Consider the following 72089-nt stretch of genomic DNA (forward strand, 5'->3'; position numbering starts at 1 on the left):
TTTCACTAACTCCAAACACCAGTGTCAGTTGCTAAAAGATCCCTCTTTGGTAACTCCCAATTGAAGTGTACTCTACTGGGAGGATACCATTTGCCAAGTGTGGGAAGTATAGGGAGTGACGTGACTGCTAAGGCCAGGAAGGCCCTATGTCTGTAAGTACAACTACACAACCAGTGTACACTTGTCCAAATACCATTATTTGATAAACCACATATGAAGTGTACTCACTTGGGGAGATCACATTTGTATAGTGTGTGTAGTACAGTGATTGATATGACTGCTGAGGCCAGGAGGCTCTGTTACTCAAACCACCAACTCAGTGTTCACCTGTCCAAATACTATTGTTTGGTAAACCACACATGTAGTGTACTCACCTTGGAGGATACTATTTGTCAAGTGTCTGCAGTAGAGGGAATAACCTGACTGCAATTCCCAGGAGGCACTGTTTCTCTGACTCCAAACACCAGACCAGTGTTCACTTGTCTAAAAACCCCTGTTTGGCAACTCTCAATGTAAGTGTACTCATCGGGAAGGTTACCATTTGTTAAGTGTTAGGAAGTAGAGGAAGTGACATGACTGCAAAGCCCAATAGGCCCTGTAGCTCTAACTTCTAACACCAATACAGTGGCCACTTGTCCAATTAACCTTGGTTGTCAACCATCAATTGAAGTATACTCTCCTAGGACTGATCAAGCACAGATCATGCCCAAATCACAGATGTATCAGTCAACATAGCTCCATCTTGACTTGCTAACCCAAGATGAATTATTGGACAACAGGAGTGACACCTTAACCACTGTGTATAACAAGTATTCATAAGGCATCAAGCTGCATCTCCAGATTGGTATTGCGGTACTGTGTGGTATATGTATAATGCTTGTTGGAATTAACTTTGTTCACCTAATATAGTCAGAACGTAGAATGTAAGGGGATTCTGGAGCTTAAGTTTTCCAGTTCTCTCAAGGCAATTGGAGCTGGACTGGCGTAAGGAAGATTGTGGATGGGATGCTCTTAATAAAGAACCCTACTTAATAACCATATGAGGATTTCTCATCATTACACTGGCGACGAGTGGAAAGAGCATCTCAACAACTCTGAAGGAAGGATCACCTTGTCATTGGTCAGGATGCTATATTTATCTTTGGATGGACTTGAGCTACTTTAAAGTTCTAAATTGTTTGTGCTTAACTGCACTGTAGCGCCTTTCCAACAGGATTTACAAAGTAGTGCTGTAACATTTCTTGATTTATTTTTTAACTGTCGAGACAGTTTTCTCATATTGTACTTTATCTATGAACGTCTTGCACACAGCACATAGAGCGCGTAAAAGTGACAAAACAGCACCATTTTTACTTTCATCTTCTTCTTGTCTCTCATGAGGAATTTTTATTCTTGTAAACATCAAAATGCAACTTTTTTGAAAAAATGCTCAAATGTAAACTTCTCCTTTACCTCTCTTCATGAGGAATTGGATTCTTCATTTCAACTTTCCATTTTGTATCATCAGAGGAGTGAAACCGAAGAAAGACTTTCAACTTGTCCTTATGCTACTGATGCAAGGGATAATTATTTTGGAAAGTTACGTCCTGATACCTCGCAGCCATTTTGGAGATCTCAACGCTGCTGTGTATCAACTGTGTAGTCCTGACACTACTACTGCAAGGGGTATTTGCTCTTGAAAATTATGTGCTGATGCTTTGCGCCCATTTTAGAATTCCTCTACTACCATGTATCGAGTGTGTTTCTACAGCGATACACATGCTTTAGATTTAAGTCTAAGGATTTTATTGGTTTATGTATGCGTGTGTTTTCAGTGACACACACGCTACATTAAGAAAAACGCTGTGCATTTTTCAGTCGTTCTCTGCGTTACATATATTTTGTCAGTGTCAACAAGCATTTCTATCATTGGTGACAATTTCTTCAAGTACCTTTACAGTCTGTACCATACTAACAGTGTTTGCCACACCAAACTTACACATTTTCTTCCACATCTTAACTATCAATATTGTTTGTAAATCCTGGAAACTATTTATTCGCCTAGACAATGCAAAATGTTCCACCGCCACCCTTTTTTTCTTACAACTCCTGGGGATCCCCCAATGTTACGACCCAAATGGAAGAAAACATCTCTTTATTATGCCAGAGTGTGTGGAACTAGCCTTTCCAGTGAAAGGAAGGCATCACTATTGATGCAGTGTTTGGGAACTGAAGGTCAACAAGTGTTTGAGACCCTTCCATGGTTAGGAGATGAAGATGATGAGTTAAATGAGCTTGAAATGTGCATAAAAAAGTTGGATTTACATTACCTTCCTAACATTATTAGAATCTAGAGTAATATAATTTTGGCATGAGAGAACAGAAACCTAATGAGTGTGTGGAAGAGTGTCTGACATCTTAGAGAAAATTAGCTTCCTAATGAAAGTTTGGTTCCACCTTAGAAGAACATATTAGAGATCAATTTATGTTAAAATATCACAGTGCTAAAATCAGGCATGAATTGTGGTTGATAGATGATCCTCCCCTACATGAGGTACATGACATAGTTACTATAGCTAAATGTGTAGAGCATACATTAGGTTGTGTAGAGGAATTGGAGAATCGGAGAAAAGCAAGAATCCTGCTGTTAAGCAAGTTAATATAAAGATTGATCATAGCAAGTCCAATGAAGTATTAAGGAGTGATGACAAAAGCGCACTAGGTCAAGTAGTGAGGTTTAAAAATACTAAATTTTATTAATGTGGGAATTTTGAACATTTTGCTTCATACAAAAAGTGGCCTCCACTCAATGACACATGTAAACTTTGTAATAAGAATTGTCACTTTGCCAAGTGCTGTAAATCTTCCAAAAACCCTAATCAATGAGCAGTAAAATTAGTAGAAGATTGCATTTTGTCAGTGTTCACAAAAACAGAGCAAAAGAAACATCCTAGAAATAAAGTTTCTATTAATGGGTTGGAAATTGAAATGTTGTTTGATTCAGGAGCATGGTTGACGCTAATATCCAATGAATTATTCAACAAAAAACTGTGTTACAAGGTCAACCTTAAGGAACCTGATATAGTTCTGGGTGTTTATGGAGGTCAAGTAATAGAGTTGAGAGGGTATTTTGAATCAACTATCAAATGTAAATCCAACTCTGTTTATGGTAAAATCTATGTTCCAGTAAAAGGAGACAGTGTTCCGAGTTGGCCACATAAAAGGGAGTTGGGTGTTATATTGAATCCAGACTCACCTAGTCCGGTGATGATTAAAGATGATTTCATTAAAGGTTTACAGTTGAACCATGTACATGAACTTAGAGTTCAAGGGGAAGAAGATTCTCCTAGCTTCTGTGATAAATTTCCTGAAGACTTTAGTGATAAAATGTGATGCTTGAAGAGTTATGTACATCAGATAAAACTCAAAGAAGGAGTAGTACCTGTGGTCGTGAAAGTGTGAACTATTTTGATTTCTATGAAGGATGCTGTAGAGAATGAGATGAAGAGGTTATGTACAGAGGGAGTGATTGAACCATTTGAGTGCTCTGAATGGCTTGCAACAATTGTAGTCGTGCAAAAGCACTCGGGAGAGATCAGGTTGTGTGTAGATTTAAGAGCTCTAAAGAAGTGCATAGGTAAGCGATCATTTCCCTCTCCTCAACATAACGGAAATGGTTTCACTTCTTCATAGAGCCAAGTTTTTTACTACCCTAGAATTGACTGCAACATATCATCAAGTCAAGCTACACCCTGATTCGAAAAAGTACACTATGTTTAGCACTCCATTTGGCACTTATTGTTTTGTGAGGATGCCTTTTGGCTTAGTATCAGCAGTCGCTGTTTTTCAATGCATAACGTGTAGGTTATCTGGAAGTATGTCAGGATTCAAATACTTTCAGGATGATTTTTCAACTAATGGTAATACAAAAGAGGAAAATGATGAGAGAGTAAAAAAAGTGTTGAACATATTGAAGAAAAATGGTTTGGCTCTTAAATCAGGTAAATGTTTCTTTGAAAGAACTGAAATTGAATATTACATATAAAGAGCTAGTCATGAATATAATGAATTTATATTATCCAGAATAGAAGGAGGAATTATTATCTTTTCTGTGGATGGTTGAGTTTTATACTAAAAGTTTTCCCAATTTTGCTTCTAAACCTCTTCACATGAAGAAATATCTCAAGAAAGAAGTTGGGTATGTGTGAGACGAGGAATGTGAGAAAGAATTTGAAAACCTAATTTTTTTTTTCAGGAGTTGATAATTTAAGCTCATTTGATCCTGCAAAAAAATGTGTAATCATGACTGATGGCAGTTTGAAAGGTGTTGGAGCTGTGTTGCTGCAGTATTCAGGAATGGGTTGGGATCTCAGGTCTATAGCGTATGTTTCAAGATCATTACGTGGAGTAGAAGAGAAGTATTCCACCATTGAAAGAGAAGCCTTGAGTGTTTTCTGGTCAATTAACAAAGTCAAGAATTTTATATGGGGAAGTGAATTTTCCATTTATAAAGATCACAAACCACTAGTTGAAGTATTTACAAAGAAAGGTTTAGGCATGATTTCCAAGAGAATTTGCAAATGGATTGTGGCTCTTCAGGATTTTTGTTTTAGTGTATGTCATGAGCCAGGACCAAGGAATAAAATTGCTGATTGCCTTTCAAGGCTCAATGCTGTGAAAGAGAATGGGGAAGTGGAAGACGAGGATGAAATGGAAGTGTGCAGCATTACACGCGGAATTGGTACACAAGAGGAATGGGTCAAAGCTGTTGCTGAAGATCTATTTTGCAACAAGTGTGTGAAGCACTGCAGAATGGATGGAAATCTACTATGCAGAATGATAGGTCTTTGGGAAGTTATTGGAAAATCAAAGATGAGTTATCAGTAGAGAATGGTCTAGTTTTAAGAGGTTTGAGGTTTCGTCATGCCCACTAGGTTAGTAGATAAAATCTTGGCATTGGGTCATTTCGGCCATCAAGGGATGAGTAAGACAAAAGCCAGAATTCGTCTTAACTATTGGTGGCCGGAAATGGATTTGATGATTGAGAGGTTGTTTCGAGATTTTTCAGATTATTGTGGTAGTGACAAAGTGTACAAAGCAAGAGTTCCTCCTATGTGTTAAAGAAACTTTCCAATTAAGCCATGGGACGTTTTGGATGTGGTAAGACAAATTTATTCTAAAAGAGGTTTTAACTACCTTTTAGTATTAATTGATCAGTTGGCTCGATGGTCAGAAATACAAATTGTGAGTAGCATTGAAACCAAGAGAGTAACTGAGTTTCTAAGTGAAATATTTGGCTTTAAGGGTTTACCAAATACTATGTTGACAGACAGTGGTCCTCAATTAGTATAATTGGAAATGGAAAAATTCTTAAGCTGTAAAGGAATTAAGCATAGGGTGTGCTCTTTGTATCATCCTGAAGGAAATAGAACCGTTGAAAGGTTCAATAAAGGAATTAAGGAATGTATAGAATTAGAAATATCTCCTGGAAGAAATTGGAAAAAGGGTTGACAAAATTTCTACATTCATATAGATTTACTCATCACACAACTACAGGAGAAGTTCCATTTGATATATTTAGAGGACGCAAAGGTAACACTGAGTTGTCTCCTGGTTGGGTATGTTGGGGTAAAGATGATTGTGCGTTGTGGGCAAAAATGAAAGGGGATGATGAAAGAGAGAAGAAATGTGTGGAAATGTAAAGAGTATTACGTTTTCAGAAAAGGTGTGAAAGATCTTAATGTGACGATAGGGGATTTTCTGCTAATTAAAAAACCTATTCAGGAATGCTCTCAAAACAGAAGATGGCAGAATGTGGAACTTGAAAAGAGTTGTGAAATTTAGAGTAAAGTAATAATCTTTGCTATTACAGGAAACGTTTTTGTTTTATTTAGTTTATCAATATGTGTAGGAATTTATTTGGTTATTTCTCATGATTTTGTGTGCTAGTATAACATATTTCTTATTGGGCAAATTTTAAATTGCATTAAATTGTTGTAAAGGGGAAGGCATGTGGTATATGTCCAATGCTTGTTGGAATTGACTTTGTTCGCCTAAGACATCCAGAACGTAGAATGTAAGGGGATTCTGGAGCTTTAGTTTGCCAGGTCCCTGAAGAAAGATTGTGGATGGGATGGTCTTAATAAAGAACCCTACTTAATAACCTTAGGAAGATTTCTCACACTGCACCGTGCACATGATGACTTCAGTCACATATACAACAAAGTGCTGGCTCTGCCTGCATCAGACTCAAGTAGGTCTCCAAATGGTCAAAGTCATATCTTGCTTAGCCACTGTTTTGCCTGCACTAGTGGCAAGATGGCATTTCCAGGCCATCCTCTCTAGCTCTAATGATCTGCACATTTCAGCAGTAGCTTGAGCCAAAATGAATTGCCCTGCTTCACACGTGGCACGTCAATACACCCAATACCATAATTACTTGTCACAATAGGATTAACTACAACTTAACTTTGTACAAGCTCTCTGCTTAGTATAACTCCAAACCATTGGAGGTAGATGTCACAATATAACCAGTAACATTGTATGTTTTACATCAATAGGTCAGGCTGTTGCTTAGAATACAGAGGCCACAGAACAGACACTGCGGCCACTATCTCTCTTACCAGTCCAGTTGCCCAACATCACAGGCAGCCATTCGCCCCCCCAACCTGTGTACCAAGCACAGTGTCTGCCATCTTGGGATTCCCAGTCCTGGATCCTGATTTGCAGTGCAAAACTTTGGACAATGAGGGTCCAGGACCAAGTTAGAGAGGGCACCCTGTGACAAGGGCGTGGGCCCGTGGGGGTAGGATGTGTGGGAGGGATGCTATGGGCCAGTGGGATGAGGCCAATGAGGCTGATTTTGGCCAGGACACCATCAGCCATGCCTATGGGGCCTATTAGGAATTCCAAGGCATAATGGGCCAGGTCTTGACTGAACTCTGGGAAATTGAGCAGCTACAGAGGGAATGCGGGAACAGATGGAGGCCCACAATACCAACATGGCCTCCCTAACAGGGATGCTGAGGAACATTCACACCACCTTGAGCAGGGCTTTCCAACAACAGTCTACCCCTTCCTTTGACTCACTGACACCAGGCACATCAACATCAGTGCCAGCCACTGGAAGAGAGGCCTGTCAGAGAAAGAACCTGCCCCGACATCATGCCTGAGTAGCAGCAGATGACCCCCCATACAAGCAGGTATGTTCAGCAAAGAATCCAAGAGGTACAGATGGCAAGACACTCACCACTGCCAGTAAGTGACCTCTTCCTAAAGGACCTCCTTTGTGTACTACTCATTTTCTCTGTTGACTGATCCTGAAACACCTACCAGTTCCAAAGGAAGGAGTACTGTGGACTTTGGACTCCCAATGGTGTTGCATCAACTCCAATTATTTTATTCACTATGACTGACCCCTTCAATTTACAATTTTGCTACTTTATTGTAATACATTTTCCCATCACAAACTCATTGTCTGCTTGCTTGAAGAAGACACAAGTGTAGGAAAGTACCATCTTGCCTGGCATGTTACCCCCATATTTCACTATATATATGTTGTTTTAGTTGTATGTGTCACTGGGACCCTGCCAGCCAGGGCCCCAGTGCTCATAAGTGTGCCCTGTATGTGTTAACTGTGTTATGACTAACTGTCTCACTGAGGCTCTGCTAATCAGAACCTCAGTGGTTATGCTCTCTCATTTCTTTCCAAATTGTCACTAACAGGCTAGTGACCAATTTTACCAATTTACATTGGCATACTGGAACACCCTTATAATTCCCTAGTATATGGTACTGAAGTACCCAGGGTATTGGGGTTCCAGGAGATCCCTATGGGCTGCAGCATTTCTTTTGCCACCCATAGGGAGCTCTGACAATTCTTACACAGGCCTGTCTCTGCAGCCTGAGTGAAATAACGTCCACATTATTTCACAGCCACTTACCACTGCACTTAAATAACTTATAAGTCACCTATATGTCTAACCTTTACCTGGTAAAGGTTGGGTGCTAAGTTACTTAGTGTGTGGGCACCCTGGCACTAGCCAAGGTGCCCCCACATTGTTCAGGGCAAATTCCCCAGACTTTGTGAGTGCGGGGACACCATTACACGCGTGCACTACACATAGGTCACTACCTATGTGTAGCTTCACAATGGTAACTCTGAACATGGCCATGTAACATGTCTAAGATCATGGAATTGCCCCCTCAATGCCATCCTGGTATTGGGGAGACAATCCCATGATTCCCTGGGTCTCTAGCTCAGACCGGGGTACTGCCAAACTGCCTTTTCAGGGGTTTCACTGCAGCTGCTGCCAACCCCTCAGACAGGTTACTGCCCTCCTGGGGTCCATCCAGGCTTGGCCCAGGAAGGCAGAACAAAGGACTTCCTCAGAGAGAGGGTGTTACACCCTCTCCCATTGGAAAAAGTTGTTAAGGCAGGGGAGGAGTAGCCTCTCCCAGACCCTGGAAATGCTTTCATGGGCACAGATGGTGCCCATTTCTGCATAAGCCAGTCTACACCGGTTCAGGGATCCCCCAGACCTGCTCTGGCGCAAAACTGGACAAAGGAAAGGGGAGTGACCACTCCCCTGACCTGCACCTCCCCTGGAGGTGCCCAGAGCTCCTCCAGTGTGCTCCAGACCTCTGCCATCTTGGAAACAGAGGTGCTGCTGGCACACTGGACTGCTCTGAGTGGCCAGGGCCAGCAGGTGACGTCAGAGACTCCTTCTGAGAGGCTCCTCCAGGTGTTGCTAGCCTATCCTCTCTCCTAGGTAGCCAAACCTCCTTTTCTGGCTATTTAGGGTCTCTGCTTTGGGGAATTCCTTAGATAACGAATGCAAGAGCTCATCAGAGTTCCTCTGCATCTCTCTCTTCACCTTCTGCCAAGGAATCGACTGCTGACCGCGCTGGAAGCCTGCAAAACTGCAACAAGGTAGCAAAGACGACTACTGCGACCTTGTAACGTTGATCCTGCCGCCTTCTCAACTGTTTTCCTGGTGGTGCATGCTGTGGGGGTAGTCTGCCTCCTCTCTGCACTAGAATCTCTGAGGAAATCTCCCGTGGGTCGACGGAATCTTCCCCCTGCAACCGCAGGCACCAAAGAACTGCATCACTGGTCCCATGGGTCTCCTCTCAGCACGACGAGTGAGGTCCCTTGAATCCAGCAACTCTGTCCAAGTGACTCCCACAGTCCAGTGACTCTTCAGTCCAAGTTTGGTGGAGGTAAGTCCTTGCCTCCCCACCCTAGACTGCATTGCTGGGAACCACGTGTTTTGCAGCTGCTCCGGCTCCTGTGCACTCTTCCAGGATTTCCTTTGTGCACAGCCAAGCCTGGGTCCCCGGCACTCTAACCTGCAGTGCACGACCTCCTGAGTTGTCCTCCGGCGTCGTGGGACCTTCCTTTGTGACTTCGGGTGAGCTCCGGTTCACTCCACTTCGTAGTGCCTGTTCCGGCACTTCTGCGGGTGCTGATTGCTTCTGAGTGGGCTCCTTGTCTTGCTGGGTGCCCCCTCTGTCTCCTCACGCAATTGGCGACATCCTGGTCCCTCCTGGGTCACAGCAGCATCCAAAAATCCTAACCGCGACCTTTGCAGCTAGCAAGGCTTGTTTGCGGTCTTTCTGCACAGAAACACCTCGACACAACTCTTCACGATGTGGGACATCCAGCCTCCAAAGGGGAAGTTTCTAGCCCTTGTCGTTCTTGCAGCATCCACAGCTTCTACCATCCGGTGGCAGCTTCTTTGCACCCACAGCTGGCATTTCCTGGGCATCTGCCCACTCCCGACTTGATCGTGACTCTTGGACTTAGTCCCCTTGTTCCACAGGTACTCTTGTCAGGAAATCCATCATTGTTGCATTGCTGGTGTTGGTCTTCCTTGCAGAATTCCCCTATCACGACTTCTGTGCTCTTTGGGGAACTTAGGTGCACTTTGCACCCACTTTTCAGGGTCTTGGGGTGGGCTATTTTTCTAACGCTCACTGTTTTCTTACAGTCCCAGCGACCCTCTACAAGGTCACATAGGTTTGGGGTCCATTCGTGGTTCGCATTCCACTTCTAGAGTATATGGTTTGTGTTGCCCCTATCCCTATGTGCCCCTATTGCATTCTATTGTGACTATACATTGTTTGCACTGTTTTTTTTTGCTATTACTGCATATTTTGGTATTGTGTACATATATCTTGTGTATATTTGCTATCCTCATACTGAGGGTACTCACTGAGATACTTTTGGCATATTGTCATAAAAATAAAGTACCTTTATTTTTAGTATATCTGTGTATTGTGTTTTCTTATGATATTGTGCATATGACACTAGTGGTACTGTAGGAGCTTCACTCGTCTCCTAGTTCAGCCTAAGCTGCTCTGCTAAGCTACCTTTTCTATCAGACTAAGCTGCTAGACACCCCTCTACACTAATAAGGGATAACTGGACCTGGTGCAAAGGTGTAAGTATCCCTTGGTACCCACTACAAGCCAGGCCAGCCTCCTACAACAAGCTACTTGTGCAAGCAGGGATATGTTACAGCTTCAGAGTGTCCAGCTCGGGATTACATACATTACACACCAACACATGAGTGCAAGGGTCTGGTCAAAACAACAATTTTATTCCTGTGTACAACATATAGGCTGTCAATATATCTGAACTCTTAGGAACAAGAATGTGTGACTCATACTGAGTCAAAGTACAATTTTCCAAACACAGATCCACAGACCACGTAATGAAGGAATTTGTCAGTCATTGTCCTGTAGAATAGGTGAACACTGAGGTGGTTGGTGTCATCAGCTTGAGCCTTATCACATACCACACAAAAGTAATCCAACATCACATAATCCGAGACACAGAGAGATGGCTGAACAACAGTCACTGATCACAGGCTCATCATTAACCAATTATCATATATCTGCTGGTATGCCACAAACATATGTCAGTGTTGTGGCACAGACACTGTGGCCCCCAATGATGAAACACATCTACAGCTCTAGACAGTTTATGCAAAAAGACTGTTTAGCCAATGGGAAGGGAAAATTACTTGATTAAAAGCTAGGACTATGTATTTTTAGACCACATGATGACACAAATGATGCATCATGCCCACCACAAGACACAAAACAAGTACAATGTGCACTTCTGTACATCCACCCAAACACTGTGCCAAATGTCTTGGTAAAGGTCTCATACATCCAGACTCTGCGACCAACATTACCTGGAACAGTCCATGGCCACTTTTTATGTCAGAATAGCATCAGATACCTGCCAGTGTCACAACTCTGAAATGCCCACATGAAGATGCAATGGTGAAGGTACCTGTACAAAGACCGAAGCAAGGAGTAAGGCTTGAAACCATACCTATGACACAAGTTACATAGCAATACAATGGAAAATAAAGTACATTGCAAGGAGACTGACAAAAACAAAGCAACATCATCAAGGTGGAGATGTGTCAAAAGCTATGTTATCTAGCAGTCTTTGGCTGAATATTCCATAATATCAGCTTTGTGGCTGTTTCAAAAACACTCAGCTCCACAAATTCCCACAACTGCAGTTCATCGTACAGTTACAGTCATGACATCACATGACATACTTGGCATTTCAGGATTCTCACTTGGTGGCACTGCAGGCTCCCCCTCCTCTGGGATGTACAGGATATTCCTCCACAGGGCGATGTTGTGGAGTGTGCAGCATGCCACAGTGATCTGGCAAACTTTCCCAGGTGAGTTGAGGAGGGATCCACCAGTCCGGTCCAAATAGTGAAATCTGGCCTTCAGGAGCCCAAAAGCCCACTTGTGTTCTTCCATGGGCCTCATTGAAGCAGACTTACCCTGGCCTAGTTGGATTCCTCAGTGGTGTCAACAGCCAAGTAGTGTTCAGATTAGCTGACTCTCCTGTCAAGGAATAGATCATAAGTGCAAAAATTAGTGCCTCACTTCATGACTATAGCACCTGACATTGCACACACACAATCAGGACAGACATGACTTACCAACCAGCCAGGCCCTCTATGGGTGCAGTTGTGACATCAGCTGGGGTATGGTGCTGTTCCGCATTATGAAGGCATCATGGGCTGAACCCGGATAACAGGCACAGACATGTGAGATGTGGAGATCCGCCAACTTGCACGCTGATGGAATGGAAGTTCTTTCTGTTACAATAGACTTGTTTATTGGCCTGTGGTGGAGCCAAGCCAACATGTGTGCCATCAATGGCACCCGCCACATGTGGGAGTCAGACAAAACTATAAAAATTCAGCCTTCACATTGGCTAAATCCTCAGGTTGGGGTAACCTGATATAGCTGTCAGTGTGTAACACCATTGCTGAGAGGAAATCATCAGGTTGAACATAGGTTGGGACATACCAGCAGATAGGGCCACCATGTGTTGGAAGGACCCTGTGGCTAGGTAGTGCAATAGTGACATGACTTGTACAATGGGTGGTATGTTGGTTGGTTAACTTATAACTGGCATTAGATCTGACTGTATGGTTTGCCTATTCAGATGGTAGAGCAGGATGACATGGCATTCTTCCATAGTCTAAAGGTTCGGCAGTCAACAGTAGACAGGAGGTTGTCGCATCCTCCCTCTTCCATGGTACCTATGTGTGACAGGACATAATTTGTAACATTAGTCGGTGTTTCCCCAGCAACATACATAATGCATGCCAACAATATCCTGTGACAAAGCATTTCTGACTGGATAGATGTGACACCCAGTACACATCACAGCTGGTAAATACACAAGGGTCACATGTGACCCACATGGTTTTCAAGATGTGTCCACAACATAGATTTTGACTGAACTCAAAGATGTGCTACACAATTTCCCCTCAAAATGTGACTGTATATTCATACCACCAAACAGACCATCAGTGGTAATGGCCCGTACACCACTGTTAAATGCCATCTGCACCCTGCAACAAACTGCAAAGGTGGCTGAGTAGAAGGACCTGCATGACAAGACAGAATAAGGATGTTTGTGATGCAGCTAAACAAATAATGTAGGTGTGATCCAGTTTTTAAAATCAAATACAGCATTTCAGGCCACCAAAATGGCGGATGCCTGACCTACTCCACTGGACATTGGGAACCGCCTGCGACCGCTGGCGGAAGTCATCAGGGGGGTAGGCAGTTGCGACCGCGGCAGACACAGCCATAGGTTAATGTTGTTGCCTGTGGCAGTCGCTGCCCAATGTCCAGCGGTGACAACTGCGAATGTGGCAGACGTGACCGCTATGTTGTGCAGATACACTCACTTGACTCCTGACACTTCTGCCAGCAACACCTCCATGACCTGAGCTGCAGTATGCCACGTCTGGGAGCCATCATGCCACATCCAGCAGGTGATAGGTACCTGCCTTCTCTCCAAAGCAGCTGGAGAGGCTAGTTGATGAGGTCCTACCTCTATATGGACAGCTTTATGGCTCACCAGAGGAGCAGGAAAGAATCTCATAGGCACAATTTCACCTCTCACAACAGGCTACAGTGTGCCCTTGTGTGGCAGTTAGACTTGTTGTGTGCCTGTTGTTGCAGTCTGTGTGACATCAATGGTCCACAGCCGGCAGAGCGCCCACTGTCACAAGAGGTTTGAGGACCTGAGACGCTGGGCCTGGAAGATCTTGGAGGTCCAGCTGGGGCTGTCCTCCCAACATGGGCGGGGTGCACATCGAACCATGACCCCCCTAATGTCACGCATCCTGGCGATTGAGTACCCAGACCTTGATGAACATTTGAGGGGAGAACAGCAGCCACAAGAAGGGTGAGTACAGGGCATATTCCTACCTGTCACATTGCCATGTTAATGTTTTAGGTTCTGGCATCTCCCCCTTATGATTAGGGATGTGCCAAGTGTGATACAGTAGATGAGTCACTGTTTGTGTAGTTATGTGATGTGTTGCACACTCATGTGCCTTGCCTATTGGCCCAGGGACCTGGGACACAGCTGTGTACAATGCACAAACAATTTGCTCTCCAGGGATAACATATGGCTGTGTACATTGAACAATCAAGTACTGTTTGTTGCTGTAGTGGTTGTAAATTGCATGCAACAGACCACTACTATTCAGTGTTACAGGCCAAAGTAAATGAAGTGATGGATCACTGTCCTCAGTCATGTGGCTGGTTAAATTTGTATATTGGTATCTGTCACCCAGAGGCTACTTGTCCTCAGCATGTGACAGGTGATGGTGCCTCACTACTGTCTGTAATGTGAAGATGGCCGTCATACATGTGACCGAGCATACATTTGTCTTTGGGTGCAGTTACAGATCAAGACTTTCTCTTTGTAATTGAGGAATGTCCATGGACATGATTTGTGTGCCATCACTGTTGCCAACATTCCTTGTGCCTACAGGTTAGCATATGTCTCTTTCTCTTTTGACAAAATGTGTACATTGTTGTTTCATGCATGGTCTGCCCGTAATAATGGGATGATTCCTGTATTCCTATTTGAATGCCAAACTGTGTTTAGAATAGGACATTTGCAATGGGAGTACATTTTGTGTGCGTGCCCCCGGCATATGTGTGTCACCATTGATTGTTGGCTGACACATACCCTCAACTGTCATTGCATGTCATTTGGATTCCACAACTACTGTAGCAATGAAGGACAAGACGTGCTTGATTAGATCTTTTAGTCACAATGTGCATTCCCATGCCAGTGATGTGGCATCATGTAGCTAATTGCACTGCACATGTGTAACGGGTAAGGTTTTTTACCTGACTGTTAGCATGCACATAGAATGTCTTGCAGTTATGTTGAAATCACATGTGTTTGGGTACAATCATTCATTTACAGACATCTGGGTTTGCAAGACCAAAACAGAGACAGTGATGTAGCTTCCCATTGGGCAATATGTTGAAGGCCTTCTACAGGTACTTGCACATCTTTCTGTCTCTTCAGCATATAAAGCACTAATGCCTTCTCCTGATGCAATCAGGGTATGTAATTGTAAGTGGTGCTAAACTTTAGTGGTGATTTCCCTGAGGCTTGCGGGTTCATTGTTTTGTAGATTTTAGAGACACATCTCCCTGTCAATTTGCAAATGATGTCTACAGTGTACATTGCCAAATGTGTGGCCTACCTGAGCTACCTTAGTACTACCCTCATGAATCCACTGGGCCAAATTTCACTTGGAGAAGTGTGCATTGTGGATATGTTTCCAGTGTGGCATGAGTATTTCCATGTCACATTCTCCAAGCTATTGTACTGTTGTCAGCAACATGGCATGTTCTGGGAGCACCATTTCTTATACTTGTGTTATTGTGTATGTGACAAATGTATGTCTGCATTACCTTGAGTGGGATTTGTGCGAATGTAGTTGGCATTAGCCTACTATTGTATGACAACAGGTAAGTGATATATGCTTCATGATGCAAAGCAATGAAGGTGATGTGGACTCCTACTTATTAAATGGTTACTGTGATTGCACAACTTCAGCCATGCAATTGCGGTTGTCTGAAATTCTAATTTTCCTGTGGGCATCTGCTGACAGTTCATATGACATGCATGCATATGGTATGGTTCATGTATGAGCCACTTAGGTGGAGTTAATTGCTGGGGCCTACTTGACATCATGGTAATGTTTGCTAATCACAGCTGTTGTTCAAGTGTGATCATGGACATGTGATGACCCTATTTCTCTTTGTATTTGCAGCATCAGCCCAGACAAGCGAAGGAGACAGCCACAGCCGAGTGGTAAAGCATCTGACTACGGAACCACAGGTCAAGACATCACCGACAAAGTGGGACCCAGTAGCCCGGGGGCTAATGGGAATGCCGTGGAGGACATCATCTAATTTTCCTCCAATGGCCACTCCCTAGTGGTGGTGGACCCATCGAGACATACTCCAATGCCATCCTTGTCTGCTACTCCCAGTTCTATCACTACCCTCCCTGTTGCTCCCCACCCAGTTAGCCATGCCCACTCACCCAAGAGGGTGGGTGTCTCCTTTGCCGCAGGCATCTCCACCACAGCCCATGTTACCCCTGCTGCCCTCAGTGAGGAGTCTATTGACCTCCTGAGGAGTCTCTCTTTTATTGTGAATGCCATCCAGGAGTTGGCCTGTCAACTTCAGCAAACCACTGCTTTCCTGGAAGGCATTCATAGTGCCATATCTGGCCTATAGAATTTATTTCAGGCTCTGACCTCCTCACTGACAGCAGTCACCCTTCATCTTCCGTCTCCCTTCCACCTCCCTCCTCCCAATCCAAATCCCCCTTTCTCCTACCTATCCCAAGCATACAGACATATCTGCACACCCACCTCAACACACAAAAGCACAATACCACAAAGCACACCAGCAAGCAAGCATTGAGCATACACCCACTCACACAACATCAGCCACCACTTCTCCAGACACCCCACCACCGGCCCACACCCCACATCCAGCATACCTACAGGCATCAACACAATAAGCAGTGACAAACACACCACACCCACAGACACCATCCCAACAGACACACAGACATCCACCACACCCACCATACCCGCAGACACCACCCCAACAGACATCCACCACATCCACCATACCTGCAGACACCACCCCAACAGACACACACACAAGCACCACTACAAGCATACCTGCAGGCCTCACCCCAACAGCAACACACACATCCATCACTCCCACATCACCCAGCACCTCCCAGCCCCCCAAGACATGCAAACGCCTACACTCATATATGCAACACACTACTCAAACATAAGCATACCTCACACACGCACATGCCCAATACATCAACACTGATGCACCTGACATCTACTCTCTCAACCTTTAAATTCCCATCCCCTTCTGATGACCATCTCTGTGTTCCCAGGGAATTTTTTTTGCTTGAACTTGCTCTTTCTCCTTTTCCCTGTATCCCCGTCCCATACTCAAGAGGCCCTGACCCACACCCCAACCAATCCCTTCCACATCCAAGTCCTCCCCGTCACACTTGCCCCCCCGCAAGCACCCATACCTCTCCTCCACAAGAGGAAGCCCACCTCTCCAAAGAAACAGTCCATTCCTCCCAAACCCACCCATCCCAAATCCGCCCCCCTCCGAATGATCCCTGAGGTGCCTGCTTGCCCATTTGATGCCCCTTCCTGTGGAGGTTACCTGGCAGTAATAGGAGTCAAGTTTGGGTACAATACTGTGCACTGAAAGAGTGATGAACTGGCCAATGGCCCTGGACACTTCACATTTCCTTAAAAATAAACCCAAACAGTTGTTTTTGGGGTATACATATGTCCTGCAATTCCTTTTCTACCTTTATGTTGTTTCTGAGTAACATGTGCTGTCTGATTACAGTTGTGTGTGCTTCAGCCTTCTTGCTGATCCATTTGATGTTGTTTGCAATATATAACTTTGCGGGCAGTGCTGGGTCACCCAAGACAAAGGAGGATGTTGACTCTATGGATAAGTGGGTGTTAATCCAAATGGGGTGTCATTGCATTGCATTCTGTATGGTATGGTAAGTATATCATCTTGTGTTGTCCAATTTCAGAATGTATGGTTTTAGACTTGTCCCCCTCATATGGACTGTATATTTGTCTCAGGTGAGGCAGCTTGAGTTTTCATTGTGCAGACATGGAGGCTGCTCATGTCTGCTACCTTTGTTTGCATTTGACTGGGCATGTGTCCATTTAGCTGTGTGTTCCTTGCAGGTACTTTGTCTAGATGTATGTTCCATGCAGGTGTATGTGCTTTCTTGACTTGCCCTTCTGCATTGTCCATATAGGCGTGTCACTTAGCTCTACTATTGGTTGTCCCTGATATACAGGTAGGGTCAGTCCCTGTGCAAATGGTGTTTTGGGCTCATGCAAAGCGATATGTGTCCCAGTGCAGCATCCTTCCCTGAGTGACTACGATGCCCCCATTTCTATTGTGCAGGTATTGTTTGCATAGTGAGCTTTGTATATTTGTGTCTCTGTCAATTGTGAATCCCATTTTTCTCCCATTTTATTGTAATGTGGCTAATGTGTGGATCCATTGCAGGGCTGGTTCATGGGTGGGGTGTTTGTGTTTCATGACACATCCATACATATGTGTGTTGAATCTGATGACAGTCCATGGCATGTGTGCAATGCCAGCCTGTCAGTTGTATTGGTAGATGTGACGTTGCTGTGTTGTTGGTGTTGTATGACACAATGTTGTGTACACTTCACTGTCCCTGTGCCTAAAATGTGCTGACGTGTGTTTGTGCATAGTTTTTCGGTGCAGTGTGAGTGACCTGCCCAAAAGGGGCATTTTGTGGCTGTGAATGTGTCCTTCTTTGTGAATGACTCCGTCTGTGTACACAATGACAATTGTATTTGACCCACATAGCGTGACCCCCATATCATGTGGATGACGCACAATGATTAATGACATAGATAGGTGTGTACTTATGGTCACTTGTGTCCACAGTGACGTTGATTTTCGGCTCAATTGATAATCATCAACAGCAGCAGGACGTGTGTGATGGCCGCCAATGGTGACTCAGGACGTGTAAGGCTGCCTGCAGGTGAGTTGCTCCCATTATAGTCTCAGTTTCTGCCTGCTGAGATGTGATGGTTGGACCGCCACAGTCACATTGGCGGTGTGCAACCTCATAATGTGGCTTTCCTGGCCTGTTTATGCTGCCTTGTGATTGTGGCAGCCTGGCGGTGCCGGTTGGACTGCTGCAATCTTTGCTCCATAGGCCTGCATGACTTATGCACAGTACAGTAGTCCGATCGGCAAGCCGATGGCGGTCGGACCGCTGCCATGGCAGTGCATGGACCGCCAAACTCGTAATGAGGCCCCAAGTCAAAGACCTCATGCAGCCTGTGGCTGGCTCATTGTAAGTGTGGCAATACGGTGCAAGAAATTGTGAGCAGGCATTTCTGGATCTGTTTGATGCCTGATACCATTGTACAGTGGCAACAGATTTGCCCTTCCTTAATGAGGTGGGATGCCATGGGTGGTGATTTATACTGGGTGAAAATAGAACAAAGAGTAAGTGTAGCATAAATGTGCTATTTATGAAAGGTGCTTGCTTAATTGTGTTCATACTCTACCTACAAAATGTGCTTGCTTGATAGTGCTCATGCCTAATCTGACTTTGGGTATGCTGGTCGTCGCAGCCACATTAATGCTGAGGAGATGTTACACGCACCGATACAGTGCAATATTCTCCTTCCACATCTGCAGCAATTAGATAAACGAACAAGAAAACTAAGGCCCAGATTTATGCCTGCTTTGCACTAAATTAGCGCTCTTTTTTTTTACACTAATTCAGCGCAAATTTAACTCCATATTTATATTTTGCTGCTAGATAAGACTAGCACCAAAATATTAGAGTTAAAGTCATGTTTTGGATGCGTGAATCTACCTTGCTTCAATGAGATGCAAGGTAGGCATTCCGGTCCAAAAAGTTACTCTAAGGCCTTAGCGCCTTATTTATCCTTCTGTGCAAAAATGGTGCACGGGAGAGAGGCGGGCCTAAATAATGGCCCCAAGCCTGCTTAGCGCCATTATTTAGTGCCTGGGTCAAGGCAGCCGTTAGGGCACCTGTGGGCCCATTTCCACAGTGAAACACCCTGAAAAGAGCCCGCAAGTGCCCTCACCAAGTCCCAGGAACACCCCACCCACACCAGAGGGACACCACTGGATGGGGGACCCGATCCTAGGTAAGTATAGGTAAGTAGAGGTAAGTTTGTTACTTTTTTTTTAGGTGCCATTGCGAGCCCTGAAATGGGCCCCCCACATGGCACTGGGTGCAATGGCCATGCCCAGGGGACCCTTGGCCCTTGAGCAGGCCATTGGGGTGGTGGGCATGACTCTTGTCTTTTATAAGCCAGGAGTCTCGTTGTATGGATTGTTTTGCGTCACAAAATGATGCTAGGCCGGTTAGAGTCATCTTTTTTTACTCTAACCAGCCTAACATCATTTTTTGGTGCAAAACACCATTCTCCCATACCCCCACCCCCACCCGTCTAATGTCATTTTCCATGACGTTAGCCCACCTTTTGTGCCGGTTTGCACCATTCCATAAATTTTGCACCCTGGCGTCCTGGAATGGCGCAAGCCGGCACTATAGTTTTTGACGCAAAACTGTGTTTGTGCAATTTTGCGTCAAAAAGTATAAATCTGGGCCTAACATTCATTTCAAATAATTTACCTATTCAAGGGCTCCCATAATTGAAAATTACGTCCCACAACACTTAGTCGTACTGGCTTATTTTTTTGGGAAAGTGCTTGTACATATTGCCCTATCATTAGAGAACCACAAGGATGTGCATAAACTAAAATACGTTTTTAAAATGTAGATATACCCCTTGCAAAAGGCAAGGTGGCCTTCTTCTCTTTTAAACAGGTTCTAATTAAAAAAAACACGTATTTGCGTTGAAGGAAGCATTTATCAGAGCAGCCCTCATAAGTGTCATCAGCCGCCATGACTACTGGTGTAGGGCTTTTATGGCAAGGATAGCCTGAATCATTACTCTGACATCTGGAATATCTCAGTCACACATGTAAAATGTAGATGTGCTGGTTAAGTAACACATAAAAGTAAAAAGTCTCTGGGTAAGGAATTCATGCACTTCTTTAGAAGGAAGTTCTTTATTTTAAGATTTTTCAGGAAAGCTTTATGTTAGGTTTTGTTGATCCACTTTAAAAGCACAATAGGGCGTCATTATTACATCTCTTTTTTAATGGGATCTTTTATTCATTTTCTAGTGCTTTTCGAGCCACTGTATGAGATGATGGGCACATTTGTATTATGCAGATTATCTACATTAACAACGTAATTTCCGTTTGAATTCTGCGTGAATTAAACTCCACAGTGTTGAAACCTCATTACATTAAAGATCTGAACCCTCGAGGGTTTTGTGACAATAGCCTGGATTAATTCTCATGGAATTGTCTTGATTTCATGCAGAGTACGAGAATGCTACTTCGGTTTGTCAAAATCCCTCCTCAGGAAAGGGAGTGCCCTTTACTATCTTAATTTTAATTACACAGTCAATTTTCCGACAAGGTAGGTGACTTCCCTACGAAACTGAAAAATATTTTTTTTGGTGATTCTGGAGTAGCATGAAAATGTGTGGCGTGAGATAGTGCTATTTTTGAGCCTGGATGAAGTTTAAATTACAGCAGCATAGTTTGCATAATTTCTGGAATTACACCATTGATCCAGCTCAACTAATTATGTGCCATTTGAGGTAAAATGTTCAGCAAATGAACAAAAACTAAAAATGGCTGTTATTCACAGTGCTTTGCACCTGTCCAAAATCGACTCGTTCACACATTTCATGTTAAAATGTACTGCAAAATGACAGACTTACAAAATAATATATTGCCTCAGTGAATCATAGACACACCAGCGAAATGCAAGGCTGGTGGGCTGATGAAAGAGTTGCCTACTGCTTTGATCTATGCAGTCTACTATCAAAACGGGTAAATTGCATACATTGGCATTACTTATTCTAACATACATGTACATAAAAATAAAAATATTTAGAAATAATTACTGAGATTCAGAATGATTTCATTTCATATGGTTTTTGTGTCTTAATTAAATAATTAAAGATACATGCACTCTAATAATAGTTGCTAGTAAAGGTAAACTTTATTGTTAGAATATTATTTTCTAAACAATTTCTGAACGGAGGTAATACATTTTCATAGTAAATAATATAAAAAAATTGTGTATTTACGACTGATTTCTGAATATGTTATATTTTAAGGAATATATCTTAAAGGTTAAAACAATGTGTTTAGTGTTACAATATTAATTTTGACCTTCCCAATTATATGTACTTTCTACAACACAACGTTTGCAGTACTGAAACTAGAATAGTAATTCTGATCTTAACAGGAATATATGCACTTTCCCCAAGTGTCCAGAACAATAAATGTGCCCTCCCCCGTCAATTATATGCATGTTCCCTAATATTTCTGGGATCGTAGTTAGAATAGTAAATCTTACCAGTTCCCACATGCAAATGCATTGTTTCCAATGTTTGTTAGACGGGGGCTTACAATAGCAAATCTGACTCTACCCTTATAAGTAGGATGGACAAGAATTAGAATAATAAATCTGACACCCACAATGTATGCACCTCCCCCAATGCCATTGGAACTTGAATCAGAATATGAAATCTGACCTTCACTACCCTGATTAATAGCATTTTCCCGATTGTTAATTTCACTGGATTTAGAATAATAATTCTGGCCTCCACCCTCCCTAAACATACGCTTTCCCCTGTATTAGCAGGGCTGGAGTTAAAATAGCATTTCTGACCGAGCGCCCCAAATGTATGCACTTCCCCCAACGTTAGTAGGACTGAAGTTAGAATAATAAATCTGTTATCCCCTATCATATGCACTTTCTCCAAAGTTAGTAAGAGTGCAACATTATCAAGGCTGATTGCTTGTGATTCGTCTATGTCAGCAGTGGAACACTGGGCAAAATTAATTCACAGGGATGTGTCTCAAGCGATTGCCTGTGGAAAAAATGTTTTCTAACATGTCACCCCTCATCTTTCTATCTTCCATTGTAGATCACTGCAGCTAGATTTATTTCTAACCATCTTTGCTCCAAAGCTAGTTTGGACTCTCCATGAACGTCAAAATGAAAAACAGAAGTAAAACTGCCAGAAAGCAAGAGAAAGGTAATGTGATATAGTATGTTATCTGCGTCAGTGTTGTTATGTCCCAGGTTCTCTTGTGACATAGTATTGTTCTAGGGTCTTATGAAGGCTCGGAGTGCCCTGATGGCTGAGGAAACTGTTGGCAGCAGTGGGTGTTGCCTGGGCTCTTCTGCTCGCAGAGTATACTTTAATAAATCTTTTTTGTGGTTTACCACCGAGGCGTCTCCCTTCATTAGGAAACCATTCACGACTGTCAGTATGTTTGCCCAATCATATTTTGACAGATCGGTTTTGAGTCTCAAGTTGCACACATCAGATTACCACAGTATTAATTTACATTTTACAACCCTTTTATGCATCTTAGTTTTATCCAGATGGTCACTTCTTCCTCATTCTGATGCCCACGTATTTCCCCAACAGGGTGGCATCAATGTCCATATTAGACCAAGTCGACTACGTTTTTGCAAGCAAACCAGTTGTTTGTCCCACCATTTTAATTCATATTTGATCCCATATACCTTTTCTGTCAAATGTGTATACTTGGAAATATTTTTGTCCAATTTGCTGCACAAGCTCCTTTGGAGCACGCCGCCATTTCCTCTTTGTCACAGTAAACATTTGTTTGTGGTTTGTTCATTGCAATCATTCAAGTTTCCTAATTTGGATGTGAATGGCACATATCCTGGGTTTCTTTGTTAATGAATCTTGTACAGAACAATTGGAACAGTATGTACTGAGATAACAGACAGTCCATTAGATAACCCTGTTTTTTTATACCTTACATGTTTGTGGCAGCCTCGCACTTGAAATACACCTGTGTTTGTGTGTTCAATTCAAGCAGCAATTGAGGCACAGCAGAGGTTCACGCAGCATAGGTAGCTGCCTGACCAATGCACATGAATTGAAATTATAAATACTACGAGCTTACCACATTACCACATGACATGTTATATACTTGTCTGCAAGACACACCATTTGTACATTGAGTGAATATGTACTCTTCCGGTTTCTGTAGACCTGTTCATTGGCCCTTGGAGGTACCAAGGCGATTTGAGTCCCATCAATGGCCCCTATTGCATGTGGGACATGTGATATATTGTAGAACAGTGGGCAATTCAGCATGTTGTGGCAACCTAATGTACCTGTTCACAAGCTTGAGTAGGGCATCCAGCACATTCTGTAACACCTTACTGAACTTGGGCTGTGACATCACTGCAGCCAGTCCTACAGTCTCCTTAAAAGAGCCACTCACCAGACAATGCAGGATTGCCAACATCTGGACTGTTGGAGGGATGGCATGGGGATTTCTCAGAGCCGGCAGGAGGTCTGGCTCCAAATGGGTGACCAGTTCCCTGATAGACACATGGTTCAGTCAATTGGTCAGGATGATGTGGAACACTTCCATGGTTTCAAGATCTACTAGTGGCCGGTGAACTGGTGCATTTCTCATGACTCCATTTTGACAGTACCTAGGCAGGGAGACAAACAACAATCTGGTCACCTCTCACAATGTTGTACAACAAGTATGACATACGACAATCATAAAGTATTGGTCATGTTAGTTGGCTGTCATATTGTGGAAAGACACATTACTCCACACTCCATTCCTAGCCAGACAATGCCACATAATCCTTGTGACAAGGGACGTGTACAGGACATGTCAACATACACCTTCTATGTGTTCCACCATATGAATTGTCAATACAGACATATTTATTGACAAGTGTGGTGATGTCACCTGACACTCACTACATTAGTGATTATCCACAAAATGTAACCTAAATGAATCAATTAGTGATGATATGCAGGTAATGATGCAGTGTGAACCCAGGGCAGTCATGTAACATACTAAAATGGCTTCCGCCTGTCCTGCATACAATGGACAGATGGAAGTCACCTCATTCCGCCGACAGCAGTTGTCATGGCGGAAGGAAGTTGAAACCGCCATGCAACTCCTCTTGGATAACATCGATGTCTATGGGAAACTGCGACCAATGACTATTGCAGCCGGGGTTGACGGTCATGACCGCTGCGGTCATGACCGCTATTTTGAGTGCATTAGAAGTAATATATGGTAATTACAAGGGGGAAGTAAACCTAGACTTCCACGTTAAAATTACTCTATCAAGGAAGGGACTATATTCATTTTATCCAATATCCTTGGATTAGTTTAAATGTTATTTCTTTTATCAACTCAATTATTACAATCTACAAATCTAATCATAGACTTCCTATTATTATCATAAAATCCTAGGTGCTCCTAAACTTACAGACACAGTGAAAGTGAACATTGTGAAAAAAAGTGACGGTGTAATATACAATATATACAAAATATGCGGTTAAAAACAATGTATCATGAACTTCCAGAGGCTCCTTCAATCCAGGAGTCCTGAAGTCACTCAAAAGCATTTCATATCAATCCACAATCAATTTTTTTTGACGTTTTGACCCTGTATATAGATATAAATCAACAGCGACTGAGAATCTCTCTATTTGGTAGCACCTAGAAACAAATAATATTCTATTATAATATTTAGGGACTATATTCATAAAAGAAACTCAAATTTATGAAATTTTTATATAAAAAGGGGGGTATCACTCACCTATTGGTTCAGATTTAATGTATTCGTGTCTTGATAATAACTGCCAACGTTTATTGGTTGTCTTCCTAATAGGAACTCAAATTATTCAAGAAATTTTTGTTGTGTCCCTTAATATTTATTAAATTTACTGTACTGCAAAAATCATTCCCTGTGTAAAATTACTTACAATGTTAGCGATTCTGTAGAGTTGTAGTCATTTTAAGCGATGCCTATTTTTTTGTTATATACAATATATACAAAATGTGTGGTTAAAAACAATGTATCGTGAACTTCCAGAGGCTCCTTCAATCCAAGTGTCCTGAAGTCACTCAAAAGCATTTCATATCAAGCCACAATCAATTTTTGTCGACGTTTCGACCCTGTATATAGATGTGAATCAACAGCGGGTCATCATCAGGACTGAGAATCTCTCTATTTGGTAGCACCTAGAAACAAATAATATTCTATTATAATATTTAAGGACCATATCCATAAAAGAATCTCAAATTTATGAAATTTTTATATAAAAAGGGGGGTATCACTCATGTATTGGTTCAGATTTAATGTATTCGTGTCTTGATAATAACTGCCAAAGTTTATTGGTCGTCTTCCTAATAGGAACACAAATTATTCAAGAAATTTTTGTTGTGTCCCTTAATATTTATTAAATTTACTGTACTGCAAAAATCATTCTGTGTGTAAATTACTTACAATGTTAGCGATTCTGTACAGTTGTAGTCGTTTTGAGCGATGCCTATTTTTAGAAGTCTTCACCATATTTATAATCTCTCACTTAAATCATCACTTTGTATAGTTCTGGGAATAATGGTGGCTGATTTTAAATTCACAGCTCTACAAAAACATAGAGTATGAGCTTTAGAATGCCAAATTACAAATAATATAACTTAAATCTTTAATAATGGTATCGACGTACTTTCAAAGTATCATCCAGCGCAACGGAAGACTCAGAAATTGCGACTTTCCGTATGCGTCTGCAGGAAGCATTTAAATAGAGTGGGCTCATATGTGCCAACTTGGGAGGGCGGTGTTCTCTAGTCCGCCTAAAAGGGGGCCAGTGTCAAGTTACTCAGAGACGCTTCCATTCGGCAATCTGTAACCGATGCCCTTTCTGGTCCGCTAGGGCGTACTTATTTCATAGATCAAGGCTTCTTGAGTAAAAACGAAAAACAGTTTCTCAATAAGAAGGATCCTAGAACACCTGTATTATAAACGTTGCCAAAAATACATAAAAGGTTGGAAAATCCCCCGGGTAGACTTATTGTGTCAGGATGTGGTTCCTTATTGGAACCCTTATGCCACTATCTTGATTTTTTCATTAAACCCTTTGTACCCATGACAAGTGCATATGTGTGGGATAGTATGCATCTGATCACTATGTATAAGAACATAGAGTTCTCTACTAATACAGGTTTGTTAGTTACAATGGACATACAATCACTATATACTAACATTCCCCAACAGGAGGCCCTTAGGGTAATAACAGAGGTGCTAGATTCCCACACCCAACCGATGCAAGTACCCACCTGGTTTCTAATACCCCTGATGGAAATAGCGATGGGAAAGAATTATTTTCTATTTGATAATAGTTTCTATTACCAAGTGAAAGGTGTAGCTATGGGAGCAACTTTTGCACCGAATTTAGCTAACCTGTACATGGCCGATTATGAGATCCGAAACTTTTTAACCAGACAAATCCTTTTTTAGGAAATATACAGAAGTGGCCTAGATACATTGATGATGTTTTTTTAATCTGGCGAGGTTCAGAAGTTTGAGGGATAACCTCCCTTTTGGGCAGTTTCTCCAGCTCTGGAGAAATTGCTAAAAAAAAATCAGATTACTTTAAAGAATCAGATACCCTTATAGAAAGACTCAGAGAGAGGGGTTACCCCAAAAGGCTGGTTAGGACAGCAAGAAATAGAGCATGGTATAATCATAGAGAATGTCTCTTAGAACCCAAACTATTAAAAGAGAATAATAACAGACTAGCCTGTGCAACTACATTCAATCCAGCTAGCAACGATATGAAAAAGATTATTTTACATTATTGGGAATTGTTCAAAGAACACCTTCATGTACAGGATCCCCCCACGTTTTCTTTTAAGAAAGGGAAGAATCTAAAAGATACTTTGACAAGAGCACTTTTACCACAAATACCTAAAAGGACATACAATACACTATGGGGTCTGCCAGCAGTATTGGGACATTATAAATGTGGATACTGTGCAACATGCAAATTCAGTTTTAATACAACTGACTTTTGCTACAAGGATAATACATTCACCGTGACTGCATTTACAAATTGCAATATACATGATGTTATTTATGTGATCTGGTGTCCGTGTAATCTCATGTACTTTGGCAAAACGACACAGAAGGTGAAATGTAAGATCCTGCAACATATAAGCAGAATCAACTGCAGAACAGCAGGAGCGCCCATAGTGGAACATTATGAAAGACTCCAACATAACAGTGATGACGACTTAAAATGGCAAATTATTGAACAAATTACTTTGGGCCCAAGAGGAGGTGATAAAGACAATCTCTTCGCCAAACGTGAACTGTACTGGATGGAAAAATTTGAAACTATAAGTAATGGACTGAATTCCGTAGAGGATTGGAGACAGGCCTCTTTATTGTAACTTTATTCTCCTCATTTTTCCCCTATCATTTGCTTACTGATGTTTCTAGACATGTCTGGGACTACAGGATTTTAGATGATATGTCTAAATATCAGAATTGTGCATATACATATGAATCTCACGGGTGTGTACATAAATATCTGATTCCTAAGGCCTTGCACATCAGGACTCTAGAAATAGATGATTGACTTGCAACAACATCTGCGTAGTGCCGCAGAGCAGTTTGTTTTTGTTCAAAATATACAACTTTCCATATTCAGAAATGACCATATTCCTTCCCTTTTTAAAAATATTATAGCACACATTTTAAAATTACAGCAATCGTTCAATAGGTTTCATGTATGATTTATTTTGATGCAAAAGACGAAGCCCTGGCATCACTAAGTCATAAATTAATACATATGTTTCAAAATGTTTCCTTTTAGTTTGATGTACGCAAGTCCAACACAGATTTAGGCCAATCGATAAGAACTAGTGATATTCAGTCATTGGCTCCATGTGAAGTCGGACCAATAAGGGCTCTCAGTATATAAGATAGGAGCCTTTCTCTTCACATAGTGACTTGTATATAAAAGATCCTTTGCACAGTAATATAATGGATAATCTTTGCGCGGAACTCTCAAGTTATATTCTAGCATAATCAATGAGAACCCCCGTTATTTTTTATGGCTCTTTACTACCTACGATGATGGAGCCGGTCTTAGCGTCCTTCGTATATACGACGTAAGTACGCTAAAGTGGACCAGAAAGGGCACTTGTTGCCGAGATGTAGATATATTTAAAAGGACAAAGCTGGCGTCTTACGTACATATGACGTAAGTACGCCCTAGCGTACCAGAAAGGGCACCGGTTACAGATTGCCGAATGGAAGCGTATCTGAGTAAATTCACACTAGCCCCCTTTTAGGCGGACTAGAGAGAACACCGCCCTCCCGAATTGGCACATATGAGCCCACTCTATTTAAATGCTCCCTGCAGACACATACGGAAGGTCGCAATTTCAGCGTCTTCCGTTGCACGGGATGATACTTTGAAAGTAAGTTGATACCATTATTAAGGATTGAAGTTATATTATTTGTAATTTGGCATTCTAAAACTCATTCTCTATGTTTTTGTAGAGCTGTGTATTTAAAATCAGCCGCCATTATTGCCAGAACTATACAAAGTGATGATTTAAGTGAGAGATTATAAATATGGTGAAGACTTCTAAAAATAGGCATCGCTCAAAACGACTACAACTGTACAGAATCGCTAACATTGTAAGTAATTTACACACAGAATGATTTTTGCAGTACAGTAAATTTAATAAATATTAAGGGACACAACAAAAATTTCTTGAATAATTTGTGTTCCTATTAGGAAGACGACCAATAAACTTTGGCAGTTATTATCAAGACACGAATACATTAAATCTGAACCAATACATGAGTGATACCCCCCTTTTTATATAAAAATTTCATAAATTTGAGATTCTTTTATGGATATAGTCCTTAAATATTATAATAGAATATTATTTGTTTCTAGGTGCTACCAAATAGAGAGATTCTCAGTCCTGATGATGACCCGCTGTTGATTCATATCTTTATACAGGGTCGAAACGTCGACAAAAATTGATTGTGGCTTGATATGAAATGCTTTTGAGTGACTTCAGGACTCTTGGATTGAAGGAGCCTCTGGAAGTTCACGATACATTGTTTTTAACCACACATTTTGTATATATTGTATATAACACCGTCACTTTTTTTCACAATATTCACTTTCACTGTGTCTGTAAGTTTAGGAGCACCTAGGATTTTATGATAATAATAGGAAGTCTATGATTACATTTGTAGATTGTAATAATTGAGTTGATAAAAGAAATAAAATGTAAACTAATCCAAGGATATTGGAAAAAATTAATATAGGGCCAGATGTACCAAAGGATTTTACCCATTCTGTGTCTATGGGAAAAAGCTTTCTTACATATGGCCCATAGTCTCATCCTTGATAGAGTAATTTTACCTTGGAAGTCTAGGTTTACTTACCCCTTGTAATGACCAAATATTACTTCTAATGTTTACGTACCCAGGTCAAAGGGTTAGTGGGTTTTGCCTCATTTTTTGAAAACGCCATTTTGTATGGGCATGCTAACTTGACTCCTGGCATTCGGGCAAGGAAGACTTCCACTTTGTTACATTAAAGATCTGAACCCTCGAGGGTTTTGTGACAATAGCCTGGGTTAATTCTCATGGAATTGTCTTGATTTCATGCAGAGTACGAGAATGCTACTTTGGTTTGTCAAAATCCCTCCTCAGGAAAGGGAGTGCCCTTTACTATCTTAATTTTAATTACACAGTCAATTTTCCGACAAGGTAGGTGACTTCCCTACGAAACTGAAAAATATATTTTTTTGTGATTCTGGAGTAGCATGAAAATGTGTGGCGTGAGATAGTGCTATTTTTGAGCCTGGATGAAGTTTAAATTACAGCAGCATAGTTTGCATAATTTCTGGAATTACACCATTGATCCAGCTCAACTAATTATGTGCCATTTGAGGTAAAATGTTCAGCAAATGAACAAAAACTAAAAATGGCTGTTATTCACAGTGCTTTGCACCTGTCCAAAATCGACTCGTTCACACATTTCATGTTCAAATGTACTGCAAAATGACAGACTTACAAAATAATATATTGCCTCAGTGAATCATAGACACACCAGCGAAATGCAAGGCTGGTGGGCTGATGAAAGAGTTGCCTACTGCTCTGATCTATGCAGTCTACTATCAAAACGGGTAAATTGCATACATTGGCATTACTTATTCTAACATACATGTACATAAAAATAAAAATATTTAGAAATAATTACTGAGATTCAGAATGATTTCATTTCATATGGTTTTTGTGTCTTAATTAAATAATTAAAGATACATGCACTCTAATAATAGTTGCTAGTAAAGGTAAACTTTATTGTTAGAATATTATTTTCTAAACAATTTCTGAACGGAGGTAATACATTTTCATAGTAAATATTAAAAAATTGTGTATTTACGACTGATTTCTGAATATGTTTTATTTTAAGGAATATATCTTAAAGGTTAAAACAATGTGTTTAGTGTTACAATATTAATTTTGACCTTCCCAATTATATGTACTTTCTACAACACAACGTTTGCAGTACTGAAACTAGAATAGTAATTCTGATCTTAACAGGAATATATGCACTTTCCCCAAGTGTCCAGAACAATAAATGTGCCCTCCCCCGTCAATTATATGCATGTTCCCTAATATTTCTGGGACCGTAGTTAGAATAGTAAATCTTACCAGTTCCCACATGCAAATGCATTGTTTCCAATGTTTGTTAGACGGGGGCTTACAATAGCAAATCTGACTCTACCCTTATAAGTAGGATGGACAAGAATTAGAATAATAAATTTGACACCCACAATGTATGCACTTCCCCCAATGCCATTGGAACTTGAATCAGAATATGAAATCTGACCTTCACTACCCTGATTAATAGCATTTTCCCGATTGTTAATTTCACTGGATTTAGAATAATAATTCTGGCCTCCACCCTCCCTAAGCATACGCTTTCCCCTGTATTAGCAGGGCTGGAGTTAAAATAGCATTTCTGACCGAGCGCCCCAAATGTATGCACTTCCCCCAACGTTAGTAGGACTGAAGTTAGAATAATAAATCTGTTATCCCCTATCATATGCACTTTCTCCAAAGTTAGTAAGAGTGCAACATTATCAAGGCTGATTGCTTGTGATTCGTCTATGTCAGCAGTGGAACACTGGGCAAAATTAATTCACAGGGATGTGTCTCAAGCGATTGCCTGTGGAAAAAATGTTTTCTAACATGTCACCCATCATCTTTCTATCTTCCATTGTAGATCACTGCAGCTAGATTTATTTCTAACCATCTTTGCTCCAAAGCTAGTTTGGACTCTCCATGAACGTCAAAATGAAAAACAGAAGTAAAACTGCCAGAAAGCAAGAGAAAGGTAATGTGATATAGTATGTTATCTACGTCAGTGTTGTTATGTCCCAGGTTCTCTTGTGACATAGTATTGTTCTAGGGTCTTATGAAGGCTCGGAGTGCCCTGATGGCTGAGGAAACTGTTGGCAGCAGTGGGTGTTGCCTGGGCTCTTCTGCTCGCAGAGTATACTTTAATAAATCTTTTTTGTGGTTTACCACCGAGGCGTCTCCCTTCATTAGGAAACCATTCACGACTGTCAGTATGTTTGCCCAATCATATTTTGACAGATCGGTTTTGAGTCTCAAGTTGCACACATCAGATTACCACAGTATTAATTTACATTTTACAACCCTTTTATGCATCTTAGTTTTATTCAGATGGTCACTTCTTCCTCATTCTGATGCCCACGTATTTCTCCAACAGGGTGGCATCAATGTCCATATTAGACCAAGTCGACTACGTTTTTGCAAGCAAACCAGTTGTTTGTCCCACCATTTTAATTCATATTTGATCCCATATACCTTTTCTGTCAAATGTGTATACTTGGAAATATTTTTGTCCAATTTGCTGCACAAGCTCCTCTGGAGCACGCCGCCATTTCCTCTTTGTCACAGTAAACATTTGTTTGTGGTTTGTTCATTGCAATCTTTCAAGTTTCCTAATTTGGATGTGAATGGCACATATCCTGGGTTTCTTTGTTAATGAATCTTGTACAGAACAATTGGAACAGTATGTACTGAGATAACAGACAGTCCATTAGATAACCCTGTTTTTTTATACCTTACATGTTTGTGGCAGCCTCGCACTTGAAATACACCTGTGTTTGTGTGTTCAATTCAAGCAGCAATTGAGGCACAGCAGAGGTTCACGCAGCATAGGTAACTGCCTGACCAATGCACATGATTGAAATTATAAATACTACGAGCTTACCACATTACCACATGACATGTTATATACTTGTCTGCAAGACACACCATTTGTACATTGAGTGAATATGTACTCTTCCGGTTTCTGTAGACCTGTTCATTGGCCCTTGGAGGTACCAAGGCGATTTGAGTCCCATCAATGGCCCCTATTGCATGTGGGACATGTGATATATTGTAGAACAGTGGGCAATTCAGCATGTTGTGGCAACCTAATGTACCTGTTCACATGCTTGAGTAGGGCATCCAGCACATTCTGTAACACCTTACTGAACTTGGGCTGTGACATCACTGCAGCCAGTCCTACAGTCTCCTTAAAAGAGCCACTCACCAGACAATGCAGGATTGCCAACATCTGGACTGTTGGAGGGATGGCATGGGGATTTCTCAGAGCCGGCAGGAGGTCTGGCTCCAAATGGGTGACCAGTTCCCTGATAGACACATGGTTCAGTCAATTGGTCAGGATGATGTGGAACACTTCCATGGTTTCAAGATCTACTAGTGGCCGGTGAACTGGTGCATTTCTCATGACTCCATTTTGACAGTACCTAGGCAGGGAGACAAACAACAATCTGGTCACCTCTCACAATGTTGTACAACAAGTATGACATACGACAATCATAAAGTATTGGTCATGTTAGTTGGCTGTCATGTTGTGGAAAGACACATTACTCCACACTCCATTCCTAGCCAGACAATGCCACATAATCCTTGTGACAAGGGACGTGTACAGGACATGTCAACATACACCTTCTATGTGTTCCACCATATGAATTGTCAATACAGACATATTTATTGACAAGTGTGGTGATGTCACCTGACACTCACTACATTAGTGATTATCCACAAAATGTAACCTAAATGAATCAATTAGTGATGATATGCAGGTAATGATGCAGTGTGAACCCAGGGCAGTCATGTAACATACTAAAATGGCTTCCGCCTGTCCTGCATACAATGGACAGATGGAAGTCACCTCATTCCGCCGACAGCAGTTGTCATGGCGGAAGGAAGTTGAAACCGCCATGCAACTCCTCTTGGATAACATCGATGTCTATGGGAAACTGCGACCAATGACTATTGCAGCCGGGGTTGACGGTCATGACCGCTGCGGTCATGACCGCTATTTTGAATGCATTAGAAGTAATATATGGTAATTACAAGGGGGAAGTAAACCTAGACTTCCACGTTAAAATTACTCTATCAAGGAAGGGACTATATTCATCACTGTTATGTTGGAGTCTTTCATAATGTTCCACTAAGGGCGCTCCTGCTGTTCTGCAGTTGATTCTGCTTATATGTTGCAGGATCTTACATTTCACCTTCTGTGTCGTTTTGCCAAAGTACATGAGATTACACGTACACCAGATCACATAAATAACATCATGTATATTGCAATTTGTAAATGCAGTCACGGTGAATGTATTATCCTTGTAGCAAAAGTCAGTTGTATTAAAACTGAATTTGCATGTTGCACAGTATCCACATTTATAATGTCCCAATACCGCTGGGAGACCCCATAGTGTATTGTATGTCCTTTTAGGTATTTGTGGTAAAAGTGCTCTTGTCAAAGTATCTTTTAGATTCTTCCCTTTCTTAAAAGAAAACGTGGGGGGATCCTGTACATGAAGGTGTTCTTTGAACAATTCCCAATAATGTAAAATAATCTTTTTCATATCGTTGCTAGCTGGATTGAATGTAGTTGCACAGGCTAGTCTGTTATTATTCTCTTTTAATAGTTTGGGTTCTAAGAGACATTCTCTATGATTATACCATGCTCTATTTCTTGCTGTCCTAACCAGCCTTTTGGGGTAACCCCTCTCTCTGAGTCTTTCTATAAGGGTATCTGATTCTTTAAAGTAATCTGATTTTTTTTTAGCAATTTCTCCAGAGCTGGAGAAACTGCCCAAAAGGGAGGTTATCCCTCAAACTTCTGAACCTCGCCAGATTAAAAACACATCATCAATGTATCTAGGCCACTTCTGTATATTTCCTAAAAAAGGATTTGTCTGGTTAAAAAGTTTCGGATCTCATAATCGGCCATGTACAGGTTAGCTAAATTCGGTGCAAAAGTTGCTCCCATAGCTACACCTTTCACTTGGTAATAGAAACTATTATCAAATAGAAAATAATTCTTTCCCATCGCTATTTCCATCAGGGGTATTAGAAACCAGGTGGGTACTTGCATCGGTTGGGTGTGGGAATCTAGCACCTCTGTTATTACCCTAAGGGCCTCCTGTTGGGGAATGTTAGTATATAGTGATTGTATGTTCTTATACATAGTGATCAGATGCATACTATCCCACACATATGCACTTGTCATGGGTACAAAGGGTTTAAGGAAAAAATCAAGATAGTGGCATAAGGGTTCCAATAAGGAACCACATCCTGACACAATAAGTCTACCCGGGGGATTTTCCAACCTTTTATGTATTTTTGGCAACGTTTATAATACAGGTGTTCTAGGATCCTTCTTATTGAGAAACTGTTATTCGTTTTTACTCAAGAAGCCTTGATCTATGAAATAAGTACGCCCTAGCGGACCAGAAAGGGCATCGGTTACAGATTGCCGAATGGAAGCGTCTCTGAGTAACTTGACACTGGCCCCCTTTTAGGCGGACTAGAGAGAACACCGCCCTCCCAAGTTGGCACATATGAGCCCACTCTATTTAAATGCTTCCTGCAGACGCATACGGAAAGTCGCAATTTCTGAGTCTTCCGTTGCGCTGGATGATACTTTGAAAGTACGTCGATACCATTATTAAGGATTTAAGTTATATTATTTGTAATTTGGCATTCTAAAGCTCATTCTCTATGTTTTTGTAGAGCTGTGAATTTAAAATCAGCCACCATTATTCCCAGAACTATACAAAGTGATGATTTAAGTGAGAGATTATAAATATGGTGAAGACTTCTAAAAATAGGCATCGCTCAAAACGACTACAACTGTACAGAATCGCTAACATTGTAAGTAATTTACACACAGAATGATTTTTGCAGTACAGTAAATTTAATAAATATTAAGGGACACAACAAAAATTTCTTTAATAATTTGTGTTCCTATTAGGAAGACGACCAATAAACTTTGGCAGATATTATCAAGACACAAATACATTAAATCTGAACCAATACATGAGTGATACCCCCCTTTTTATATAAAAATTTCATAAATTTGAGATTCTTTTATGGATATAGTCCTTAAATATTATAATAGAATATTATTTGTTTCTAGGTGCTACCAAATAGAGAGATTCTCAGTCCTGATGATCACCCGCTGTTGATTCATATCTATATACAGGGTCGAAACGTCGACAAAAATTGATTGTGGCTTGATATGAAATGCTTTTGAGTGACTTCAGGACTCTTGGATTGAAGGAGCCTCTGGAAGTTCACGATACATTGTTTTTAACCACACACTTTGTATATATTGTATATAACACCATCACTTTTTTTCACAATATTCACTTTCACTGTGTCTGTAAGTTTAGGAGCACCTAGGATTTTATGATAATAATAGGAAGTCTATGATTAAATTTGTAGATTGTAATAATTGAGTTGATAAAAGAAATAAAATGTAAACTAATCCAAGGATATTGGAAAAAATTAATATAGGGCCAGATGTACCAAAGGATTTTACCCATTCTGTGTCTATGGGAAAAAGCTTTCTTACATATGGCCCATAGTCTCATCCTTGATAGAGTAATTTTACCTTGGAAGTCTAGGTTTACTTACCCCTTGTAATGACCAAATATTACTTCTAATGTTTACGTACCCAGGTCAAAGGGTTAGTGGGTTTTGCCTCATTTTTTGAAAACGCCATTTTGTATGGGCATGCTAACTTGACTCCTGGCATTCGGGCAAGGAAGACTTCCACTTTGTGTGCTGCTTTTTCCTGAATCCTGGAGCAACAATGGCACGCACTGCAGGGGATAGGGCCCCAGCCTTCACAGCTGAGGAGCTGGAGAAGCTGGTGGAAGGGGTCCTACCCCTGTATGAGCAGTTGTGTGGTGCTCCAGAGCAGCAGGTCAGTACAACATCCTTTGTCCCACATTTCAGGTGGTGTATGATAATGAATCTGTGTGCACGTTGATATGTGATGACTGATTTGTTTTTTTTTATGCACATGTTTTGTGTGGTATATTGGCAGTGTACACTGTCCGTGTATGTTGAGTGTCGCCAAAGGTTGCAGCTGTATTGGTATCATTTATGTCATGTCCCCCATTGTTGGAATGTTTCCCATGCAGGTCAGCGCCCACCAGAAAAATGGGTTGTGGAGAGCCATCGCCAAGGAAGTGCGGACCCTGGGGGTCCATAACTGGCAGAGCACCCACTGCAGGAAGCAGTGGGAGAACCTGAGATGCTGGGCCCAGAAAATGCAGAGATGGCCATCCAACATGGAGTGGGTGCCCGTCGGACCCTGACCCCACCCCCAATGGCCCGCATACTGGCGGGGCCTACCCAGAGTTGGATGGGCACAGCAGCCACAAGGGGGTAAGTGTAGACTGTTAGGTGATTTCTGCATGGTTGTGTATTGTGACCCTCAATTAACTTGGAGTTTACATGGTCAGATGAAAGTTGAGGAGTGTACAGTCCTGGTTGTCACACCAATCATGTTGGAGTGTGACACATTAGCTATGTAGAGCCATGGAGGAACAGAAGTGGTGGTACTGTAGCACACATTCTTCTGTACATATGGGTTGCTCAAATGTTCAGGCATTTCACTGGCTGCATACTCCATCTCTGCGTATACTGTAGTGGTGCAAGGTGATCTTATTGGTACTGTATTTGGGTAATGACAGGTATGTTTTGTTAACATTGTGATTGCTTCAATTGCAAAATCAATGTACCTCTGTACTAAATGTACTTCACACATTACTGTCATTTAGTTTGTGTGCACAGTTCCTCTGTGGTCAGATTTGTTTCATCCTGTCATGACTGACATGTGGTTGGGTATGTTAATGGGTTGTATTATTGGATCAGTCATTCAGCCAGCTGACAGGCATTTAGGACTTTTCAATCAAGTGTCTAGGCTGCAGGGATGAGGTGATCGGTAATTTGTTTGGGTATGGCTTGCAGGACTCTGTTGCTCATAACTGCAAAATGGTCTCTTGTTTTCCCGACAGGGGTAAATGTATGCATTGTTTGTATTTGAAGTTGGTGTGTGGGTTATCACCATTTCCTCCCTTTCTTTTTCTCCCACCCTCCTTCTCTCTCCACGTCTGTCTATGTGTGCATTATCATTATCTGGTGAAGGAGGAAAGGCACCGGTGAGTGGGGATGCAGCAGCCCACGGGACGCAGGAGGTTGGCACCAGCGAAGCCGATGGGATCAGTGGGACGGAGGGTGAGGGGAGCACCAAAGGGGAGACTAGAGTTGCCATCACATCTGATTCTGATTCCTCCTCCGATGGCGGCTCCCTGACAGAGACGGACCCATCTAGGACTACCCCAGCACCATCCTTGTCTGCCACCATCCTTACCAGCACTGCCCTCCCTGCAGCTCCCCACCCAGTTGCCCGTGCCTGCTCACCCAGGAGGGTGGGCATCTCCTTCGCCGCAGGCATCTCTGCCCCTGCCCCAGTCAGCCATACTGCCCTCAATGAGGAGTCTTTGGACCTCCTGAGGTCCATCTCTGTGGGGCAGACAACCATTGTGAATGCCATCCATGGACTGGCATCCCAAATGCAGCAGTCCAATGCCTACCTGGAAGGCATTCACGGTGCCTTGTCTGGCCTACAGAGATCGCTTCAGGCTCTGGCCTCCCAATTGACGGCAGCCAGTGTCCCTTTATCTTCCATCCACTCTCCAGCTACCTGCTCCCAATCCACAACCCCTCTAACTACACCTGTCCAGGGCACACCTACAGACTAGCATACACCCACTACAACACACAAGGTGAACAAAGACAAACATAAGCACCACAAACAAACTCACATGCATGTACACACACAACACACATCTGCATACACTGCAACACACAACAGACACTTCCCACACGGCCTCCCTTACAGTCACATCACCACTCACACCTGCCAGCACTGCATTATCACACACTGGTCCTGATAGCATTCATGTCATACCCTCAATCACCACAACAGCAGACTCACAGCCACCCTCCCCACACACCACATCCTCACTCACCACAACCACCTTCTCTGCCACATGCAGCACACCCACCTCACTTGCACACACCACCCTAACATTCACTCACACGTCTTCCATTCCCTCTCCCTGCATCTCTACCCCCTCCCACGACATGCATATGCACCCAGTCACCCACCTAACATACACCCACCACAGACCTGCACACATTGCAATCACCAGCATTCACATACAGCAAATCAACACGTCACACAAGCACTTCCTCTACCTCCACTCCCATCCCTCATTCATGTGACCGCTCCGTGTACCTTAAAAAGTCATCCTTGCCGTCCTTGACCTCTCCCCTACTCCTCTCCCACCCTGTGTTACCCCTAAAAGTCGTGCCCCACTGTCCCTCCCAGGCCCTTCCACCTTCCATTCCTTAGGTGCCCCCTCTTGTGTTTCCCCCGCTCCTCCACCCAGTAAAAAATCCACCGCTCCCAGAGCCAAAGTTCTCCCTCCCAAGCTCAGAGTTATGCCCCATACAAATCCAAGCAACCGCAACCCATACCATCCCTAAACCCCTTAGGTGCCTGTATTACCAATTGATGCCTCTATGACGTGGAGGCCTATTTGCTGTCAGGAATCAAGTTGGAGCCATGATGTCTGGAAAATGTGTCCTGTAGTTCTGAACATTGGACTTGCCATTTGCCACATTTTGTATATAGTTTATTTTATTGTCTTGGTTACAAATACATCCGCCCACATTGCTGTACTTGACAAGTTGAGATGCTTGTCCTGGTTTACTTCTACATGGTGGCGTGACATCTGTGTGCAATGGTGTGTGTGGTCTATGTATGGGTTGTGTCTGTGTTATTGCATGCTCTGAGTAGATGGGTTTTGCCACGTGCATGTTGCTATGTGTCTGACTGCTTTCTTCTGGGATTGTATGGGGTGTTGGTTGTGTGCGCCCGTATATGGTGCTGCATCTGTGGATTTCCTTGTATGTTGGTTATACGTGATGTGTCACCTGTGTCATTGTTTGGATATGTCTTCATTGATATTGATTGTTTGTGATTGCTACATACAGTTTGTGTGTGTATGTGTGGTGTTTCACAACATGTCTGTCTATGACTGCCTTGAGGTGTTTGGGGTCTAGTTGTCTTTATGGGGTGTTGTGTTTGGATGTGTTTGACTGTGTTGGAGGTGTTTGCATGCTTTGTGCTGTATGGTTATGGCATATCTGTTTGGCTTTGTTTGTGTATTGGGTACTTAGCTTTTACCTATTTTGTGTGTGCATGTGTTTGTGTAGATGTGTGCTGTTTGTATGCATGTGTGTATATCCTCTGCTGTCTGTGCCGGGAATGTGTGTTATGTGTGGGGGTTTATCACTGCCATTTCCTCCATTCTGTGCTAGGCGTACCTACGGTTGTCATCTTCGTCATTGTTACTGGCCCTGAAGGTGTACGACGAGATACAGCGCTGGGAAGACTAGCAGTTTGTTTGCCATCGCTGCCGTGGACACCTCTGTGTCCCAGGAAGTGGGTGTCTCCTTTTGTATTTTCTGTTTCTGCCAAGATTTTCGTTGCAGCCAGCCCCCTGCCCCCAGATATCCTGGCGGTCTGGCGACTTGGAATATAGTGGGCGGGATATTGGTTCCCACCAGCCTAAAGTTGGCTACCGTCGCCGGATGCTGCTCATCGGCGTTGGTGGTACTGGCGGTGAGTTGTCTGTGTTGCATTGGCTTCATCACCTTACTAATTATGTGGTGGTCTGCACTGCTACCCTGGGGGCGGTCAAAACAGCGCCGGCAGCGTGGCGTTCAGGTTACTGCTAAACCAAGAATGACCACCTGAGTCTGAAATATGTTAGAAGAAGCCGATGGTTTGGATTCTCTATCCATCTCAAATATAGTTCCAGGGCTTTAACTGTAACAATCTGCAAATAAAGATCCACCAAGTTCATGTTCAGAACACCTCTTAGCCTCTCCTTCTCACTGCGGATTGCATACCTAGCTTTAACAATCAACTTGGTGTTCCTTGGAAGACATGTGTGGGAGTTAAACCAATCAATTAAATCTAAGTTCTGGAGGCCCAATTTTACATACATCAACCACAGTATCTTGTTCATATTATCTAGAACTAGACAATCTAGCATACAGACTCTGACTAATTCTGCTTCTGGGTTTTTCTAAACATAATCCATAATAAGAGTGGCAAGATTTTTATTTGATCAGTTATATAAGGGAGGCCCACCTCCTCGTGGCATATAAATTTGCTGTATTTTTTTGGACTACAAGCAACCTATGGGTAAAGACATTTTCAATATATTGGAGATTATCTGATTTATGGTAACAATACACCCCTGCCCCATAAATAGCTACAGCAATGTATTTAGCTTTATACAGGGCTATCATCTCTGCCAGAGGATTGTGGCCTAATAACATAGTAAATTGAAAAATGCCCTCCACATTTCTGTCCAGTTGTTGTACTTTTGAAAAGATGTGTGATTTCCACCCTAGGGAAGAGCTAAAAACAATACCTAAATAAATAAAATACTTTGTAGATTTTAAAATGGTACCCCCCGTTCTAAAGTGTGTCATTTTCATGCGTACTGGCCTGCAGGCCATGGTATATGATTTTGAATGGTTTACTTTTAAGTCCAGGCCTTCCATATATTCAGTGAATATATCTGATAGCTTTTTGCAGTGCAAGGTGTGCGAGCAATCAGAACTGGATCATCTGCTTAAAAAAGTATTGACACAGAATGATCCCCCACCTTTGTGACGTCCACATCTGCCCAGGATAAATGATCTGTAAAACGAGTAATATAAATTAAAAACAGGAAAGGTGCTAAAATACAACCCTATCTGACTCTCATGGACTTTATTGGAGACGATAGTTCCCCTTGTGGGCCATATCTGACTGATACTTTGAGATCATGGTACAAGTGTCTCAACAAAATGAGCAAGTCTGAATTCACCCCCATTGTCTGCATGAACTTCCATAATGTATCCCTATTATCCAAGTAAAATGCACTTGACAGAGTCATTTTAACAGTAACTTAAAATTCAACACAATGCTCAAGTCTGATTTTATATTACACTTTTAGAAAGTTGTCCTTTTCCTTCCTAAAACTAAAAGGGAGAGGGACTTCTCGCATGACAGGATGGAATGGAGGGGACTGTGCCCAGCCCCAGGCCTTTTCTGAGCTTTGAAGGATGCCTAACCTATCACTGGCAGATGAAGCTCACACCTAAGCCCCTAGGGCTGCCTACCCTTTGCCTCTCTAGTCAGAATGGCATCAAACCCAGTGGGGTAAGGAAACTGACCTGAACTGGTTGGGGGGAAGGGAGACAAAGAATTTCCCTCCACCCACAGGTTGGCTTTAGGCATAAAAAGATACCATACTGACCTCTCCTCAGAACACTCCTGGGCCTGTGAACAAACAAAAGAATGACTGCTCTGTAGTCTGAAGAACCTGAAGAAGATTGGACTTGCTAGCCCAGGACCCCAGAAGTGGCTCCAGTGGTCAACTGGCTGATCTTCTGTTAGAGCTATAGGGATACAACAAGCTTTCAGAGGCTCTTTCACTTTAACTGCCCAGCTGAGCAGTTCTAAATGAAACTGCCCTGCACACTGTTGCTGGCGTTTGATGAAGTGAGTCCTAACCCTAAAGTGGTGTCGGCCAGGCCTGGACTCTTTGCTGGTGTTAGAGTGAACTCCATCCGCCCCCAAACTGTAAGAAGTATAACAGTTTTCAAGTTTAGTTTTATTTGCTTAGTTAATTAAAACACAATGTATTCACAACTGCAAAACCGTTAGTTAACACCAATTTAAATTTCATCGTTCATTTTCTTAAAATCATCATAGAGCAGACTACTTTCCTAGTTAAATTCAATTCTTATGAATAAAAGTCATAATCTGACCAGGTGCTTAAAAACAATCAATATAAAAGTTTGTGGCCTACTACTACCTTGGTTCCATGGCCATGATTTTCTTCTCCATGCTACTAAAATGTTTTACCCGAGCACAGTTTAGTGTGAGGTTGGCTGGGTTAAATCACAGCCTCTCTGCAGGTTCTTATTTCTCTCATGATGAACTCCTTACACAATATTTTGCGGCGTTTATTTAAGACAGCTTTGCAGAGGGACAGTGCATGAATGGTATTCTCAGGTGCTTCACAGCAAAGCCTGCGCTATTCCCCATACTCCTTTTTTCATTGTTGCAGATACTGCTCCAATAGTGGCATTACTCAAAATCAGAATTTTAGAAATTGCTTCTTTGTCTGAATGTTATAAGTTGTTGCTAATAGCTTTGAGGGAATAGTTTCTTACAATTACTGAGAATCAGCCATCCATGTCTCTGCCTTGCCAAATCTTGCTTGTGTTCTAGTAGCAACTTTGTTTCAGTATTTATTTTTATTATTTTTTTCAGCTCATTTCGGCTAGGCTTCTGTGCCAAGGTGGATGACAGGTCCAAAGTGGCGAATGCTCTTTGTAGGTAGATCCCCATAGGTGATCTCTCTCTCCACTGTATTTTCAACCAGAGATGATGACTCCTGTTTCGTGAGTTTAATGTTCACAAAGGCCACCTGGCTGCCTAGGATTTGTTTGGCCAGGCCATACCCCAGTCTAATGTGTGCTGGGGACACATATGTAGGAAGAAGAAAAACTGCTTTCTAAATTCTTGAGAATGTAAGATCAAGGGTCGTGCTATCCCGGCCTCTCAAAGCCTCACTATCACAAGCTAATGTAGGCAGGATTCTGGCTTGAGCCACCTGTAGTATTGGACTGAAAAGAGAAGCTTTTAATTTTTCTGGGAAGGAGTCCCTGGACAGCTCCAAGCACTTTCCCTTTCCTCCTAATTTCTTCCATTTGGGCCACAAATCTCCAACTGGAACTAAATAGGACTGCACATATTTATTTATATATGTCTGTTTCTCCATTTTTCCAGTTTCAAAGCACCAATTGTATTTTTCCCACTTATTCCTTTGGCACATGAGTATTCTGGTCTTTTACATATTAATAGTTAGCCCATTATTGTTTGAGTAGTCCAATGTTGTGTTTAAGAACCACTTCAGTCCCACTTTTGTCCTACTTATCATGACTAAGGCATCCGCACATAGGAGGTTCAATGTCATAGATCCTCCCAGTTTTGGTGCATGATTGTTTACCTTGTGTAAAAAATGTGGAAGATCTGTGAGAAACAGATTAAAGAGTGTCAGGCCAATATGCATCCCTGTTTCAGACCCTCTCTTGTTGGTGTGCGCCTAGACAGGCAAGAGTTATTTCCAAGCTTTATCCTAATCCAAGTATCAGCATGCAGCATTTGCAATGTTTTTAAAAGATCATCAGGTATATTCTGGCCTGCAAGTTTTTGAAAGAGTTTATTTCAGCTCACCTTGTCAAAAGCAGATTTATAATCTATGAAATGTAGGGCAATTGGCAAGGACGTAGTAGTCAATGTAATTTTCTTGTTGTTAAATATATAAACTACAGTCTCCTGGCCGATCGCTAGTTCACTGTTCTAATGGGGTGACATTGCATAATCACTTTACAAGGCAAGGGCCATGGTGTTTGTTATAGATCCTGCTCGTTTGGTGAAGCCTGTCTGAGTGGAAGGTATAATATGATGTTCTCCGCCTAAGATTGCAGCTCCTCCAAGATAATTCCTGCAAATTACTTTGCGTTATTGTCAATTAATTCCACCAGATGGCAATTCTCAGGCTTGCTATTATATAAAGTGGGAAGATCAATGAACCATTCCATGAGACAGGGACTCTGCTGCTAGTATGGAACAAACTTGAAAAGAGGCTCTAATTCCTCTGCCCAGTATACTGGTTCTTATTTAAAGATTGCTGGAGCAATCCAGTTAGGGCCAAGGGCCCCTTCCCATTGCCCTTTGGAAATTTGTTTGTGAATACTCTGCACACTGATTATTAGGGCGGGTTCATCTCACCTTTCCAGATGTTGTTCAGTTATACTTTCAGCAGTATTTCCATAGCGTGCAAACTGGGGCACTTGATTTAGGGTTGAGTTTGTATATTCCACTCTGTTTGCATGAGTTGTACCCTTTGCATTGAAATAGGAAACTAGGCCCGGTAGATTAAAAAATATTTGAACTTGTGGCCTGCAGAAGGGGGCTGCTGATACTGCAGGCTGTCTGCCAAAACTTTGCTGGATTTCTTCCTTTTGCTTGACATAGCAATTTGCCCAAAAAGATTAATTGCTTGTTTTCAAAATCTCCCATTGCTGCTTTTTAAAATCTTTTTTTCCTTTCCCGAAGCCACGCCAGATGTTTAGATCCCCTGGGGCTTTCCTTAATTGTCTCAATAATTGGTTTACTCGCCTTGTTATTTCCCTGATGTGATGATTTCTCCTCAGGGTGCCATGAGGGCGATCTCTGACTCCAGACCCATAATAACGAGTGGCTACTGTTGTTTCAAAATGAGCCAATTATTCACCTGTAAAGTATTCCCAGCTTCCTACTGGGTCATAGGCATCATCCAGGGTGTAAAATAATCCCTTTGCACCTTGCAGGACAATTGGCAAGGAAGTAGTAGTCCATGTAATTCACTTGTTGTTAATTATATAAGCTGCAGTCTCCTGGCCCATGTTCTAGAGCAAGGATCGATAAGACTGTCTGCTGAGGATGATGATCTCTATTGATCTTCTCCCCAGATCATATGAGGTTACATATTGCAGTAAAGATACTTCCATCAAGGTGTGATCAACCAGTGATGTTTCTGTTTTGGAGTTGTATGATAACTCCAGGGGTTTGATCACCAGAAAAGCGACCATTTAGAGCCCTGAACCCACGGTGTCCAAGATCACCTATTAACAGCCGACCTTGCTTATCGTTTCTATACCATTTTTGTCTTTCTTGATGCTGTATCCCCCAGGCTTTATTTTGTGCCCTTAGAACTTCATTGGATAACGGTGCTTCCACCATATCTTCACTATTACTGTTATTACTGTGGTGAACACCCGGCTGTCAGATGGTTTCACAGCCAGTTCATTTATCTGGAGCCCCTCATGTTTGTCCTTATGCTCTTTGCCTTCCGTTTGGATAGATGTAGATAAATAATTAGCTAGTCCCACTTTTCGGTGCCCATGCTTTAGGGCTTTAAATTTGAAAAAAACCTTTCAGTGGTACACATTTGTGCACCCAAGTTTCTTGCAGAAATACATCTTCAAAGCTGGGAAAGAATGGCATGGTCTGCAAGTCTCCACTTTGCTGATAAGCCCTCTTGTGTTCCAGGAGCAGATCGTCAGGGTGTTTTTACCCTTAACGCTGATGTATTCTCTTGGTCACTGTAATTTTCTGGTTGTGTTTAATGTACGGGCTAGCCATCCCCATTGTGATTCAATGATTTTGGGCTGGTGGGTGGGGGGTTGCTGGTGCTATCACTTCAACCGGAAGTGAGGTATTTTTCATAGATTTGCTCCTGGCATTTCCTAACACCTAACAAACCCTTTGTGCCATCATGTTTGCTCTGGGTGCTCCACTATGAAATTGTTCTAATGGATACGGATACAGAGAGGTCCTCTTGACCCTGCTTTACTCCTGCAGTTATTTTTGTAGGTCTTTTTCTTTTTTAGTCAGTTCAGATTTTCTGTAGGTGACTTAACAGGTAGCTACCGGGAATGCTGATCAAATTGTTTTGTTTTGTACTTTTCTCTTTTTTGCTCTTTTAGTTTTTTCCATAGTCCGTCTAGAACTGGGTACGTCGTCTATCATGGTGTCAGGTGATTTATTTTTGTTGGCCCCATGATTTAATTCTGTCAAAGGATCCTCTTCCTGCCACTGTTTTGTATTTACTCCTGCCTTACGTGCCTCATCAGTTTCCATCTTAACTGTAATAGCGGTTCCTGCAGTTTTTGATCGTTCCTCCCCGCTCTCTAGTGTGGAAGTGGGCTTTTATTAAAAAAATGTAATGCCTCCCAAAGCTTTGTGGCCTCCTTGTGCTAAACTGGCTTTGAGCTCATCGACAAGCTGGGTCATTGTCTACGGAAGGCTGGCTAGTTTATCTAGCGTGGGTGAGCAATTACATCCTTGCCTCTTGCTCATCAGATTACGCTCTTTTAGTCAGACCATTCAAGTTGGCAATTTTCTCATCAGCCCCGCAATGTACATAGCCAGAGTATTCGAAAGGCTAACCTGAATGTCCATTTTGTTGTCCTGGAAATTTAAAGCCTTAACGGACCTTTGTAATGTTTTAAGAAGTGAAGCCCAGTGTTCTCTGATTTCTGTTGGTCCGATACTGATGTTTGGTGGTGCATTTCTCGCATATGTATTAAACAGATTTTCCGATTCTCTGGTGCTAAAATAAGTGAGGTCTTTGGCCAAGTCCGATGAAACGAAGGTTGTTTTCTCCCTCACTCTGCTTGAGGAGGTAGTTGGTGGGGGTGTCACGTTGTATCTTGAAAACTCTTTTTGTCCCCTTTTTAAATTTTGATTTTTAACCTGAGTCAGTTCATTACCAAGCAACGCCCCATCCAACCGTTTCTGTGTCTGACGTATGATTTCTTCCTCTCCCAGGCAGTTTATTAAGTGGGTTAATTCCTCCACACCCAAAGAAGAACTCAATGAATCTGCAAAGGCATCCTTTTCAGACTTTGCTTTGGCATGCAGCTCCGAACTTTCATGCCATTTGGTAGTTTGTTCTCGTTCCTTTTCTTTCATCCATTGAGGGATTCTACCTTGACAGTTTTGCACTAATCCTCTGTGGGGAGTATGAGGAATTGTTTCTGGTTTAGTTATCAGTGACTCGTGAAGAATAATTTGAATCTCTTTTAGTTCCCCCATTCTTATATCTTTAGTTCTATGGAGCTCTTCTGGTGGCTCTTTCCTCTGCTCCACCAGCCCAGAGGAGCTGATTGGTATCCTTGTCGTTTTCCGCGGCTGTTAAATTAGTACCATATGACTGAGAGGCTGGGGGAGTCCCATGATGTTACTACTGCTGGAGTATATTGAATTTTTCCGTTATTTGGTTGTGTGGGAGTAGACTCCATGTTAGGTAGCAAGAGTTCAGCAGAATTTACCAGACTTCTCCACTGAGTATTTAATGATGTTGGTGACCCAGGTGGTCTATTGAATTTGGTCTCCATAAGTTTCCCCTTTTCCACAGGTTTGGTGTTACTACCAGCCCCCGAGTTTTCCCAGCGCACATTGTTTTCCCTGAATTCCCCTGAATTCACCTAGATTCAGCTAGAGCATAGACCCTATTATCAAAATTTGCAATTGTCTGGCCTCTCTGAAATTCTTCTATAGTTCTTTTATTGTTTCCTGTAATTGCCTGTAGTTTCCTCAGTTTTCTTAAGGAGGATAATACCTTCATGCATTTAAACCAGCTTGCTGCAGTTATCTGTGCTTGCCAATGTTCTACTGAATTTACTCCTGTAAGACAAGGTGTAAAGCTAAAGATGCAAGGGACAGGAACTCAGCCCTGGCTGCAAGTTGCACCCTGGCCTAGCCGGGCTGCCTCCGCAATCAGGGGGACTCAAGCTAGTTGGACAAAACTAATCACTTCTCTTTCCTCCATTTCTCACCACCCGACCTGTCTCAAACGATGTGTGGCTTTACTACTCTCTCGCTGTCTAGATTACAGCCAAGTTGGTTCATGGTCGTATTGCATTTTATTTTATTTTTTAGTTTTGTAAGTTAGTGAATATGTAGGAGAAACAGGCCAAGTAAGCTGTGTAAAATAGATAGTATATCAATATAGATAATATATCAGCAACAGTTATTTGTAGACTGGAGCGGCCTCCTCGCACTCCTTGGTCCTTGGCTCTCGCACCACTCAAGAACTCGTGCCAGCACGGTGGGAATTTCCTAAGCCATATTCTTTTGTTTGACTGGTGACGCCTGCCTGCACATACCTGCACGTACCTTAGACATGCGTCACGTTGCAGAGAGCACAAGCAAACCAGGAGTCTGACTCAGGCAGGACTGAAAGTTGCATTTTGCTGCTGTTGTTTGTCTGATAATGCGAGAGATGGAGCTGGTGCAGGCTGTTAGGTGTGTTGATGTGCCGGCCCCTAGGTGTGGAGCAAGCCGCACCAACCTAATGCCGGACGCTTCTGCACCACTACCAAGAAGAACAGAGGCCTAGAGCCAGCCCCATGCTATATCCAAGTTATATCATTGGCCAAAAGTCAACAGATCGCCGCCAGCCAGCCTGATATTTAAAGTTGCTCCAGAGCGCAGAGCAAATGAAATACATGGAACTCACTGTCCACTTGTAGTCTGCTTGAGATAACTGGCTGGCTGACTCTGGCAATGGCTCTGTTCTGCTCGGCTCTGCTGGATTAGTTCGAGTACCGGTTTTGGGCTCAGGCCAGACCCAGACTTCTTTGCCGCACCTGCCCCTATCTCTTCCCCTAGACACCTCAGAGCACAGCCCAGTTGTCCCCCAATTAATGTCCGGCTGCCCGCTGGATGCCGTCCCCCATGTCTGGCTCCTCGCTCCAGCCACACCTCCTTGCTCACACCACTACTGCCACTGCTGCAAGACCCACTCTGAATGGATTATGGACTGGGCATGCACCAGAGGTGACTCAAAGCCTTTCTCTGTAAATTCTCTGTGTGACTTAGAAATTTTTGCCAACTTTCTGCATGGAGAACCGACAGAGACTAGGCATCGCCATTGAAACCACATCCCTCGAGCTGCCTGTTAGACTCAGCTTGCTGGTTTGTCCTACTCAAGGAGATCCGACTTCCAGAAAAGATTATAAATCCCAATGTAGAGGGGTTCATCTGGACAGACACATCAACATTAAGGCCTTCCTGGGCATGGACTTTGGACTTCGCCTACTCTGATTTTTCCCACTTTCACCAATGACCACACTGGAACTGGACAATGTCAAGTACCATTTAAGACCCAGCTTGCCACCACTGCCAACTCATCAATGACTACTTTTTTCTCTATAAACATTTCCAAGTCCTTAGCTAAACTTTCCACTGGAACTAACCTGGTCCCTGTATCTCACCCGTCCTCCATTGTGGTATGCCTTCACTTTTGACTTGGACCCATTCTAGCGCCACCATATAACCTCAGTTAGCGCTTTGTGCTTTATGGTGCTATTTTCAGTTTACATTTTCAAAATTCATATCTCCAGTTCCACTGGTTAGGCTTTTGTCTTTTTGATATTATTGTATTCATTAAAGTATTTTCTCTGGTTCGAATTTGTTTTGGGATTTTTTTTTGGGTGTGTTTTCACTTTATCACTGTATGGGCGCTGCATAACTACTTATACTTTATACAAGCCTTACTGTATTATGACAAACTACCAGAGGGTAGCACAGGTTTATTTAATCACTTTAGTGGTTCACCCTGACAAGGATTATAATTATTATTTGAGAGGGTTTTCACCACATCAATTAATTCCGTCATTTGTTACATTTGGGATCTACTTCTTTGTCCTGGGTACAAGGGGGAGCAAGGTCCAGGGTTCTGAGGATGGTACTGTGGGTTGCCCCATTTATGCCTGGCACCAACTAATGGTGGGGTGACTCCTGGGCATTTCCTAAGCAATGAGTATTCTGTTGGCACAATGGTGTAAAATCCTGGCTTTCACGCTTGTCTGAAGTGCATGTTAATCGTTTGCGCTCTCAAGTGTTAAAATAGTGCTTTAATTATTGTTCTGAGATACAGCATTTTTATTTTAATCTTTACTCAGGCTTTCTTTATAGGACCTAGGCCTGCCACATTCATAATAGACTTTTGGGCCTTGTCACTGTAGGGATATGGTAATGTTAGTTTTCCACCTGTCCCAATTTTAAATACCAGTCACCATGAAATGTGGGCTACATGGACGTAACTTAATATTTAAAAACGCTGTGTTTGAAAGGGTTATTTTGATAGGCTGTACTGCAGGGTTTACACTGCAGCAATCAGACTACACAAGGTAGGCTGCAGCCAAATTTGCACTACCTCTGTAGGTGCGGTTGTCTACAAGCACCAAATAACTTTCAGACCCTGGGTGCTCTTTGTACATCATAAATTAGGGACCCATAGGCACGTTGAATGTGCCAATCGGGAATACGTCAATTCCAACCATGTTTAAAGGTGGAGCACAGACACTATGCTCTTGGCCAGTGGTGCTAAGTGCACAAAGCTCTAAAACCCATACAAATAGTGTGCATAAAAAGGTGAAAAATCTGGAGTGACCATGTAGAAAAGTCAAAATTTCTACAGTGTACAATCTGTCTGTATATTTCAATCTGCAGTTCCCTGATAGTGGTTGAGTCTACGGGTTTTATGAAGTCCATGTGTGACATTCTTCTTTCTCCTATACGTTAGGAATGCACAGTCTCTTTTCCTAACTTATTAAACTAAGTTATTCTAGAATGTTAATATTTTGCATGCTGGGCCAATTAGTTATAATATAAATCATTGTTTTGCAAACTGTGGGTCTGGACCCACTAGTGGATCATGAGCTGATTTTTAGTGGGTTATGGAAATTCGGCTATCCGTCACTTTTAAGCACACTTCCCAGTCCTAATGGCCAAAATATTTTGTTTACAGAGTAAGCACAACCTGCTTTCAGCTGATAGTCACACTCGTGTTCCCAGTGATGTGTGAGTTTTTGGCATTGTCCTATGTATATTATCCTACAGAAGATCAACCACTGTTCCTGTTCCTGTCCAAGATAGGGAGAAGTGAAGATATGAAACTATGTCAGTGGTTAATCTGCTGTATTTTGAACATTAGGGCTGAGAACGAGTGAATTACACATTAAGCACACGCTTTAAATGTGACTGACACTGACTCAGCTCTTTTGGCCTTCAAAATGAACTTGCCTGAAAACAATTACATTACATTTTGTAGGTAACCTAGGCCCTCTCTGGCACTGAAGAGAGGCATGTGCAGCTGATAGACCAAAACACTACAGGCTGTATCCTCAAACTCTGGCAAAGGCAATTGATCTACAAAAACAATAGAAAAGCAGATGTTGCATGTCAGACTTGACATCCTTGGCATGGTATCTCCCAAACCTTTTGCCTTTGTGCCTCCTGATTTCTGAAATTGTTTTTTGTTGCTTTGGGACTGCACAATTTACCACTCTGTAACCAGTGCTGAGGTGCTTGTGTTCTTGCCCTAAAACATGGTGAAATTGGCTTACACCTAATTGGCAAATTCAGCTCACTTGTAAGTCCCTAGTAAATGGTACTACATGTACCCAGGGTCTGTAAATGAAATGCTAGTAGTGGGTCTGCATCGCTCATTCTGCCACCCACTAAAGTAGCCTTTTACAGACTTGCCACTGCAGCCTAGAGTGCAGATGTAAACTGTCATTTCAACCTGGAAGAAAAACCTTTTGCCAGGCCTAAACCTTCCCTTTTGACACATATATATTATACCCATATGGTAGGCCCTAAAAGTTCATAGGGCATGGACCTTTTATTTATAAAGTACGACCTATGAGTTTAAGTCATGTCCTGGTAGTGAAAAAAACCTACATTCATTATTCACTACACTATTAAATATCTCTCCCATTGACTAATTCGATTGGAAGCAGAAACAAATTGTGTTTACACTCAAATTAACTGTAATTTAAAACCTCTTTAATGGTAAGTCATATTGTAAATCACAATTCTGAAAATCCCACTTTTAGAAAGCTGGCTTTTTCTTGTCTTAAACGATTTTTGCCTTCAGCCAGTGTCCTGGGTCACATGAGGGGACGGGATGTAGAAAACATAGGCCATCCTGCTTGGATGGCTGGAAGCAGAGCTGTGCCCAGCCCCACTAACATTTCAAAGGGCTTTGCCTACAGCTCACAAAGGAACCTGACAGTAGCCTTTTGAGACCCCAAACTTCATGGAGTCTTCACAGGAGAAGGGAAGTACTTTTGAGAACCAGATGTTGCGGTAGGATAGGGGACCCCTCACTTTAACACACTCCTGGACTTGTGGGCCATACAGAAGAAGGATTGCCTTGTTTCCCTGAGGACTTCACCGCTGCTTGAGGCCTGCCCTAGTCTCTGAGAAGCAAGACTGAACCTGCCCCCTTCATCCCAGGCTAACCAGAGTAACTCCAAGTACCAGTGACTGACCTGTTCTGAGCTGCAGGGACACAACACACTCCACAGGCCTCCCTTCAACTGCCCAGCTGACCTGCTGCAATTGGACCTGCCAAGACATGCAATTGATCTGTCCGAGCCCTGCTGGCCTCTGAAAGAGTGTAAACCCACTCCCCAAGAGGTCCTTCCAAAGTTTCTGGATCCTTGGCTGACATCAGGGTGCACTCATCTACAAGAAGAGTTGAGATCCAGAGGTTTTGGGCTCCTTGTGACCGTGAACAGACCTGTTTGCACCAAGACTTTGCTACCCATAATGACAGCAGACAGGATGCACCAGGGAACCTGACCTTTCCCACTACAGCAACCAACAGCGGTGACCAGTAATGCAAGATCTACAGTTGACACTGCAACAATGATAGCCCATGGCGATCTGTGACCCTCCAAAGGTAACTTCCAGAGATGAGCAACCTAAGACACCCGACCAGATCTTCACACAAAAGCGATGATTGTCCAGGATGCCTAGCCTTCTCATGGTGCTATAGCTATGACCAACCACAGCGTTCTCCCTGCTCCTCATGGAGTCCTCCACCACAACAGAATTCATTACACCGAACTTTGAGAAGGTTACTTTTTTCATCAGGATTACCCTGGTCCCTCGATCCGGTCTGCACTCCATCGTGGTCAGCCTAAAGTTGTGACTTTTCTCCAGTCTAGCACAACCAGATGACTGTGAGTGGATCGTTGTGCTTTTGGGCATTATATCTACCTAAAACTTTACAATTTAATATATCCAGTTCTTATTGGTTTTATTTTTGTCTTTCTGGTATCATTTAGTTTCATAAAATATAATTTATTTTTATAAATTAGTTTGGGAGGATTTTTCTGGTGTTGCTTTTTACTTTATTATTGTTTGTGTGCTGCATAAATATTTTACTCATTGCTTCTAACTTAAGCCTTATTGCTGTGTGCCAAGCTACCAAAGGGTAAGCTCAGGTTAACTTAGCAACTTTTGTGGTTCAACCTTACAAGGATTGTGGTTGTTGCCTGAGTGCAGGTTTGACTCTCCTCAACTAATAACCCGAGTTCTTACATTGCAAATTTGTCAGGGTCAGGAATATCCATGTATCGTCTCTCAAAAGAGCTTGATTCAGTTTTCAAAAGTCCGAAAAAAGTATACCTATATTTTTTTGTATATAACATAAAGCGAAGAAGGTTCCTGGGGCTCAGAAATCTGATTATGTTCTCCCAGACTGTGCATGACTGTGCCATTGTGTAACTTCTTAACAATGGGCACAACTTTGCAGGCAGAAGACTTCCTCATTTACAGTAAAAGAAAAAGTAACCCTAGCCCTAGTTTATGTTCATTAAAGGCAGGTGGGACCAGCGGCAGCTGCCGCAAATCTGAAGGGAAAGGTTGGGCACGGAGGGAGGAAATGAAAAAAAAAAAAAAAAGTTACCTTACCGCCATCTCCTGCTGCCTCACTGTGGTTCACTCGATGTGCTGTCACTGCATTCACTTGGACACCAGCACAGGCTCTCCAGCAATCTTGGCGCTGCTTCCATGCTACACCTAGCATGAAAGCAGCACCAGGATTGGTTTGAGTGGCTCAGACTGGTGCTCAGACACAACCCTGTGTTCCGTGAAGTTTCTCCAGCCCGGCTGTTAAACAAAGCCGGGCTGGAGAAACCTACGTGTGCATGTATGTTTGGCTGGCCTGAGATGGCCGGCCAAACACACATGTGCACCTAGGTGCACTCTCTCCTCATCCACCTTTCCACCTCCCGTGGCCCAGCCCCACCCTTCCCTGCACTGCTGGTTGAGCCAGCAACAGAAAAATAAAACAACTATGGTTTTATTTTTCTGCTGCTGGTTCAGCCAGGGGGTCGAGGCTCCATGCAGAATGCCTCTGGACTGTAACTGTTGTGTGCTGATGTCATTTGGAGGACTTGCACTTTCACAGACCTCAGGCTCAGAGATTTAAGAGCTGTCTACAATGTAGACATCTGGCCCATGACTTCCTGTTATGTGTCACCGAAAGCAGCTGCTTCTATCATGGGATACTACTTGAAAGTACTATGAAATCAATGTTTTTAAAGTAAAATGTTGGTATGCTACAGAGGATTTTTGCACTTGTACAGAGTGAATATTCTGTTTAGTACCATGCTCAATGAAACCGCCGGCCTCCAGAGAGATGTAACGTCTAGACACTCTTAACAATACTTTTACCGGTCTCTGTCACTAAATTGACAGATTATACATTATGAGTCAAAGCGCTGACTGCTAAGAACCATCTCCGCGAAGTCTCTTGCTTTGCACGTTCCATGCTTGCAGTCTGAAAATAGCTACATTAATTTCCAGCCTGATGATAACTTTCCGCATGAACTTCGAATGAACTAGCTACATGTTGAACTCAAGAAAAGGTTGAAGACTCTTTCCCAAGGTATATCCCAGCTCCTAGGATGGAACTTTTTAGTGATGGACAGTATTGCATTTTCTTATGAATATGCATTCATTTCTAAGTCTTCTGAATATGGTGCGGGGGAGGCGTAGAAACAGTATCTGTCATGTTTAATACCGTAGAGGAGAAACACATATGAAGCATTACCAAAAATCTGTGCCCACAAATTGTGCTACATATTGATAAATATGGTTAATTCTTTAACAATTAACCAACAAATAACTAGGAATATTCCAAAGAGGTGGTAGATTCGTTTTTATTTTCTCAAAAGAACTAGCCTACTTGCAAGTATCCACCACTAAACATAAGTATCTGTGGCCATAAATTGTAAATGAAAAACAACTAAGTATCAAGACAGCCTTTGTCTTTGCTAAATCTCATGCAAGGGGGTAAAAAATATACATAGAGGTTGAATTCCCATCAGCTGCTGTCAGCCTTTGTTTGCTGGAAGTGTAATTTACATGTTGCACCAGTCCAAATGCAGCCATTCGTTGCCTGGAATGTGGGTCACCAGGAGTGATGATTTTGCTTGTCCACACCTGGAGGATGTGCGCATAGAGTGGTACATCGACCACTTAAAAGCAGCAGTGTGCATTTGTCACTGCTGATGTGCCAGGGTCTGATCCTTTTGTAACCACTTCTGTAGGAACTAATACAGAAGTTGTGCATCACCTTTCAGAGGCAGCGTAAGCAAATGCCACTCCTCCTTGGAACTAGTTGGCAGCAGACCTGAAAACAGTAGTTGACTGCTTTTCCATCCTCTGAGAGTCATGGACAGATGCACACTTCAAGCAGCTGGAATATGTACATCCCTAGCACTGTGTATAGCGACAAAGGTATCGTTGATAAAAGGAGATAACTTCATGCCTACGGGGGGAGTTCTGAAGAGACACTTTTTTAAAAAAAGGATCTGAAAAAAACGACTTTCATCATACCGCATAAGTGAGTTAACATGTTCTGTAAAGTGATCTTACAAATATTCGAAATGTCTGTGAATTGCACCATGCTTTATAATTTTGGACAGATATGACCTATGGCTAAGGTGTTTGTTGTAGCACACCTTCACACACCCTTTTTTCTGTGACTGTGTTGCTTCTGCCGATTTGGGATTGGCTGTGGATTTTGGCTTGCTTTTAATGTTTTCATCTCCATCCCACATTTAGTTGAATTGTCACTGTGTATATCTGCCATTGGATCTTCTGCCCCCACTGCAAGGGCTAACACCATGTTGGCTCTATGTCAACCTCTTCTTATAGAGGTTCAGCTGACAGATGGGAAGTATGGTGGTTGATATGGCAGGCAGGAGATAGCACAGCTCTAGTCATGAAGTTCTATCCTAAAATAAGTTAGATGGAATACGAGGGTGAGAGATGAAAGATGAACTGATTTGTGGCAGATGCTTCCTACTCTAATCCACAGTCTATGACTTCAACAACCTCCATGTGTGTTAATAATGTAAGAGCGATGTATTCAAGGGTTTCCCTTTTCCAGTCTCTCAGAAAGCAGCCCTGGGCTAGGAAACCAAAACAGGCCTGGGAAAGTTTGTTAGACCAGCCCCCATAGGGTGCACAGTGAGCAGCCTGCCATTACAATGGGGTTTTGGGTGTTCTCCATTCCAAGAAAATTTGTGAAAAAATGGCATTTTATAAGACAGTTTTCATTATATTTCCAATTGTACTAGATTTTAAAGCACAATAAATGGTGATCTAACAGTGCACCAGAATACAGCAATCTGTATTGGCTCTTCAGTGATCCCCTCATCATCATCCTCTAACAGTGCCTCTCATCTCTCCAAAGCCCCTCTTTTACATGCATTAAATTTGTTTTATAGCGCCTCTCTTTTCAGTGTAGTGTTGGAGCACTTTACTTCACACACACATACAGAGACAATGAATCATACCTGTGTAAATCAGTGTATACAAAATGTTACATAAGACAAAAGGAACTACAAGATGTAGGGTTCACATCAACCATTTTTAAGAGTGCTTGGTCCGGGGAAACATAAAGTCCGGATTCATAATGTAACACAGTGGTGAAGGGTAACTTTACTAATAACCATTTATTTCTACCCAAAGAAACCCTTTTAAGCAAAATTAGGTTAATCAAAGACTGGGAAAAACCATAACTTTCTAACCTGTACCATGCAGTTTGCATGCAGCTCTTTGATGGCAGTTCATAGCTCACTGTACTAGATTATGATTGTAACTTATGAACTGCACAGTAACAAAAGGATCTCTGTGACTAAAGCAGTATTCCACTCAGCTATGCATGTAAAATACTGTTCTGTGTTCTGCATAGTACACATTCTTTTCAGAAGTCATATTAACTCTCTGTGCTTCCTTAGATGAGTCAAAACTGCCATGAGACAAAACCCCCAATCTCTCTCCAGCAGGTACATTAATCACCAGAGTAATCTTCACACTTTTATTGTTGCCTGAAAACTGTTGGATTTACAAGTAACTCTGCAGTGCTTTTAAAACTGCTGCATTACTACAACCCCCTGTAACCACCCTTCTAGCCTTTCGGGTAAACGCCTGATGCCCGGAACGGCCAGTCCGGTCTTGTTAGAAAGTTGAATAAGCACACGTTCTTCCTGTGGAATACTGTTTAAGTGTGTACATTGTGTCTGTGCATTTCTTCATGACTACCTGCACACAAAATATGCGCAGATGTTCCTCTCAGAAATCAGCTTTCATTTCAGTAATCAGGTTCTATTACAAGACAGCAGTCTCAATTATAACTGATGTCTTTACTGTTTCATTTCTTGAAGAAAAGAAAAAAAACATGTAAAATTAAACATAGTTGACCATTTAAAACAGTAACATAACAAGCTGGACAGGCTAGCAAATCACTGACCTCATACCTGGTCTAGCAACCCGTACAAAGCATCCGTTATAGGTGTCTCTGCGGTGCAGCAAGCTTCCTCTTCTATGCTGCTCTCAGGGCTGGCTTTAGGGTGGTGCAGGCGCACCGGGTGCTACTCTGGATGGGGGGGGGGCTGACCACAGGGGGGCACTGTGTTTAGCAATGACTTACAAACCTAGCGATTTAAAAGCACCTGCGGAAACGTTCCTTTTGCGTCCAGCCTTCAGAAAACAATTAATCTGTCAATATACCTCTTGTGTTCTTGCTAGGGAGAGAGATGGAGTTTGGTCTAGTGGTAGCTTTGACTCACCATAAAGTAGCATAGAGGGTCAATATGCCTGCTGCAAAGAATAGAACTATATTTTATGCGGATAGCTGAGTGGATTAGTAAAGCCAGCCTTTACAAGCGCTTTTAAACAAAAGAATTTGAAAGGGGAGCTATGGAGAGATGAGTGGTACATTTGCTGGGTGGTAGTAAGTGAATCCGAGGAGGTGGTCACGTGAGGTGCCAAAAAAGACTGTCGCACAGGGCGCCACCAGCGCTAAAGCCGGACCTGGCTGCTCTAGATATAATTCCATATGTTTTTCACTATACCTCTATTTCTAAAATTATTTGTTTCTGTTTTTCTAAGGCTCATTACTTACGGTTTTTAAAACTCATTTTGGGATCCTTGTAACCTGTCTAATCCCCAGAAAGCCTGCCAGGGGCTACTGTTGCTGTGCAGTTTGTTTCATCTAGTGGAACAGTGACCTTCAATAAAATAACTTTTATTGCATTCTATGACTTTTTTCGTTTTATTTTGTGCAAAACCTATCCTTGTTTGCTGCGGTGTTCCTCTCAAGCAGCAGCCGTTCACATGCGGGTGATGAGCTCGTGACTCAAATCTGCCTGTAAACCTTGTCTCTCACAAACGTACAGGCATCGGGTAGCTCTCCTCAGCTTTTGCACTGTGATTATTGCACGTTCCCTTTCAATAGGTGCCTTTGCTCCTTTTTGGTGCTATCATTCAGGGAAGTAGTTTGGAGTATTTTCATGTGTCTTTTGTTCTAGGGAGATTGATTCCAGGAGTTTGGAATTGTGGAAAAAAGGACATTTATTAAGTCGATGTCAATGTGGTAATTTATTTATGTTGTTTTTAATTACATATATGGCCTTATTGCCGATTTAACTGGGCCTGTTGGGGTGCTTGCTTTTTTTGAGTCTGCTTGTACTAGGCGGGTCATGGAGGGCTTAGATAAAAGTGGCTGAAAAGGCTTTCTCTATCAAAACCTCAATTGAATTCAGACCACTGCAAGTCTGACTCCTCTATGGATGAGAATGATTATGTCATAGATACAAGACAGCTTGTCAATACTGGAACTATGTATGTCTGGGATGTGGCTCAGTCAGCGGTACTGCAGCTATGCAATCTATGCAAGACGCCATAGGAAAATCTATTGCAGACTATTCCTTGTATAAACTTTATTGAGTCTACAGATTTCGGTTATATTGAAAACATGGGAAAAGGGCATGCAGTTAGAACCATCCTCCCCCCGGTGCTGTGCACCTCCCCTATATATACTGTGTATATACCCCTATCTACACTCGTACATCTTTAGCTTTACAACACCTAGATTCCAAAAGTTTCAATGCTCTTTGTGTTCTCGGACAGCTCATATTAGGCAATTACTCCTGTAAATACTCCATAATTGACTTCCATTTAGATTGTTGGACAGGACCACAAAACGTGTAACACTGAGCATTTCCTCCACCATCCCCTTCAAGGTTTCTAATTCATTTTTGGGAAATGCCGCTCTAAATGTTGTCATACATTATCTTGTAACATGTCTCTATTTTTAATACGCTTTGTGATGCCTTTGAAATGGCCCTAGATAATCTAGTCCATTCTTCCTTTTTAAATAAAAAAAACTATGTAGTTTTCCCATTTCGGCATCTATGGCATTTTGCGTTTGTCTGGTGTCGTTTTGACTGTAGTGTAAATGTTCTATATTAAACCTTGAGTTGCTATATAACTAGGGAGTCGTTTCTCGAATGTAATGGGGTTCCTTGTCCCTGTTCCGTTATTATTTGGTTGGATACATCCCCCAATGACGCACTTAGAAGTATTTATGGATGTCCACTTCTGTAAACTCAAAGTCCAATTTTCCTTTAAAAATGAATGAAATCTCCAGTTTTTCAATAGATCTCTAAGAATGATGGAATCCCCTGCGCTCTAAGAGGCAGATTCATGAAACGTGACTGTGCACCTAGTGCAGCACCACTTTTCTTGTGCCCCTTAGTGCCCCCCTAAAGCCACCATGTGTGTGCCATATTTGTTATACAATGGACCATGGCCGTAGTTAGGGAACCAGCGTCAGAATTTTTGACTCTAGTTCAGCTCTTTGCATGATTAGAATCAAACATTTTGACACTAATCCTACAAAACACCCAGAGGCCCATTGAAACCAATGTGAGCCTCCTTTTAACTCCTGCTCTGTGCGGGAATTAAAAGGGCAGAACAAAATTTATTTTGTCCCATTTTTTCAGCCCCACTAATAGGGGAAACACCCCCTTTGTATACATTATACCTGGGGTAGGCATAATGTAGCTTAAAGGGTTACAAAGTGGTGCAATGCATGCATTGCATCACTTAGTAGATTTGGCGTGGCGATTTGGGCCTCATTGGGCCACATTAGCGTCAAAAAGATAATGCTAATGTGGCTCAAGAATGCGGTAGGGACTCTTAAATCTGCCCCTAAGTTACAAATTGCTTTTTGTCATGTGCCTGTGAGGTACCTGGATTTTTTAATATGATGAAAATGTCCCAGGGAATGTCATGCTCACTGTGGATTTGATGGTTGAGTCCAAGGTTTCTATCAGCAGTATTGTTACATCAGAGAAGTGCCACTTTTGGTTTGTGATGTTTAGGGAGCAAGAGAACATTCCGAGGAGCCTAAGTAATAGCTGCACTTCCGTAATCAGCCAGTGTTTTTTCATTCCCCTTAGTGGTGCTAACGCGTCCGTCTATGTTAAATTATACACATCAGGACTCGTTTTAGGTCGATGAACCTTTTGACCCAGTGGTGAGTCTCCGTAAGACGAAATTACCAACCATCAACATATATTTCACAAAACCCATTAAAGAATCTTCGACGCATTCATTTGTTTTCTGACTCAAATAACCACACCTCGAAAGAAGAATTTGTGAATTTTATTCCCTATTGATTACAATCTAATAATAAACGTCTTATTCTTAAAACCAAGAAGCATAAAAGCATAATCACAAAGTGGCAATCATGATGAACTTTCAACAATGCGATGATCAGAATCATAGAATAGATATGTTAGAAGAGAATAGACCATAGTGCATGATAAACAACAGAATATCAGTTCAGCATAGCTACATGTCAGTCACGTCAGTTCCGTCCGTCAAATGAATACCTCATCTAACCTCAGATTAGCATTAGCATGTTGGGCTTCATGCAAAACAATTTAGAACATCAATTTGGAAAACATCTAACTAAGATACCTAATTAAACATACAGCAGTTGGTACCTAGAAAGAAAGGCATATAGATTCTGTTAGCATTAATAATTACCCTCCTCGAGTTAAGTCAGCATACAAGATCAGTCTTCGTCTTCAGGACATCAGATGGTTCACCGTCAATCTATCTAAATGGAATCAAGGGACACTCTCCTCATATGGAGGAAAGTATAATAGGGCGGGTCATGGGCTATGATAATTTTATCTAAGTCTCAAATCACCAAATAGAGTGACAGAGTTTCTGGATGCAATTGATGTCATCCCTTCCTAACTGAACTTCGTCTCTTGTGTCATGAGTTTTTATCCCTTTTTCCATAATACATTCCCCTGAAATTCTATTGGTTATTAACTACACCCCATCATTGGTAACCAATCAAATTATTCATTAAGTAATGCATTTGTTATTTCTTGATATTGAATTGTCTTTCAATTGGTCTTCATAATCAGCATTTTTCGTAGGTGGTACGTCGGGGGTTACTTCACCATCTTGGCACACGTCTCGGGTCAGGAGTTCTTTTCCCCTCGTCTCATCGTCCTTGAGAGTGTCCATTACTGTTTCGAAGCACATATCTTTTATACTAAAAACTGCTAGCATGCGGATGGGAAGATTTCTTCATGTTTCAAATTAATACAGAAAGAACAATAGCTGGGTCATAGTCATTTGCGAGTCCGCACACAGAAAAAGCAGGAAAAATAAGCTTTAAATGAGAGTTACACGGCTAGTTCGCAACTCATGCAAACTTAAGACATACACGTTTTAATGAATACAGTTTTGATTCTAATTATGCATATATCTTATTATTATTATTATTATTATTCAACATTAGTGTTCATAAATGAGTAAATCTTCACGTTTATTAATGCATTTTAATTATTATTTATTAATATTGCTTTGCCAAATGTAAGTGTTTCACGCCTATAATAAATGATATTTATACTACGCTCTCTCAGTCCCTCCTCTGATGACGCACGTCATCACACAATTCTTTATTTTCAATTTTTCACCTTGCGCATAATGCGCATTTCAACATCTTGCCCTTTATGTGAACTTTCCCATATTTCATTGAACATTTTCTCTCTTTCACTTTCTTCATTCTGTTTGACTCTTTTTGACAAGTTTCTTCTAATTTTGTCATTAATTTTGAATGCTCCCCATAATCCTAATAGACAAATTAAAACAATTAGTAGGCCCAACATAATTTTTGCAAGAACACCATTCCAAATATTGGTAAACCAGTTTCCTACCCGGGCAATTCCTTTTCCAAACTTTTCCCAAACTCCAGGTTCTTTCAGTTCCTTCAAATCTGTACTATCTCTAGTCAGGTTAGTAAGCATGTTTCTAATTTCCTTACTATTATCGGGTATATAGGAACAGCAGTGACGCTCATTAAGCATTTTGCACACACCTCCATTCTTTGCTAAAAGAATGTCTAAAGCAAGCCGATTTTGAAGAGTCATAGCTCTTTCTGCAGCGAGTTCAGTATCCATTAATAATATTGCTCCTGTAAAGTTTGTCAGCATGTTATCCACAATAGTAGACAACTTTTGAATTTTCATAGAATTTAAGATAACCCCAACTGATGGGATTATTGCTCCAAATATGTCACCAATGACAGCAGCCACTGATTCTCGTTTTTGTCTAGAATGTTGTATTTCAGAAGATTTAGGTATCTGTTTTAAGTCATCAATCTGGTATATCTTTGGGAAAACTATTCCCAAATAACATGTCCCATACCATCCCTTTGGGAGACGATAATATGCATTTAACCCACAGATGTAATACATTCCAGGAATCGCTGGGTCTTGTCCATTTAACATGAAGGTCCATTTACTCTGAAACAAAAACACATGCCTACATTCACTCGTACCCACAAACAAATTGTCTTGATCAGATTTTGGTCTGTATATACATAGCCTACCTACGTGTAATGCATCTATAGCTAACTTGCCTTGTGTTTTAATGGCAGTGAAAGCATAGTCATTTGCATAAGTACGTTTTTCTAAACCTTTTTCTAATTTCTCTTTTAGTGCTTTGCGTCTATCATCTGTGTGATCTAAAAAGCTTTTCTCTACAAAAGACAGTAAGCATGTTACATTGTTGCGGTGTGCATAAGCAGTTCCAAATGTTAGTGTTGGTTCAAAGAATCCTCTGACTAATTTTATATCATGCTCTTTAGCTAGCTTATTTAGGAATTCAATTACAGGCACAAAAGAAAACACAACATCCAGATTCGAATAGAAGTATTGTACATGCTCTTGATTATAGAATCTCGTTAGTAACAGGCTGCAGCTAATTCCATAAGTAAGAGGGAGACTATGATAAGTAACCCCCCCTGCACAGATGAAGGAATTTTAGTACACACATAACAATCTCTCGTATCCATAGTTTCCACATACTCATTTAATAAGCGATAGAAGACATTAGTAGAAAGTTCCCTCTTCGTATTAGTTCCCTCATGAAGATGTTTAGTATCTTGTTCGAATTTCTCCCACGGTGATAATTTATTAGTTGTAGTGGTAGTCTCAGGTTTTGAAGTTGCATTCATAGTTTCACTCTCTCTCCACGGCATTCCCACAATCACTCCCACAATTATTATTGCGCATACAACACCTATCATAAGTCCTAACCAACCACACACTTTACTTCCTTTGTTGCTATAAGCCATGTTTGTATACAATCAGAATAGCAGATCAACAATCAACTTAAGATGGCAAACTCTTTCTGCGTATTTACAGCGTCTTCTCTCACTCCAGGACCCTTTTTGTCAATTCAGGATAGCAGCTTGTTGTAATCAGGTTTCTTATAAGTCAAATCCAGGTTTAATTGTCTCTTTCCGGTAGGTTTATAAAGTCTCTTTTCTTTTGATATATTTTCTGCAGAGTTTTCCTGTTGTTTTCCTTCAGGTACCGTAGTATTGGCCAGGTACTTCTCGATCAAAACAGAATGCCAAGAATTCTTGTTGCCATTCAGAGGTTGTACCTTCGGTTTGCTATTCTCTTTCTTTTTAATCTTCGTTCACCTTGCTGTTCCCCTTCACTCAGATCATCCACCTGTGAGGTATCGCTTTCTTCTATTATTGTCTCGTTCGTTAATTTCTTATTCTAAAAGGCGACTTTTCTGGCCATGTATCACCTCTATGTGTCTTGTTTCGGTGATTTCCTTCAGGACGTTGGACAGCACCCTCCTCTTGTGATATGGTGTTTTCTCTCGATAGGCTTGGAATTCGATCAGAAGAGTCTGATTCGTTTTGATTTGGATTTGTCACTATTCCGTCTCTCTCTCCTTCTTGTTCAATACTGTATTCTGGTTCTGAATTGTATTTGTCTGCTTCTGGGAGAACCTCTCCTTGTCTTTGTTCTCCTGCTGCCTCCACTGAGATTGGCACTCCGTCACCTCTCTCGAACTCTCTGATAGTGTGAGGGACGCGGCTGTTCTCAGCGGGCTCTCCTGTAGTCTCAGATCTTTCTTGACTGATCTCTGATTCTGAGACTTCTTCTCTCGAAGTTGCTGTACCGGAATTTTCAAGTTCCTCTTCAACAGGACACGTTACCTTCTTTGTGTGGCCGACATGTATCCAGTTGGGAACCCCGGCACACTTCACAGAAGTAGTGGTTGTCAATATCACTTGATATGGCCCTTTCCAACGCGGCTCAAGACACAATTTTCTTACGTGTTTCTTGACAACCACCCAATCTCCAACTTGCAGAGAGTGTCCTGGTTCGCCGATTGGTGGTAACGTGTTAGCTTCTACCTGGTGAGAGAAAGAGCATATCACGTCAGCTAAATTTTTGCAGTAATCCAACACCATATCATCTGTAATATTCACTAGTGCATTTGCAGGTACCGCTGGTAGCCTCATTGCTCTACCCATGAGGATTTCATGGGGGGACAATCCTGTTTTCTTATCTGGTGTGTTTCTCATGGACATCAGTACTAGCGGTAATGCATCTGGCCACTTCATGTTTGTTGCTGCACACATTTTCGCTATTCTTGATTTTAAGGTACCATTCATCTGTTCAACTAGTCCTGATGCTTCAGGGCGATAGCTACAGTGTAACTTCTGCTCGATGTTGAGTGCTGCACACAGAAGCTTGATCACCTCATTGTCGAAGTGTCTTCCCCTATCTGATTCTATAGAAACCGGGAACCCGAATCGTGGTATTAATTCCCTCAGTAATAGTTTTGCAACTGTGAGACTGTCATTTCTACGTGTAGGGTATGCCTCAATCCAATGACTGAAAACACACACAATCACCAACACGTACTTCAATCCTCCACAAACAGGCATTTCAATGAAATCCATTTGTATTCTATTGAATGGACCTCCAGCTCTTCCAATGTGGCCCAAATTTACCACTGTTCCTTTTCCAGCATTCATCTGTTGACAGATAATGCACCTGTGACAAGTAATTTCTGCGGCATGTCTGAATTTTGGATTAAAACTATCAACTTTAAAAGATCTGATCATGGCGTCTCTTCCTAAATGTGCTTGCCCATGATATATTCGGGCAAATTGTGACAGTAGACTATTAGGTAAGACCAATTTTCCATCATCTGAGACCCATATATCATCTGCTCTTTGTGTACATTGCATTTTCTGCCAGGAGCGTTTTTCTTCTTTGTTAGCACGGTTTTGTAGTGTCTTTAACTCATCTAAAGTATCAACCACTTGTAATGCTAGATTCAAAGTTGTGTCATTTTCAGGCTGAGGTAGCAATTCCCACTGTTCTTTGAATGATATACAATTTAATGCACAAAATCTTGCTACCTGATCTGCATAATCATTCCCCATTGACACAAAGTCTTGTGATCTGGTGTGAGCACTGTACTTTACCACGGCAACTTCAAGAGGTAACTGAATTGCATGTAACAAATCTCTGATCTGTTCTCCATTTTTCACAGGTGATCCGGAAGAGGTCATGAAACCCCTTTGTGACCAGATCTGACCAAAATCATGTACAATTCCAAATCCATACCTACTGTCAGTATAAATTGTAACTTTCAAATTTACAGCAGCATGGCAGGCCTTTGTAAGAGCTATTAATTCTGCCACTTGTGCTGAAAATACCTTTTCAAGCCAGGAGGCTTCGACTATGCCAGACATTGTACACACTGCATAGCCAGCTCTTAATGTTCCAGTTGAATCTCTTAAACAGGACCCATCCACGAACATAATGCAATCATTTTCTTTTAATTGGGTGTCCTGTATGTCTGGGCGAGGTTTGGTACAGAGGTCAGTCACCTCGAGACAATCATGCTCAAATTCTTCCCCCTCTTTGATTTCTGTATTTTCATTGGGAAGCAGAGTTGCCAGGTTCAGTACTGTGCATCTTTTCAGTGTAACATTTGGTGATCCCAAAATAATCGTCTCATATTTGGTAAGTCGTGCATTTGTCATGTGCTGTGTTTTCGTTCTTGTCAACAGGATTTCAACAGAATGTGGAACCAAAACTGTCAAAGGGTATCCCATGACTATGCCCTCACATTGGGAAAGGCTTTGACCAACTGCTGCAACTGCTCGCAAACAACCCGGTAGGGCTGCTGCGACAGGGTCCAAAGTAGCTGAAAAATATGCTACAGGGCGGTTTGCATCTCCGTGGACCTGTGTTAAAACAGACAAAGAACAAGCATCACGTTCATGACAAAACAACAGAAAAGGTTTTTCATAATCAGGCATCCCTAATACTGGGGCCCTGCACATGCATTCTTTCAGCTCAAAGAATGACTCAAGTTCTTCTTTTGTCAAAGTGATTGTATATGGCTCATCTTTGACATCTTTTCCTGTCAGTTTTATTAAGGGTTTTGCAATGATTGAGAAATTGGGTATCCATTGGCGGCAATAACCCACCATTCCCAAAAACATCCTGACATCTCTTTTTGTTGTTGGGGGATTCATTTGTATGACAGCTGTTATTCTCTCCTTTGATATTCTTCGGGATCCTTTCTCAATTAGATGCCCCAAATATTTTACTTCTTTCTGACAGTACTGCAGCTTCTTAGGTGACACCTTATGCCCGTTTCTTCCCAAATGGTTCAATAATGCAATGGTATCATATTTGCAACTGTCTCTGGTTTTGGATGCAATCAACAAGTCATCAATGTACTGCACAAGAGTTGAATTAAAAGGTAGTACAAGAGGTTCCAAATCCTTCTTTAGGATCTGATTAAAGATAGATGGCGATTCAGAAAACCCTTGAGGGATTCTGCACCAACTGTACACCTTATCTAGGAATTTGAAACTGAACAAAAATTGGCTTTCTTCATGCAGTGGTATTGAGAAATATGCTTGTGATAGGTCTACTACGGTAAACCATTCAGCATCGCAAGGAACTTGGAACATTATTACCGCTGGGTTAGGAACCACAGGGCAGCATTTTATCACAATTTCATTTATTTTTCTTAAATCCTGCACAATCCGGATCTTCCCACAGGGCTTTTTCAAACCCATAATAGGTGAGTTACATGGACTGCTCAAAACTTCTTTCAAAACTCCTTGCCTGAGAAAATCTGCAATAATCTGTGTCACTTCAATGAGTACGTCTTGAGTCATGTGATATTGTGGTACTTGTGGGAATACTGCATTTGGTTTTATCTGCACCTTAACTGGTTTAACTCCTTTAATTAATCCAACCTCCTTTCCTGTCAAATCCCACACTCTCTCTGTTACGGACCCTTGTAGGTCAGCAGGTAAGTCGATTAGTGTGAACACTGAGAATAAGGTAATTAGAGGGTAATCTTTGCTCGTCTCCCCTCCTCCTATGAGCTGGTCCTCATCACCTTCATCATCACTGTTTGTCTGAACTTCTATTCCATCGTTGGAACAGGTAATTGAACATTTAGTTTTACAAAGTAAGTCCTTTCCCAGCAGGGATACTGGACTTGAGTCGCATACGCCAAACCTATGCAGGCCTTGGAAATTTCCAATTTCAACCTGTACTGGATCGGTAATTGGATTTGTCAAATACTGATTAGCCACACCAACCACTCGTATTGTGCGTCCTGATAAAGGTAACCTTGGTACTTCCACACTGCGGACTGTAGAGCGTGTAGCTCCAGTGTCAACCAAAAATTAAACCTTATAGCCCATTACTTTTCCTTCTACATATGGGCCTCTCTGATCTACTTCTAATGAGGCTGCGAGCCTACACTCTTCACTGTCTGAACTGTCATCTGACCATTCGTCATTCGTCTCATTTTCACCTCGCAATGGGAATTGTTGTACAGTGTTGTTTTGACTCAACACCTGACCTGTGACCTCCTGAGGAAGCATCACCTGTTACTGACCCATCAGGGCTAGAGGTAGCTGCATTTGCTGTCTAGGCACCATAGGAATCTGCTGTTGCATTGGTTGTACTGACACAGTTTGGAACCGTGGCGTCTGCATTTGCTGCATGGGTTGTACCCCTGACATCTGCGTCAAATTATTTTGATAATTCTGATTTTGTTGTCTCATTCTTGGACCTCGTGGATTCTGTTGTGCCCCAACATTCATGCTCTGCTGAACTGTACCATCATGCACCATATTTGGACAATCCCGCTTCCAATGTCCCATGCCCCCGCACGCGTGACATGGTGACATCCTCTTCACTACTTGCCCATCATTTTGAATGGCAACATTATTCATGTCTAAATTACGATTCACAAAGCCTCGATTCACAAAGCCTCGACCTCTACCTCTCGGCTGTACCTGAAACCCACCGTTCATTTGCGGTTGCTGATGCATCATTTGCTGAACACCATTTCCCTGAATTCCAGCCTGTGCAGCTCTTATCTGCATCACCATCACCTTTCTTTCAGCTTTTTCTGTTTTAACTCAATTTCATCACTACAGTATTTCGCATACTGCAACACCTCGTCAATCGGTTTAGCTTGCCAACAAATCAAATGGTTCTTAATCATCTGACCAACCTCTGGTCTCATCACTTCAACAAATCTGAACACAAGATGATTCATGTCCTTCGGCTCGATCGTTTCAGTACCACTGTAATGTTTAAATGCTTTTAACAATCTCTCATAATAGGCATGTATTGACTCCTTAACCTCTTTTTCAGGATTGACTTTGGTTACTGTAGTTGCTGTAGCCTTTTGTGATGTACAAGTTTTCTCTAACCACTCATTTAACTGTTGTACTGTAAAACCCTGCAGTGAAATGTTCCCTGTATGTATCTGTTAGACTTTTCACCCTTGGCGTGGTCTCCCTTAACTTTTTGCCTCTGTTCCCCAGGTTGTTGATGTGTGCTGGACTCTGAGTTTATTGTGCTTGTTACTCTGGGCACTTTACCACTGCTAACCAGTGCTAAAGTGCAAGTGCTCCTGTTTAAAATATGTTTAAAATATGTACGTAATTGGTTCTCCATGATTGGCATATTTGTTTTACTGTTAAGTCCCTAGTAAAGTGCACTAGAGGTGCCCAGGGCCTGTAAATCAAATGCTACTAGTGGGCCTGCAGCACTGGTTGTGCCACCCACATAAGTAGCTCTGTAATCATGTCTCAGACCTGCCTCTGCAGTTTCTGTGTGTGTATTTTTACACTGTAAATTCGACTTGGCAAGTGTACCCACTTGCCAGGCCTAAACCTTCCCTTTTCTTACATGTAAGGCACCCCTAAGGTAGGCCATAGGTAGCCCCAAGGGCAGGGTGCAGTGTATGGATAAGGTAGGACATATAGTAATGTGGTTTATATGTCCTGACAGTGAAATACTTCTAAATTCGTTTTTCACTGTTGCAAGGACTGTCTCTCTCATAGGATAATATGGGGGCTACCTTTAAATATGATTAAAGCGTAGATTCCCCTAGAGAGTAGATGGACATGTGGAGTTTGGGGTCCCTGAGCTCACAATTTAAAAATACATCTTTTAGTAAAGTTGATTTTAAGATTGTGCGTTTGAAAATGCCACTTTTAGAAAGTGAGCATTTTCTTGCTTAAACCATTCTGTGACTCTGCCTTGTTTGTGGATTCCCTGTCTGGGTCAGTTGACAGTTGGGTTGTTTTTCACCTCACACCAGACAGTGACACAAAGGGAGCTGGGGTGTAACCTGCATTTCCTGATTAGCCATCTCTGCTAGGAGGGAGGGGTGGAGTGGTCACTCTCATCTGAAAGGACTGTGCCTGCCTCTAACAATGCCGGCTCCAACCCCCTGGTGTGTGTCTGAGGCCTTGCCTGGGCAAGGCAGGATTTCACAAGTAGGTGTGAGTCCCCTTTGAAGAAAGGTGACTTCAAAGACTAAAATGGGTATAAGAAGGGCACCCAAATCTACAGACTTTAGAAACACTTCTGGAATCAAGAGGAACCTCTGCCTGGAGAAGAGCTGTTAGCTGAGGAGGAAGTGCTGCCCTGCCTGTGACTGTGCTTTGTGGAGCTTTCCTGCAGTGCTCCTTCTGCCAGACTAAGAGGGCAAAGACTGGACTTTGTGTGCCTTCCATCTTGAGAAGAAATCTCCAAGGGCTTGATCTAGAGCTTGCCTCCTGTTGTTTGAAGTCTCAGGGACAGCAAAGACTTCTCTCTGCCAGCACCTGGAGTCTCTGGAGAGACTCCTACTCTGCCCTGTGGTGCCCATCCAGTTCCTGGGACCCTGAAAGGAGAAGCTGGCAGCCTAAAGACAAGAAAATCCACGCACAGAGCGCCTTGCGGGGAAAAGATCGACGCAAATCCGATCTGCGGCTGAAAAACGACACGCCGCCCGCTCCGCAGCTGAGAAACGACGCTCGCAGGAAACGCGACCGAAGAATCGAAGCACGGAGCAGGAGAAACGACGCGCAGCATCGCTGACGGAGGCTGGGAGATCGCAACCTGCGCGGCTGGACCTTCGACTCATTGTGCGGCTGGATTTTTGACTCGAGTACCGCCGTGCGGAGTTATTTTCGACGCACGCCCGCCCGTGCGGGGTTATTTTTGACGCACACCAGGTACATTTTCACTCTAGCAGCGCTAGTGTGTTTTTAAAACTACTTAAAGACTCTTTTTGATTTTTAATTAATAACTTGACTTGTGTATGGTGGATTTTTGTCGTTTTGGTCTTGTTTTGTTTAGATAAATATTTCCTATTTTTCTAAACCTGTGTTGTGTCATTTTGTAGTGTTTTCATTAAGTTACTGTGTGTGTTGGTACAAATACTTTACGCCTAGCACTCTGAGGTTAAGCCTACTGCTCTGCCAAGCTACCAAGGGGGTAAGCAGGGGTTAGCTGAGGGTGATTCTCTTTTACCCTGACTAGAGTGAGGGTCTTTGCTTGAACAGGGGGCAACCTGACTGTCAACCAAGGACCCCATTTCTAACATTGGTGATCAGCGGTCGGGATTTGGACTTGTATTTGTACTTGACATACAGTAATTAAGCGTACACTACTGTTTGAGTTCAGACCACTACGTGACCACATACTACTAGTCTTGTGATTTTTGTTTTTTTCTATTTGGACTGTTTTTGCTCTGCATTCAGTTTCTTTT

This window comes from Pleurodeles waltl, chromosome 1_1 (genome assembly GCF_031143425.1).
Source record: "Pleurodeles waltl isolate 20211129_DDA chromosome 1_1, aPleWal1.hap1.20221129, whole genome shotgun sequence".
NCBI lineage: Eukaryota > Metazoa > Chordata > Amphibia > Caudata > Salamandridae > Pleurodeles > Pleurodeles waltl.